General features: G+C 55.0%; 2 protein-coding genes across 2 annotated transcripts; one reads left to right on the top strand and one right to left on the bottom strand.

The window, feature by feature from the left end:
• The first annotated feature begins 7,609 nt into the window (after positions 1-7,609).
• Lama5 (laminin subunit alpha 5) lies at positions 7,610-56,947 on the top strand. The gene is made up of 79 exons (XM_021195201.1): positions 7,610-7,972; positions 12,003-12,155; positions 24,526-24,643; positions 25,609-25,727; positions 25,811-25,981; positions 26,092-26,189; positions 30,481-30,596; positions 30,709-30,827; positions 30,919-31,009; positions 31,129-31,263; positions 31,461-31,523; positions 33,791-33,931; positions 34,013-34,150; positions 34,250-34,384; positions 34,471-34,605; positions 34,681-34,818; positions 35,312-35,364; positions 35,601-35,706; positions 35,805-35,854; positions 35,939-36,044; positions 36,469-36,568; positions 36,729-36,885; positions 37,034-37,172; positions 37,358-37,500; positions 37,577-37,683; positions 37,759-37,912; positions 38,227-38,387; positions 38,464-38,572; positions 38,975-39,072; positions 39,152-39,353; positions 39,518-39,644; positions 40,036-40,175; positions 40,544-40,659; positions 40,754-40,965; positions 41,273-41,477; positions 41,651-41,795; positions 41,969-42,109; positions 42,211-42,372; positions 42,579-42,680; positions 42,769-42,852; positions 43,920-44,150; positions 44,719-44,832; positions 45,006-45,133; positions 45,303-45,383; positions 45,483-45,697; positions 45,967-46,067; positions 46,279-46,459; positions 46,549-46,698; positions 47,289-47,440; positions 47,535-47,645; positions 47,828-47,939; positions 48,665-48,835; positions 49,024-49,220; positions 49,486-49,602; positions 49,747-49,901; positions 50,144-50,285; positions 50,379-50,481; positions 50,805-50,915; positions 51,596-51,775; positions 51,849-51,997; positions 52,082-52,258; positions 52,348-52,484; positions 52,570-52,723; positions 52,889-53,022; positions 53,096-53,258; positions 53,376-53,498; positions 53,580-53,728; positions 53,806-54,082; positions 54,195-54,325; positions 54,444-54,614; positions 54,701-54,815; positions 54,902-55,047; positions 55,120-55,315; positions 55,425-55,589; positions 55,681-55,834; positions 55,918-56,051; positions 56,133-56,223; positions 56,318-56,437; positions 56,559-56,947. The coding sequence occupies exons 1-79, from the start codon at positions 7,661-7,663 to the stop codon at positions 56,774-56,776; spliced, it is 11,157 nt and encodes a 3,718-aa protein (XP_021050860.1). The 5' UTR covers positions 7,610-7,660; the 3' UTR covers positions 56,777-56,947.
• A 135-nt stretch (positions 56,948-57,082) lies between these two features.
• Adrm1 (adhesion regulating molecule 1) lies at positions 57,083-61,674 on the bottom strand. The gene is made up of 10 exons (XM_021193075.2): positions 61,589-61,674; positions 61,028-61,241; positions 60,312-60,428; positions 59,120-59,243; positions 58,747-58,833; positions 58,417-58,498; positions 57,977-58,209; positions 57,616-57,773; positions 57,415-57,517; positions 57,083-57,307 (listed from the first exon to the last, which is right to left on the bottom strand). Exons 2-10 carry the CDS (start codon positions 61,238-61,240, stop codon positions 57,201-57,203), a joined length of 1,224 nt encoding a protein of 407 aa, XP_021048734.1. The 5' UTR covers position 61,241; positions 61,589-61,674; the 3' UTR covers positions 57,083-57,200.
• Positions 61,675-66,981: the final 5,307 nt, after the last annotated feature.

The raw sequence follows: 66,981 nt of genomic DNA, 5'->3' as shown, positions 1-66,981 counted from the left end.
TTTATTATTATATCTAAGTACACTGTAGCTGTCTTCAGATGCACCAGAAGAGGGCATCAGATCTCATTACGGATGGTTGTGAGCCACCATGTGGTTGCTGGGATTTGAACTCAGGACCTTCGGAAGAGCAGTCCATGCTCTTAACCACTGAGCCATCTCTCCAGCCCTGGGCAGCCTCTTTAAAGAGCCAGGCTTTAAGGTCTGGACGGCAAGTAGGTGGAAGTGCAAGTCTTTCTCTCAGCCTGCAGGAGCCATTCTCCTGTGCTGGTCATGGCTGACAGCCATTGGGTCCTCTTCTCTCAGTGGTGGGGATTGCTGCTGCTGCTGTAGACATAAGTACAGAGCATCCTGTGACTCACAGGTTGTCTTGGAGTCCCCAAAGGGTCAAGTGTGACTATGTTTAATTCTAGCACTGTCACCAGTCTGTCGACATCGTTGCCCCTCAGCTGTGTGTACCGCTCCCTCTCGACATTCCTTATCACTCCCCTGGTTCACTCAGGGGCCACAGAGTGAAGACCATCCCTGTAGGCCTCGGGTGGCCACGATGAAGATGTCGTGTGAGCATCAAGCCCTACACTGACTTGCTCTATCTCCATCTTAGAGCCTCCAGGCCCTGCACAGGGAGGAGCTGGCCTCCAGGTCTGTGTGAGAGAGACGGTGGAATGGACGGGTCATGTGGCCAGTCTGATCTGGCCTCACAGGGCTCCTGTGTGCAGGGCTGAGTGACCCAGAGTCATCTGTTCTCTGTTGTTACGGTTTGGATTTTTAATGTAGATATATAAAGCGCTTGTTAACAAGAAAAGCCTCCGCATTCTTCTTGGATACACCCATGACTCAGCCACTGTGGCCAGTGGTCTCGGCCTGCTAACCTTGCACAGCAAGTCTTCTAAAGTGCTGCCGCCCTTTAAGTCAGGAGACCCTGATCAGACACTCCATGTCCTTGCGGAGGAGTTTGCCACTCAGGCAAGAGTCAAGAGTTTGGCTGTGTTTTCCAGTCTATGTCAGGGCCTCAAACTGACCTGGATTTTGTATAATGGTGGTCACACCTGCCCCCTCAGCCCTGATGTGTGCCTCAATGCCATGTAAGCCCTGGCTATCCTAGAATGCACTCTGTACACTCCGTAGCCCAGGCTGGCCTCCAACTCACAGAGTGCTGGGACTAAAGGTGTGCATGGCTGCCACCAGGCACAGTTACTTCTTTTCTTTCTTTCTTTCTTTCTTTCTTTCTTTCTTTCTTTCTTTTCTTTTTTCTTTTTTTTTCTGAGACAGGGTTTCTCTGTATAGCCCTGGCAGTCCTGGAACTCACTGTGTAGACCAGGCTGGCCTCGAACTCAGAAATCCGCCTGCCTCTGCCTCCCGAGTGCTGGGATTAAAGGCGTGCATTTCTAATGGCCGTCATACATCAGGCTGTTACTTGCTTCCCACTGATGTTGGTATTAGTTCCTACAAACTGTGCTAAAGGCTTCTTAGGGACCACAGGAGGCAGGCAGCAGCACCAGGAAACTCCCAGGGGCAGCTCACTGTCCTCCCTGAGCTGAGACAGCACAGCACATCAGTGGTGAAATAAGATCTGGGGCCACCTTGCTGATAATGCAATGTCCCATGATCCCTGTGAATAAGACTCAGGCCTAGACCCATCTGTGCCAATGTGAGGCAGGAACTTGGAGTCCTGGGATAACCAGCCCCTGAAGTGTGGAGTCCTGGTGGGCAGGGCAGGGGCACTTGTAGGCCTGAGAAGATTCTAGAAGGTTAGTCCTATGGCAGCTATAGAACTAAGGCCTGTCAGGTTTGGGGTCCAGGGTATTTGTGTCTTCCAACTGCCCATTGCCCAACCCAGCCCTTCCAGGGCCACACCAGACCCTGCTGCTGAGATTGGCAGGTCTAGGCCAGGGGGATGGAGAGAGAGACAGACAGATACATGGGGACAAAGAAACAAAACCAGAGAGAGACAGAAACTGTAATAGAGACAGAGAGAAATAGACACGGGTAGAGGTAGAGACAGGGAGGCAGAAAGCAAACCAGAGAGTCAGAGCCACGATGAGGAAGGTTAGGAGAGGTGGAGGGAGCAGGTGGGCAGAGGGGCTGCTCTTGGCAAAGAGCAGAGGCTGCTGGGCCCACGCAAAGAATTGTCTGATGGGTGTGAGACGGGGTAGGCTGACCTCCAGTTGTGTTTTTGCCAGTGCAGAAAATCTGGCCGTTTGAATTCGAGGACCCCATCCTCCCAAGGTCCTGTTGGGTGGCTCCCCTGCTGGGCTATGGCCAGGACGCCAGGGTCCATGGGAAGCGCTGTGACAGCTCAGGAAGCCTTGCCCCTGCTGGAGTCAGGCTCTGCCCTCAGAACATTCCTCCTGAGCATAAGCCTCCTGGCCATATAAGGCCGCCTGTGGGCACTTCTCTCAGGCCCTCACCCCCACCTACCCCATGGGAGCCAGTTTGACCAGCCAGGACAGGGAGGAGGAGCCTGTTGGAGCATTGGTACTGGGGGCAAGTACAGGACAGCTTTGGGGCTGAGCACAGCATTCCCAGATGCCACTGCTCTTCCACTGTGTCTCTCTTGCCCTCTCCACATGGGTTTGAGCCTCAGCCTTCTCAGGGTAGCCATCTAGGAGGTGGTGCGGATGGGGTAGGGAAGACAACAGATCCTGCATCTTTTATCTTAGCCAGTTGCCAGAAGACCCCTTGGTGCTTTCTCTACTTGGTAGTTTCCTAGGGGCAGACTCACCATGAAAGGACAGCCCCCCCCCTTTTTTTCCCTAGGCCTATAGTCTATCCCTTCCCAGGAAGCTGGTGGGCCTTGAAGGACTTGACTTGTCTCTCAGGCAAAGGGCTGGGTCTCTTGAGCAAGCAAGCTGGCAGGTAGAGGTGTGTCTATACTCTGGCAAGGATACTTCTGGGAGGCCCCTCGTTCCAGTTCCTGAGACACCCCACACTCTACCCCAGGCTGGGAAATGGCTGGATCTACAGGAAAATTATCGTGGTGTAGTATGAGGGGTCTCTTTGGGAGCTCAGATCTTCCTCAAAACTCGTACAGTTTTCCTCTAAGAACTGCCAGGGCTTGGAGCAGGGGAACCCCAGGACCTGATCCATTACTCACTGGGCTCTGGGTACCTCATCCTATCTGCTGATGGCTGGTCCAACTCAGATAAACTCATCGAGGTTAGGAAACCTCAAAACAGGACCCTGAATTCTTCCTTTTTTGTTTGTTTTGCTTTTGAGACAGGGTTTCCCTGTGTAACCCTGGCTATCTTGGAACCGTCTCTTTGGACCAGACTGTCCTTGAACTCACAGAGATCTGCCTGCTTCTGCTTCCTGAGTGCTGGAATTAAAGGCATGTACCACCACTGTCCATTTGGACTATGATTTCTTTTCTTTCTTTCTTTTTTTTTTTAAAGATTTATTTATTTATTTTATGTACGTGAGTACACTATAGCTGTGAGCCTTCATGTGGTTGTTGGGAATTGAACTTAGGACTTCTGCTCACTTCAGTCAATCCCACTCCCTCCAGTCCAAAGATTTATTTATTATTATAAATAAGTACACTGTTACACTGTAGCTGTCTTCAGACATCCCAGAAGAGGGTGTCAGATCTCATTACAGGTGGTTGTGAGCCACCATGTGGTTGCTAGGATTTGAACTCAGGACCTTCAGAAGAGCAGTCAGTGCTCTTACCCGCTGAGCCATCTCTCCAGTCCCTGGACTGTGGATTCTTTTTTTGTTGTTGTTGTTTTGGGTTTTGTTTTTGTTTCCAAGACAGGGTTTCTCTGTGTAGCCCTGGCTGTCCTGGAACTCACTCTGTAGACCAGGCTGGCCTCGAACTCAGAAATCTGCCTGCCTCTGCCTCCCAAGTGCTGGGATTAAAGGCGTGCGCCACCACGCCCGGCAGGACTGTGGATTCTTGAACATCATATTAACCACTTTGTGGAGACCTTCCTAGGTTGGGTACCTGCTATAAGCTTGCCCTTCTCTACAGGGCATCCAGCTAAAGTTACACCTTCATCTACCCATGGAGAAGAGAAGCTGGGTAGTGAGAGAAACCTTGAGGAGCCCTGTGTAAAGCCTGGGGACCTGAGCCACCATTACTCAGTCCCCTGACACCTAATCACTCCCACCTCCACCTCCCATCAGGCCCCCACCCATGGGCAATGAGGACTTTGGGTCAGGCCTGCAGTGGTTACCGAGGGCTCTGGGAAGGGAGTTCATTGCCTACAGAGGTGATGGATCTGCTTGAACTAGGTTCCTCGTGTGGAAATGAGGCAGTCTACTGTATGCCCATTTACATATGTCTCCATGGTGCCTGGGCCTGAAGGTTCTGAGGAACCATGAAGGGAAAAGTCGCTGCTAGTTTCCAGACCCCGTCTCAGACCAGAGACGCCTAGCAGCCCCCAGCCCCATCATTATGGGTACGGGGACCAGGAGACTTTTGAGCCGTTAGATCAGATAGCTAGCCTTGCAGCAGGGTTCTCCAAGCCTGGGGGAGGGGTCTCAGGGTAGCACGCCCCGGGGACCTCCCTCTTACCAAGCTTCCCAGCTCTGTCTCAAAGACAGTGCTGATGGAGGGACATGATGTGCTACTCTGCCAAGCGGTGGCCAACAGAGGCCAGATGCTGTCCTTTGGGTTTACGACATCCTGATGTCAGCTTCTCAGGGCTGTGACTCCCTTTGGCATCTGTCCAGTCTGAATCTTTGGAGGACAGAGCTGGATCTTGCTGACAGCAGTTGCCAGGATCAGCCTTGCCGCTGGCTCCTGGCTGCCTTCCATGGGCAGGGCCAGAGGTTCTACCACCAGCTCTCTAAAAGGGCCTCAGCGCAGCCCCGAGAAAGGGAATGCGGCTTCCAGTCTGCCTTTTCTCCGAAGCGTGTCCCCATGGAGACACACATCCTGGGCCTTGGAACTGGACCCTCTTCCTGGCTTGTCTAAGCAAGAGGTAGTTAGAGCTAGCTCTCTACGAGGGTGTGGCAGCCACCTGAAGTCTGGGGCCCCGGGGCCTGTCTACTGTTGCTTGTGACGCCTAGTGACACGCTTGAGTGTGAGCAAGGGTTATCCTCTTGTCCTCTGGGCAGCCCCAAGGTGGGCTTCTAGGACTGAGTGGGACAGCTCATGTTGGTTTTGTTTCCAACAGCTGCCCCCAGGTTGGGTGGCTTAGGGGCTGATGTGTAGCCCTGGAATGCCGTTGGAATAGAACCCTATGCCAGGGCAGGAAGAAACCATGCCAGACTTCTTCCCCAACAAACTGCAGCTGACCTCTCTGCCTTCCTCTGAGCCTGGGCCTTGGTGAGGGCCACCCCTGACATACGTCCCTCTCTGGGCCAGCTTACTCCTTCTCCCCACAGGACAGGACCCTCTGATGTTGTCTGGATTGTCAGGAAAAAGGGGTCAGCTTTGGGAACTGGTACCCAAAAGATCCCAAAAGGCATGCCTGAGAACAGAAGTAGCTGATTTAACTCATTCTCTGTTTAGAACTGTGTGCTAATGACTAAATCCATCCATGTGACCTCAGTTTCTCCATCCACAAGGAAGAAAACTGGCTGTGTTGTCAAAGGAAGTGAAAGGAAGATACGGGCCCACTCTAGTGAATACTGGAAGCTGGATCTGGTCAGCAGGGGATGGGTACAGAGATGGAGTGGGCAGAGTACCCTACCCACCCTCGTGGGATATCTCCTCCTGCTCCATTCCCGAGCTCCAGCTGCTCCCTCCTGGCCCAGGCAGACCAGCTGCCACAGGGTAGTGTGTGGACACCTCACCAGACCCGTGCCACAGAGTCCTCTGCCCGCATCACCCGCCCCGTCCACCACCAGTTGCTCTTGGGCCAGCTGTCTGCTGGGAAGTAGCTAGCTTGGGGTTAACCCTCCAGATGCTGGCTGTCAGGCTGACTTCTCAGCCATCTGCCCTCTCTCTTTCACTGGCCGGTCCTCTGGGACCAATCCAAAGTACACCCTGCCTGGCCACTAGGGGGCTCAGAGGAGTCCTGGCACAACCTTTGCCCTCTAGACTCACTTGAAGTCAGCAGGCTATCAAGCTCGTAGGTCAAACGCTTTAGTAATGTATCTCTCAGCCTCAGGCTATTAGGACCCCCAGCTGCTAAAGGGGGTAGAGGCAGGAACCAGAACGGCTTCCTGATGGGCATGGAGGACTTCTAGGCAGTAGTAGGGTGGGGCCAGCCATCTGGGAACCTGCTACTGCCCCAGCTGTGCCTCACACGGGGGTCATAAATCAGCTCCTGAGCCTACTCTACTGAATTCCAGATTCCTCCCTGTCTCCCGCCCTCTCTGGAGCCAGCCCCTCCCCCACACCAAGCCTTCGAAGCAAAGGGAAGCGGCTGCCTTGCCCTCCCCCAGGTGGAAAACTAATAGTGAGGTTAGAGGAATTCCGGGGAGGGAAAGTGGAGGCATCCAGGGAGGGCAGCTTGTCTTGACCTCGCGTTTTCAACTGAGACTGGGGTCCTCCCAGCCCCTTGGGGTTTAAGATTTGTAGGAGGCTGGGGGTAGTCAGGAGGGCAGGAGGATGGTGCAAACTTTCCAGACAACTACGGGTCAGAGCCGGGCCAGGACATGATGGCAGTGTTTCAGGAACTCACTGGGACCCTTGGGATTATCCAGAAGGCCCAGCAAGATGGGAGTCCTACCCCAAAACACGAGATGGTGGCCTGGCTAGGAGATAAGGCGAGTTGCTAGTCCTGCTACTGAGTCCGACCTCTACTCCCCCGGGGGCTTTCCTATTTGGTCCTAGAATCCAAGGGGAGGGGATCCAGTGGCTGTGGCTGAAGCAGACATGAGGTACACAAGCATCTTAGCTAAGCCTCTAGGACACTCAGTGTTTGCAACTCAGAGCCTGGCAGATCAATTGGAGCCCACCGTACCCCAGAAACACAGGCGCTAGAGGCACGGCTTGCTTAAAAGATGTCTAAGCAAAGTCTCCGCTTCCCAAGGAGCCTATGGGGTGTCACCTATAGGCCTATGAGCATCCTTGGATATGTTCCATGGGTGGGCGCCTGTCATTTCTTTGCTCTTGTATTGATCCCCTATTGCAGAGGCGTTTAAAACCCGATAGGGGTAGACAGGGCTAAATCCGACCTAACAAGGGAGGAAGTAGGGGGTCTTCTCCTCACTCCCCCACCATTTGCAGATCACATCCCCTCTGGGTCCCCACCCACAGCTACACACAGTTTATTCAAACACCAACAGGGAAGGAAGAGAGTAACAGGCTAGGGCAACGGGGAGGCGCCAGGTGGCTGAGACCTGTTTGAAGTTAGGGAAACAGAAAGGGGAGCTGCTGGGCGGGTAGAGGCAGGCCCGGCATGCTGGGGTCCTGAACATCCACGGAAAAAGCAAGGTGTCTCCGTGGGGATCGAAGCCACGACCTGGGAGAGAGGAAAGGCTCAGTAGCGCTAAGTTCCCACGGCCTGGCCGGCGGCCAGCAGGTGCCCCTTCCAGGACGCTGGTCTGGCCGGGGTCGGAAGGGTTAAGGTCCCCAGGCCGCCCCCGTCTCTTGTGCCCTCCTCCAACCCCCTCTCCAGGGCATAAGGCTCGGGCGCCAGGGCGGGCCTGGGCGGGGCCTGACGTCCGAGGACAGGCGGGGCCAGCCGGGCCGGCCGCCCCAAACTAGACTTGCCGGGCTCCTGCGGTGCGCGCTGTCCCTAGAGCCGCAGCCCCCAGCAGGAAAATGGCGAAGCGCGGAGGGCAGCTCTGCGCGGGGAGCGCACCGGGCGCTCTTGGCTCCCGGAGCCCCGCGCCGCTGCCGCTGCTGCTGCTGCTGACTGGACTGGCGCTGGGAGGCGAGGCGCGCACTCCCGGGGGCGATGGCTTCAGCCTGCACCCGCCCTACTTCAACCTGGCGGAGGGCGCTCGCATCACCGCGTCCGCGACCTGCGGCGAGGAGGCCCCGACGCGCAGTGCCTCACGCCCCACTGAGGACCTCTACTGCAAGCTGGTTGGGGGTCCGGTGGCCGGCGGAGATCCCAATCAGACAATCCAGGTGAGCGCGGCACAGAGGAGCTGGTTACACCATCCTGTGGTGTTTCACCTCTAACGCTTGAACCCAGCCATCTCGTAGGGGCTCCCAGTGTTGGGGGGGGAGAGTAAGTACGGACTGACTCTCCCACCAAGACTCCCTGGCCCCATGTTTTGATGGAGTAAGAGGGACCCTGACGCGGCCACCGAAACTCGTGCAGACCCGGCACGTGCCTCTGGAAGAACCAATGAAGTGTCCGACTCGCGGGCCGAAGGCCCTTGGGGCCGGTGAAGCTCGGGTGGGGGGAGGTGACCTAAGCAGGAGGGGACCGGTGATCAGTCCCCGGCAGCCGTAAGTCCGGGATCCCTGCGTGGGCGGAACTTGGCCTGGGTTCCCGCTGACTGTGAGGAGGGGGCGGGAGCTCCTTGTTCCCCCGGGACAGGCTAGAACCTGTTGGCCTCCCGGATGGGGACAGAATGAGCGCGGAAGCCGCACCATCGCCGGTTTCTCCTGGTGTTGGGTCTCACTGTCTCAGCCAAAAGTTGAAGCTTCTCTTCTTGGGATCTGGGAGTTTCAGAGGGAGGTGGAGAGAGCAGGCAGGCAAAGTTTTAATTGAGCGCTAACACCTGTGGGCCATCGTGGATGAGCCCCCTGCCCAGCAGGTGGTAGGTTCTTGGGCTTCAGTCTCCCGGGAGATGTGGATTCTGTGCCTAAAGCCTCTTCTGAGCCCTGCCTTTCAGGCTGAGCCGGCAGGTGGGCCACGTTGTCCCGCCGCAGGACTCCTGCTTCGTGTTAGGGACCTAAGGAGTTGGGAGCCATAAGGGCCTGGTAACTTTAGCTACCTTCTCTAGGGACCTGCTTCCACGTTCCTGGAAGGAGGCTGGCGAGGAAAAGAATAGCTGAAAACCGATTCGTCGGGGTGGAGAAAGGAGAGCGATGAAGGAATTCAGCTCAGTTCACTGGTTTACCTGGCCACCACTCTCCTTGCCTGCCCACCCTGCTTGTCCTCCGGCCTCCAAGTGGGGAGGGGGAGTTGAGAAGGCCCGTCTCCCTGCGCTGTGGTTCCCTTGCAGTCTCAGAGTAAAAGCAGGTGTGGGCCATCAGAGACAGGGAAACTGAGGCCTGGGAAGGTACAAACGCTTGTTTTTGAAGCTTTACAAGTCAGAGCAGGATCTGCCTGAGGCGAACGTTCAGAAATGAGGTGCCTCTCAGGTGCCTCTAGGCCAGTGTTGCTCAGGGAGTTGAGTCTCAGGAGGGGGCCCTGTAGGGATCTGTCCTGACCCAGAGGGACTGCCTGGGCCCCCAGGGCCCTCATCTCTGCTTACATAGTAATTGTTATTCTCTGGGACGGGAACTCAAGTCCTTTTGCACATCCCGGACCACCGTTCCCCGCTCTACCCGTACACAGGCCTTCTCGGAGGGTCAGTGGCTCAGATGGATCTGGTTCCGCACAAATTGTTATTACCTCTTTATAGTGGCAAAGGTCCAGCCAGGTGGTCAGAAGTTACAGCCCCTCTGTGCTGCACCTCCTTGGTGAGAAAGTAGAAATTGCAGCTGCTTCAGCAATGGCTCACTAACAAGGGGTTAGGCATGAGACTCACAGATTGACCCCAAGAAGTCAGGGACCCTTTAGGGCCACAGAAGAGGGACATCCCAGATAGGAGCCCAGAGTCCTACAGGGCCTCTGGGCAAGATGGAGAGTGGCTTGATTCCCTGCCCTCCCTGTGGGCATCACAACTCTGCTGGCCTCACAGAGGGCGTGACTCAGTGGAAGGGAAAGTCCTAATCAGCTCCTATGTTTCCTAGTTCTGTTCCTGGCAGGACCCTCTGCGCCAGGGGGTGGAGGAAGCCTAGTTTCCCAGCCCTGTCTGCTGTGAGCCAGAGGTCAGTGGGGGACCTGACCTCTGGTTGCTTGTGGCTTACTGCTCAGCGAGGAGCTGATTGGAGATTCTCACTGAGGTTTCCCAATTCTCTAGCCCTCTCTGTTGGCTTGAAGAAGGCACACACTGACTGCCCTGGGCTCCTGGGCTCCTGGCCCACCTTGTATCCCTGAGCCTGGGCCTGACTCCTGGGGCAGTATGATCATGTGCCTCATGGTCTGGACCACAAGAAACCTCCCTAGAGCCGGGCGTGGTGGCGCACGCCTTTAATCCCAGCACTCGGGAGGCAGAGGCAGGTGGATTTCTGAGTTCGAGGCCAGCCTGGTCTACAGAGTGAGTTCCAGGACAGCCAAGGCTATACAGAGAAACCCTGTCTCGAAAAACTAAAAAAAAAAAAAGAAACCTCCCTAGGAGGCATGCTCACTCCACCCTGCTTGGCACCTGTGGGGCAGGGTCCTCTCAGGGTCCTACTCTGTTCTGCTCCATGCTGTGGCTCTGAGAGCTGGGGACACACAGGTTGCAGGTAGGGGAATCATCATTTAGGATTGACAGAATGGCTCATTTAGGGTTATGATTGTCCTAGCTCCTCTGAGCCACAACCTGGGGGTGATGGAGCAAGGAAGGTGTGTCTAACACCAGGGGCCCCAGGAGAACTAGCCTGATAGTTTGTGTGATGGGATAAACATAGCAGACAGTGCCTGGCAGGGTGCAAGTCAGCTGGAGTGGTCCAGGGGATGATATCTAAACCAAGATCCAGAGAGCACCATGCTCTCTCTATACAGGCCGCCTGGCAGGAGCTCCCCAGAGGTCAATGCATGGGGTTTGGGGAGCCACAAACAACCCTAGGAATGGGTGCATAAGGCAGAAATCTGGAGCTAGCTGGACTTCCAGGGAGGCAAAGCCTACCATCTGTACGTGGGGACGGGAGGCTGTTCCCAATTGGGGCCACTGAGACCTCCCAATCGGGGCCAGGGTTCTCCCACACCCCAACCTCTTCAGAAAGTTCTGTTCTGTACCCTTAGTCTGGGAAGGGTAGGGTCACTTTCTGGGCCACAGTCCTGTCACGTCTCCAGTGCTTCTCCAGTGCGGTCTCCAGTGCGGTCTTTGTGTTGGACAGGTTTGGTTTCCCTGGAGTATAGGGGGCGGGGGCTCTCCTGGCCAGGATCCATGGCCCCGCCCCTCCCACACCAGGAACAGCCACCCAGGGCTCTGCTGGGACTTCCTACAGGCCCCAGCAGGTGGCTAGGCTGTGACTGAAGCAGCTGCCAGGCCCTGTGTGTGATCCTGGCGGTGGCATCTTCAGCAGCGCCACACTACCCCTGCCCTGCAGATGGGGACACTGAGGGTCCCAGGGCACCTTGACTTGGCTTTGTCCCAGAGGGCAGAAATGGTGGCTGGGAGTCCCAGGCTCTGCTACCACTGCCACTTGGCGGGAATATTTACATTCTAGCTGCATCCCATCCCCTCCCATCCCCCAAACCTGCTTAATTCTTGTCTCTGGAGACCCAATCTAGGAGGTACTGGACTGCTGGGTGTGTCTCCAGGCACAGACTGGGAGCTGGGGGCATCTGATTCCCCCATGAACCCTCTTCTCCAGGTGACCCTTCTTCCTGATAGCGCTACCTTTCATACTCTTTCATTCCTACCCCCGTAGTATCAACCCCTCCATCCCCCTCCCTCATCCCTACTACCAACCCCATCCCCCAATCCCATATTGTCAACACCCTCCCCTTCCCATACTATACTATCAACCCATTCCCCATCCCTACTACCAAGTCCCTGGTGGTACAGTGACCACCAAGGAGAGCGGTAGGTGGGAGGGGTGGGGCGATCTTACCTGCTTTTGCCTTCTTGGCTCTTTGGCTGCATCAATCCTTGAGCCTTTCCAGTAGCCAGCTCTCTGCCCAGAGCGTACTCCCTTTACCCCAAAGACCTCTGAAGCTGCCTTCCCATTGAGGCTTGCCTTGATTTTTCTCACCTAAAGCCAGTGTCCCCTCAGACGCTGTTTCTGTAGTGTGAGCCATACCTCTTGACTGACTGAAAGATGAGGAGCTGGAGGTTGAGAACGGAGAACAGTGTTGTGGGGCCTAAGGTTCACATGGCAAGATGGTGGCTCTCGAGGAGAAAGGGGGTGCTTAGCCCTTCTTGGTCATCTGGTTACCTTCTCCCTGCAGGGCCAGTACTGTGACATCTGTACAGCTGCCAACAGCAACAAGGCACACCCTGTGAGCAACGCCATCGATGGCACGGAGCGCTGGTGGCAGAGCCCACCCCTGTCCCGTGGTCTGGAGTACAATGAGGTCAACGTCACGCTGGACCTGGGCCAGGTAAGGTTCATTTTTGGTGAGGTCACCGTCCGGGGAGACAAAGCCCAGGGCTGGCAGGGCTGCTGGGAGCAGGGCCAGCACAGGCAAAGGACTGTGGGTGGGTGTTATAAAGTATAATGTGGCTGCCGGTGTGGGGAGAGGGTACCTGATGGGCCCATGCCAAGGTGTCACACCATGAGACACACCTGGTATAAGGGAGGTTTATTTGAGGGAGGGGAGTGAGAACCTTGTAGAGGTAGACAGACAGGAGCAGAGCCATGAGGGTAGAGCCGGGAGGTCAGAAAAAGACAGAAAGAAAGACAGGGGGAAAGAGAGAGAGAGAGACCAGCTGGGAACACAAGGGAATAGAGAGAAAAGGGGGCGGGGTAGCAAGCAGCCCTTTTATATGCCGCCTGGTGTGCCACCCACACCTGGTGGCAGATAATGTCTGCCGTAAGCCGTTGCTAGGTCCTTGGGTGGAGTCTAGCGGAATTGCCTGTACGCCAACAGTGGGCATCTTTGTTCTTCAGTATCCCCGGATGTACATGGGCAAAGCAGGGAGTGAATGGGACACCACCAGGTGCCACACCAGTGTTGGTATGGCCAAGTGCTGACCGCACGCCACACGGAGGCGTGGCAGACCTGCTTGCCCCCACCCCCCCTGTCCTGAGAGGCTCCCTGGTGTGTTTACTCTGAGGAATTCTTGGTGGAGATGGGAGGGGCGCAGGAATGTGGAGGAAGCTGGGTAGAAATGGACATTCCTGAGATACCTGTGCTCTGGTGACCACCTTTGGGTCAGGGAATCAGTGACTGAACCCACACTGCCAGCTCTGAGCCCTCATAGGCCCTTCAGGCTCTGGTTCAGGCAGGAGGGTAGCTCAGGCTGTTTCTCAGTGATATGCAAGCCACCCAAAGGTGAACAGGGCCTGGGGACTCTGGTGTCTCTCCAGGACTGGGCCACACTCACACAGCTGTGTCTTAGTCCACTGGAATCCTGGCTTGTGGGAACGGTGAACATGTTGAAGTTCTCTGGGACCAGAGTGAGGGTGTGTAGACGAGACTGGGCTGGGGCTGGTTGATCCTACACACTATTCTGCCAGTCCAGAGACTTGTATCTCCATGCCTACCACGAAACAGCTGGCCTCTGCTCCTTCCTGGACCTGTGTGCCTTCTGCCACCTGAGGTGAGGTAGGTCTCCACAGGTAGCCAGCTGGAGAGCAGGCTGGGTCTCGCAAGTGGTTTTGAACTTCAGGGGAACCGATCCACAACTGTGTTCCAGCAGCCAGTGTAGAGAAGAAGGGGAAAGGGAGGAGGCCACTGCCCCGGGGCTGTCTGGTTTGGTCTCCATCTCCCAGCTTTCCATCGTCTGAATTCCTGTACCCTGGAGCTTAGGGGTTCTCAGGAGCCACTTGAACCTTAAGCCACTTTCTTCTTTGGCACAGAAGTGGGACTCCCACGGGAGGGCGTGTGTGTGAACCGTCTGTCGGTGTGGGTAGGGTAACAAGTGGTACCCGTGCTCTCCTTCCCTGTCTTGCCTGGCTGCACCTTAGGAGGCAGGAGTTGGGGTAGCGCTGAGGAGAGGGGACCCTATCTCCATGGCAACCTCAGATTGCCTACAGAGCAGGTGGGCACTATGCCCAAGTGTTGTGTGGGAGGGGGAACAGCGGTGGACTGCCTTCCTGACAAAGTGTGGACTCTGTACCTCCAGGGCCCAGAACCATCCTCACATCTCTTCCTTGGGCCTTGGGTTGTTCCAAGCTAGGAGAGAGCTTCATGCATGGGCATCTTGTCTCTCTAAGCCTCAGTTTTACCATGAGGCAGGGGAAGGACAGCCTTTCCATCCACGTCTGAGAAGAAAGAACCCACCACCAGTCTCCTCTCTCCCTGTCCACTACAGCCCCTGTCACGGCTGGCCCAGTGGCTGCCAGTCATGGCAGGGGCAGGAAGCTCTGGGACTGGGGCAGGCAGACTGACTCCAGCGTTTCATGGGGAAGTTCTTCCTGGGTTCTGTGCTGCAGGCCTGGGAGGTCCTCTAAGGCGCTAGCCCTGGGTCTAGCCCTGGGCTGCGGCTCCTTCAGGAAGCATCAGGAAGCGCCTGGCCAGGCGCCTTTGTTCTGGTGAAAGCGGATGCCCTGGGAAGGGGGTGGGGGTGGCTGGCAGGGAGCCTTACAGGCTGGGGAGGGCGGGCTGGACTGCTAGACTGCCCTGGATCTTATGCCCTGGTGTGTGAGTCCAAAGCTGGCACTGAACTTAGAAGGACTGGTCCCCACGACACCTGTCTGGGAGCATCCAGGACACCTAGGAGAGACTGGGCACTTACTGGAGCTTGAAAGAGGAGTCTTTCTGTTGGGGAGGGTCCCCTGTAAGAGGTTTCGGCTGAGGACAAAGGAAGTTTCCTGAAACCCAGCCTGATTTGCCAAGGGTTGCAGGGGGACTTTTTTTTTTTTTTTTTTTTTATATCTCCTTGTGTTTATCTGGAAGTTTCTGGGGCCCAGTAGTCAGTCAGGTTGCTCTCTCCAGAGTCCGACCCTGTGCCGGGGAACCAGGCTCAGGCCTCACGGCAAACCCCCAGCAGGCAGGGATGAGTTGGCCCGTGTCCTCTTCCTCCATCGTCCCCCTCGAAACCTGGCTGCATGGGGTTATCAGTGTGGTTCCTCTTCGCCTGTAGCATCAGCTCCCCTTCCCTGGACAGCTCAAAGAGGTGAGGAGTGTTGGTCTCCTTCCTGATATAGGGCCTTCTGTTCTTCCTTCTAGTGTGCAGGCTACATAGGTCCCAGCCCCAAAGGCCTTGAACTGCAGGACACAACTGGAGGTGCCAAGCTGAGGGCAAGGAAGGGGGTGGTCTAAACAGGGACAATGAGGGCACTTAGGATGAGGGCTGAGCTGGTTAAAGCTGGTTAAGGCTAGGATGAAGGACCTGTGCCCCAGGGATGGCTTTATGACCCAGATCTTGCCCCCTGACCCAAGTTGTCTTCTCTGGGACTGGGACAATGATGTGTGTGCGAGGTGGCACATGGACCGTCAGGTGTCCTGCAGTCTTGCCCTGTCTTGCTTCCCTCGGGTTGGGGCTCCATGGATAGGTCTCGGGCCGCTTGCTAGTGGTCATGAGGCTAAAGCTTCTGGCATGGCTCCCTGGGCCTGGCTGGGCACACAGCCATGTGGCCAATGTCCCGAGACCGCTTGGGTTGTCCAGGGAAGTGGCAGGAAGTGTAGTCATGGCCAGGCTTAAGTTACAAGTTACAGAGTCCAGTGGCCAGGACAGGTGCAGGGTTGTGCCAGTCTGACTCCTTGAGCTGGACTCGAAGGGGTAGGGTCTGTGCAGGCAGGTTCTCAGACCAACCCTAGGTTGGAGCCACCTTCCTTCCTTCCTGCTTGCTTCATTCTCACACTGCATGCATACCTATCCATCTATCTTCTTCTCCCCCAACCCCTTCTGCCTCCCTTTAGGTCTCCTCTGCCAACCTCCCTCCCCCACGTCTCCTCTCCTCTTTTCCCTCTGTGGCCTCCTCCTACCCACCCCTTCCCCCTTTTCACTCCCCCCTGCTCAGGAGAGGACCCAGCCCAGGGCTGTGGATACTCTGGCTGCTCCTTTGCTGCCACACCGGCTCTCGGTAGCCACATACTGCTGGCTCTCGCACGGTGGTCCCTTCGCACTCTGAATAGAGTGATGCACACTCCTAAGTCACCCTCTCTGACCCCCATGCCTCCACCCCCCATGCCCTGGTAACCCCCGAAGCCTTCCTGTTTTCTGTGGTTTTAAACAAACTCCACTGTGCTGGCCTCTCTGAGCTCACCGTACCTCTCAGTGGAGACTAAACTGTTTGGGTTTCAGCCGTGGGGGGTCCCCTTGGGATCAGCTCTACTTCCTCTGCCCCACTTGATGACCTTCTGGCCTGGCCAGGCTGATCCATAGGCAGGAGGGGCTGAGAGCTCAGGCCAGCTGGGGTGTTGAGGGCTGTTTGGTATCTGCTTAGTTGGGACCCACTAGTTAACAACTTGCTGTCCCCTCTGCCCGTTCTGGGCTTACAATACACCTGTGGTCCCAGGCAGCTATCTGTTCTTGGTGTGTACCACAGTTTTTATTTTTTGTAATTTTTATTAGATAGCATCTCTTGTAGCTCAGACTGGACCTGTTAAGTAGCCTAGGCTGGCCTTGAACATGTTAAGTAGCCAAGGATGACCTTGAACCCTTTGCCTCTCCACCTCCCGAGTGCTAAGATTATAGGCATGAACTACCACACCAACCTCCATCCCTTGCTCTTACTGCATTATTTGACTCTTGCAGTCTGCCCAGGTCCTCACATGCCAGTAAGCAAACACCCCATCACTAAGCGGCACCCAGGTTCCATTTTATTTGTTTTTATTCCTGATTTTGAGTGATGGGCTTGCTTGGTGCCTCCCAGGGCCTTTCCACTCCCCCCACTCTTGGGGTGGAGTCCAACATTGCCTGTTTCTGGACTCCCCGGTCTGTTGAGGGGATGGCTCTGCCTTTTTACCCAGCTGTTAGCCTGAGCAGACCCTATCATGGCTGTGCCAATGCAGCTCTGTCTGGTGGCAGCAGATTTCTAGGTGATCACGGTGGAGAAAGACAGGGACTGAGGGCTGGACTGGACTCCTCAAGGTCTTAGAGGGCTCAGAAGGTCCAGGTGCCCTAACTTGATCTGAAGGGAGTGGTCAGGGCATTAGCCGGAAGCCTGGGGCTAGGAAGGGCTTCCTGCCTCCACCCAGTACCGCCTGGGACCCTGGCCTGTCCCCGGGAATTGGCAATGGGCCTTCTTCCTGCAGGGTCCCGGCTGAGTCACAGGCCACCCGCTGAGTCACTCCACTAGAACTGTGGGTTGGTCCCCTCAGCCCAGGACAGGTCACAGCCACCTACACCCAGCCTGAGGCTCCCTAGACCCTGGGGCCAGGGGAGAACTAGGCTGTAAATTCTGGACAGATCGCAGCTCCTCCCCTGGAGGCGCCAGTTGTAGCCTCCCTCTTGGTGAAGCGGTATCTGCTGGTGAAGCAGTATCTGCGTTTAGGATGTTGCCTGCCAGGAGGTTTACCTTGTGCGTGCCCACATCGCAGGGCTTGGGAGGCTCCCGCCAGTTCCCCTCTCATCCTCACATGTGTGATGTCCAAACCCACTTGCCTTTTTCAGTTTATGTGCATTGGTGTTTTGCCTGCATGTGTGTCTGTGTGAGGGTGTCAGATCTTGAAGTCACAGACAGATGTGAGCTGCCGTGTGGGTGCTGGGATTTGAACCTGGGACCTTTAAAAGAGTAGTGAGTGTTCTTAACTGCCATCTGGCTTTTTCCTTGGCCTTCCTTCCACTCTTGTGTCAGGTGGTTCTAGGGTTAGCGACCTTGGCTCCACCTCTGTCCACTCAGAAGACAAGTCTTATCTTCTCACTGGGGCCCTGGAACCTTCATATCATGGCGTTATAATGTTGGATGCTTCTCTGTGTACCTTTCCCTCTCCCTAGGGTGCAGAAATGGCTTCATAGGGCCACATGGTCCCTTGAACCTGGAGCCTGCCCTGTATTCCCACCCAGGATGGCCAGCTTGGTTCATGGGATGTTCGCCAGCCCTGTCAGGCAGGGTTATGGGCACAACCCCTCCTTTGGAGTCTTGGCCCTGTGAGATCTGGCTGAACAGGGGTAAAGGGGTATGGTGGGCCAAGAGCCTGGCCCTGGCTGCTACCCTGGAGACATGCCTGCCCCAAAATAGCAAGAATTTTAAAAATAACCGGCAGCTTTTGTTTGTTTTTTGCTTTAAAAGACATTTTTTTTTTCCCTCTGCAAAGAGCTGTGCAGCAGCAGAAAGGTCAGGCTGCCTTGGCAGCTGAGAGGAGCAGGCGTGGCAGGGGAGGGGCTGAAGCCAGGGGGCTGTGCCCCTCCCGGGTCATACCTCGGGCACTGCTGTAGTCCTGGGAGCAGGGACTGGGTTGGAGACCAATGAGAGGTGTGAGGGCATAGCCTTCCTGCCCTCCAGTGTTTACGGCGGGCAAGCCCTTGAGGACAGTTGACAGGCTTAGCCTGACAGGTAGACAGAGGTGGGTGGCTAAGTGTATCCCATCCCAGCCCGGGCTAAGAAATTTCCATGAGTCCTACTCTGTCCATCAGCAGCTTGGAATTGGTGTTTGTAAAAGTGCTCTCAGCTGGGAAAAATGCAGGGCCAGCTGACTGGGGAAGGCCAGAGCCTCCAGCGAGGGTGCAGCCGGGGGGGCCGGGCCCAGGGAAAGTCGGGGGTGGGCCCCAGGGACTCACGAGGGCCAGGCTGCCACCTCCCAGGGGCAGCCAGTGTCCCGATTGCTGTCCCTGGCCTGTCTTCTTCACAAGGGTCCCTCTGTCATTATACAATCCCAGACCTGCTTGACCTTCACTTTGGGGCCACAGGGCACAAGAGGCTGTGGTGTGAGGCAGGGTGCAAAGTAAGTTGTCCCTGAAGAGGCCAGAATCCCTCCTCCAGCTGGGTGGGGCATCTCCCTGCCCCCCCCCCCCATTAGGGAAGTGGACAATGACCTCAGAACTGGCAGTCTGTGAATAGGCCTGTGCCCCTACCCTGGGGGAGAGTGGCTGTGCTTGGTCCCACCCCTTTATCTCAGCAAGGACTGCTCAGACTGTGCCTGGGGTCCTGGTGCACTGCCTGGAGTCGGTCAGTCCCTGTGCGTGTGTGTGTGTGTGTGTGTGTGTGTGTGTGTGTCTGTCTGTCTGTCTATCTGTCTGTCTGTCTTTGTGTCTCTGCGACTCTGAGTCTCTGTCTTTGTGTCTCTGTCTGTGACTCTGTGTCTCTGTCTTTTTGTGTCTCTGTGACTCTGTGTCTCTGTCTCTTTGTGTCTCTGTGACTCTGTGTCTCTGTGACTCTGTGTCTCTGTCTCTTTGTGTCTCTGTGACTCTGTCTCCCTGTCTCCCTCCCTTGCCCCCCCTTCTCTGAGTAGTCCTCCCTGTCCTGGAACTAGCTCTGTAGACCTTGCTGGCAGTGAACTCGGATCCACCTGCCTCTCCCTCCTGAGTGCTGGGATTGAAGTCACCGCCACCCAGCTATGAGAAGGACTCTCAGCTGAAGAATTGCCCCCTCAGATTGGCCTGTGGGGCACTTTCTTGACTACGGACTGCTGTGGAAGGGCCCAGAGCACTAGGGGTGGTGCTAGGGGTGGTGCTGCCCTTGGCAGGTGGGCCTGGGTTATTTAAGAAGGGTAGCTGGGGAGACTAGGGGGAACGGACTAGGAAGCAGTGTTGGTTTCTGCCTTGGCTTCCTTCAGTGTAAGATGAAGTAAATCCTTCCTCCCCAAGTTGCTTCCCATTGTTTTTTTTTTTGCACAGTGATGGAGAACAGACCAAGCAAGAAGCTGGCACCAGGGAGAGGGCACTGCTGGGCCGACCTCACCCATGTTGTTTTTGGTGTCTTTATTTTGTGGGAAGAAGGGGGAGAATTTTGGAGTTTTGGGCTCATACTTAATGAACTGCGGGGAAGCCTTTGAAGATAAGGATGCTGAGGGGCATGGAGAGTGGAGGCCCGGTTTGTGAGATTTCAGAGGAGGCTTGAGAGTCCCTCTCAGACTCTATTGGAGTCATGCATGTGGTATTTTGAGTTAGGAATCTGTGGTTTTAGCCTGGCGTCGTGGCACACACCTTTAATCCCAGCACTTGGGAAGCAGAGGCAGGCGGATTTCTGAATTTGAGGCCAGCCTGGTCTACAAAGTGAGTTCCAGGACAGCCAGGGCTACACAGAAACCCTGTCTCGAAAAACAAAAGAACAAAGAAGGGTTATGGCCTGCCTAATAGTGATGGTTTATTTATCAAGTTGATGCAAACTTAGATGTAGAAAAAGAGGAGAAAGAGGGGATCTCAATTGAACTTCCTCCCTCAGACTGGCCTGTGCGAATGTCTGTGTGACATTTTCCTGACTCATGGTTGAAGGTGGCAGAGCCTAACCCAGTGTGAGTGGTGCTACTCTTAGGCAGATGGGCCTGGGTTATTTAAGAAAGGTAGCTGAGAAAGCCAGGAGGGAAGCAAGCCACTTAAAATAGGCAGCGTCTTTCCCTGTCTCTGCTTCAGTTCCTGCCTCCGGTCGGTGCTTCATCGCAGTGACAGAAAGCAAGCTACTACAGCCAGGAGCAGGGGTCCCCCTTCCCCATGGGGTCCTACACACTTTAAGCCTGCTGACCTCCACCTGCTCTTGGTGAGAAGCTGGGGCAACAGATAGCAGGAGGGATCTAACCCTGTGCAGGCCAAGTCTGGCCTGCTCACACCACTGGCCTCCTTAGTTCCAGCGCTTGGAACAGATTACAGCCTGGGTGATGCCCTCTCTCCCCTTTCTTGTTCATCTCACACCAGTCTCTAAGACCTGTGTGTGCGTAGGTGCATTCTTAGCTTTCAGATGTGTGCACGGGCTGTGGAAACCACTCCCTCCCCTTCCTCAGCACAGGGGAGGCCGATCCTGGAGTGGCTGATGCTGGGCTCCCCCTGAAGCATTTAGGAAGGAAGAGAAGCCTGAGGCTAGGCTGCCAGCACTGTGGGCTGAGGTGGGCATGCAGATAGATAGCAGGTGGTGCTGGCCAAGAGTGAATGAGGAGTGTTGAGGTGTGTGTTTTTTTGGGGATGGAATCCAAGGCTTCATATATTCTTGGGAAGTTTTGTAGCACTGAGCTGCAGCCCAGTCCCAGGCAGCTCAAAGGGCAGATTGCCCACCCAATGCCTTTATCCCAAGGACTTCATTTCTGGCAGCATTCAGTATGGATGAGTAGGAACTTCCTGTTTCATCTTACCCTTGGACTGAGGTAGTGTGTGTATACCTGTCTGTCGGCAGAGATGAGGTTGATACCTGTGGTGACAGTGACGTTGGGGTGCCTCAGGTGAGGGGGGACCACAGCTGGTAGAGTTAGGCAGCGAGGTAGGTTGGGGAAGGTGGTGGGCGGGAGCCTGTGAAGAGAGGATGGCCCTTGGGATGTTCAGGGCAGAGGGGTTTGTAAGTCCATAACAGTGCTTTCCTGTAATGGCTTAACAGCTAGTGCTGGGAGCCCAAGGCTGGGACTGGCCAGGCTGTGGAGGAGCCCTAACAAGCCCTGAGAGTTAGCATTAACAATTTCAACACTTCACAAATCCAAAATTCGAAGTATCCTCTGGTCTCAGGGCAGACTCTTAACATCTGTAAGAACTAGAAGCTACTTCCAATATAAAATAACAGTATCACCGGGTGTGGTGGCGCATGCCTTTAATCCCAGCACTCGGGAGGCAGAGGCAGGCAGATTTCTGAGTTTCGAGGCCAGCCTGGTCTACACAGTGAGTTCCAGGACAGCCAGGGCTATACAGAGAAACCTTGTCTTGAAAACCAAAAAAAAAAAAAAGAAAAGTGTGCATCACGGGACAGGAGAGGTGGCTCAACTCTTCCAAAGGTCCTGAGTTCAGTTCCCAGCAATCACATGGTTGCTCACAACTATCTGTAATGGGATCTGATGCCCTCTTCTGGTGTGTCTGAGGATACTGACAGTGTGCTCATATACATAAAATCTTTTTTTAAAGATTTATTTATTTATTATATGTAAGTACACTGTAGNTGTCTTCAGACACTCCAGAAGACGGCGCCAGATCTCGTTATGGATGGTTGTGAGCCACCATGTGGTTGCTGGGATTTGAACTCAGGACCTTTGGAAGAGCAGACGGGTGCTCTTACCTGCTGAGCCATCTCACCAGCCCACATAAAATCTTCAAACAAACAAATAACAACTGTGTGCCAGGCAGTGGTGGCGCATGCCCTTAATCCCAGCACTTGTGAGGCAAAGGCAGGTAGATTTCTGAGTTTGAGGTCAGCCTGGTCTACAGAGTGAGTTCCAGGACAGCCAGAGCTGTACAGAGAAACCTTGTCTTGAAAAAACAAACAAAACAAAACAACAACAAAAAAACCTGATCAAAGCAAAGGGACAAACATTAAATCCTTTAGCTATATGCTCAACATTTGTGGCATACAGTGGCAGTCTGAGCTCTGCCACGCAGGTGGCCCTGTCCAAATGGCTTGCTGTTTGGCAGACTACATAGTTTCTCTGGGGTCGACTCCACTTGGTGCCTGTAGCTTTTCTTTATAGATTTTCTAAGTTCCTGACATTGACAATGGTCAGGTCCTTGCTGTAGCTTGGGCTTCGTTTGGAACCTGACTCCGTTGGAAACCTGGTGGGCTTTTCTCAGAAATCTTGGTAGAAGCCTCTGTGATGCCATAACTCCACCCCAGCAAATCTGCTACCATATAGGTGATGCCACCTTCTGTCTGTCACCAGCCTGAGCAATAGGTGGGCCCCTTGTCACAGCTACAGATGCCTGAAACCGTGAGGCCGTGTTCCTAGGTAGCCTTCTGCCGCAGGCAGCAGCTTTTCAGGAGAGCTGACGGTTTCACCTTGGATGGAACCTGATGGAGTCACCTTACTGCATTGAAGGCCCCCAGGGACCTTTCTTATTTTGCAAGTGCTAATTATGTAACTTCTAATTAAAGTTACTAGTCTCTTAATTATATTTAAACAAGCTGCCTTTCTGCTATACTTACATCCTCTACATCTTTGCTCCTTTTTTTTTTTTTAAAGATTTATTTATTTATTATATGTAAGTATACTGTAGCTGTCTTCAGACACTCCAGAAGAGGGCGTCAGATCTTGTTATGGATGGTTATGAGCCACCATGTGGTTGCTGGGATTTGAACTCCGCACCTTCGGAAGAGCAGTCAGGTGCTCTTACCCACTGAGCCATCTCACCAGCCCTTTGCTCCGTTTTTTTCTTCCTGATTCTGGTTGTAAATCTGACCAGTGGCAGCCAGCAATAACCATGACACAGCCAGGATGCTATGCTGACTTTTACCCCCACAAAATTCATTAGTTCATTCCTTTTGAATTTAGCTTCTCTCACAATTTCTGGGCACAGGCAAAATGTGGACAGATTCCTTCCCAGAATGACCCCAGTCTGATTTTTTTTTTTTTTTGGTTTTTTGAGACAGGGTTTCTCTGTATAGCCCTGGCTGTCCTGGAACTCACTCTGAACACCAGGCTGGCCTTGAACTCAGAAATCCACCTGACTCTGCCTCCAAAGTGCTGAGATTAAAGGTGTGCACCACCATGCCCGGCATCCAGTCTGATTTTCTATGGGATAGTTGTTCTAATCTAAAACCTCATGTCTGTGTACCACATATATGCCTGGTGCCAGAAGAGGGTGTTCAAACTCCCGGGACTGGAGTTATAAATTTGTGAGCTTCCATGTGGGTGCAGGGAATCAAAGCTGGGTTCTCTGGAAGAGCGGCTTGTGGTCTTAAGCTGAGCCGCCTCTCCAGCCTCCTGTCCACATTGCTTTATTATTTTTTATGTGTATTTATGTGCATGCGTGTATGTGTTTGTGTGTGCATGTGGGCCGTGGTACACATGCGGAGGTCAGAGGATAATGTGGAGCCTCCTTTCCTTCCATCTTCACGTTGGGCTCTGGGAATGGGAGTCAGGTTATCATGTGGGAGATGCTTAGGGGAGATATCTCCTTGGCATTGTTGCCTATATTTCTACTGAGGTCCTGGTCTTCATGCTTGCATCAGAATGGGCCAGCAAGCTCCACCTCCAGCTTCTAGACTTCCTCTTTTCTTTTTTCTTTTTTAAAGATTTTTAAATTTAATGTATGAGTATCTGCACGTACACCTGCAGGCCAGAAGAAGGCCCAAGATCTCATTATATATAGATGGTTGTGAGCCACCATGTGGTTGCTGGGAATTGAACTCAGGACCTCTAGAAGAGCAGCCAGTGCTCTTAACCACTGAGTCATCTCTCCAGCCCAGCTTCTAGACTTTTCTAACCTACATTTCCCAATATTCCACATAACTTTTATACCAGTTCCAGAGTTTGGGGACCATGTGATTAGCTTTAGTAATAGCAGCAGCCCAACTACTTTGGTATCGGATTTCTTTCTTTCTTTTTTTTTTTTCTGAGACGGGGTTTCTCTTTGTAATGGTCCTGGCTATCCTGGAACTTACTATGTAGACCAGGTTGGCCTCCAACTCAGATCTTCCAGCCTCTGCCTCTCGAGGGCTGGGATTAAAGGTGTGTGCCTCAGTCCATGGCAACAGGAGCATGCTGGCAAAGCCTGTTTGAGTCATGGTGGATAGGAACTAGGTCTTCAAGGCTCCTAATGACCCACTTCCTCCAGCAAGGCCTCACTTCCTAAGGATTCCACATGTCCCCAAAATGGCCCATGTGTCCCCAAAATGGTGCTACCAGCTAGGACCAAGCTTTCAAAACAGGAGCCTGCTGGGGACGACATTTCAGAGTCAAACCTGAATAGCTCGTCACAGACCTGCCTCTGCGTCGCTTGGTGTACCTCACACCTAAGAGTGTGGGATGTTACTTGGAAGGACGCAGTGTCTGACGTCACACCCCCTGTCCCCTGCAGGTGTTCCACGTGGCCTATGTGCTCATCAAGTTTGCCAACTCACCTCGGCCTGACCTCTGGGTGCTGGAGCGGTCCACAGACTTCGGCCACACTTATCAGCCATGGCAGTTCTTTGCCTGTGAGTGTCCTTAGCTGCAGGACTGGAGTCCTTGCGGTGGGCCTATAGTTGCTTCAAGGCCCCTGATGCCAAGCAAGCCCTGACCTCTGTGGTGGCCTCTTTAGGGTTCATTGCTGCCAGCGCCACCTAGGAGTAGATGGGAGCTTATTGACTCCCACGCTTGACCTTGGACATAGCTGGTGTCACACTGGTGGTACCAGGAATCTTTGGGCCATTTTATGGCTCCTCTAGATAGGCTTCAGCTCAGGCAGCTCCCGTGGTAACAAAGCAGGCCTGGCAGCTGTGGGCCTACCTCCTGCCAGCTTTACTGGCTGTGGCAGGAGACAGCTGGAGTCCTTGGCAGGCCTGGCCGGCCACATGCCACCTGACCAGTTATGTTGGCAGGGTGGGGGTACTCTGATTAGCTAGGCCTGGTGACACGTCCCCCAAAACTCCCTGGCCAAGAGTGGGAGAGGGGTGACTGCAGACTGTGCCTGCAGAGAAGTTAAGGAACCATTCTCTGGTATGTCCCAGGAAGAGAGAGGCCTGGGCAATGTGGTAGCAAAGGCTCTGCAGTCCAGGCTGCATTGAGCAAGGGTTTTGTTTTGTTTTGTTTTAAGCTTTATTTATTTATTTATTTATTTTAAAAGAGTTACTATGTATACAGCATTCTGTCTGCATGTATGCCTGCAGGCCAGAAGAGGGCACCAGATCTCATTATAGATGGTTGTGAGCCACCATGTGGTTGCTAAGAATTGAACTCGGGACCTCTGGAAGAACAGCCAGTGCTCTTAACCTCTGAGCCATCTCTCCAGCCCCTAGCTAGGGTTTTGATGTCTGTTGGATAACTCCAGCTGGTCAGTAGAACATGGGGCAGCAGTCTGTGTTTCAGAGTGTGTAGGCAGCACAGGGATGCTAGGCTGGGGCCCAGGATGGGTGTCTATATCTGGTATCTGTTACCCTACCTTCTTACCCGTTTCCTGCAGCCTCCAAGAGGGATTGTTTGGAGCGATTTGGACCTCGGACTCTAGAGCGCATCACGCAGGATGACGACGTCATCTGCACCACAGAATACTCTCGAATAGTGCCTCTGGAGAATGGCGAGGTGGGGTGCACAGCCGTGCTTGTCTGGGGGTGGTGGGTCCCTGTTGTTTCTGAGCCTAGCCTCATCTACCATACCTTCTGCAGATTGTGGTGTCCTTGGTAAATGGGCGCCCTGGGGCCTTGAACTTCTCCTATTCACCACTACTTCGAGACTTCACCAAAGCCACCAACATCCGCCTGCGGTTTCTGCGAACCAACACACTCCTGGGCCACCTCATGGGCAAGGCGCTGCGGGACCCCACTGTCACCCGCAGGGTGAGCACGTGGGTGTGGCTGGAAACTTGTAGAAGCTCTGGGGGTGGGTGGATGGGTTGGTGTAGGTGGCATGATCAGGTAACACCTAACGCTCATGGCCTCCACTGTAGTATTATTACAGCATCAAAGACATCAGCATTGGCGGTCGCTGCGTCTGTCATGGCCACGCAGATGTCTGTGACGCCAAGGACCCCTCGGATCCTTTCAGGTGAGACCTGTGGCTCTCTGTCTGTCTGTCTGTCCTCATCTACCCACCCGCCCATCACAGCTCTGACTTCCCAATGGGACCTGCACTGTCTGCTACACCGAGTCCCTGTTTCCCCTTCTGAAGAGGTAGAACTATGTGAACCTCTCAGGTTGTCCTGGTCTTGAGTGGCGACTTACCTGATGCCACGGACCCAGGGCCTTTGGGATGGGCATCAGTGATAGCCATGATCCCTTGGCACGCACCCACATCCCCAGGTGGATGTGTCCCATTTGTCCAGGCAGCCTATCCCAGCTCTGCTTTGTGCACTTCCCTAAGGCACAAAGACTCTCTGTTGCCTTCCTCCTTGACCTTTACCACACTCAGGGTAAGGGCCAAGGTCAAGGGCAAGAGCAGCAAGTCCTCCCCATTTAGTGTACCTAGTGCTCCTGTAACCTCTTGCAAGCAAGCAGTGCTTTAGCCTGGCCCTGGGCCTGACAGCCGAGCTCCCATAACCCACCCAGAGCCAGATGACTAGGCAGAAGCACCCAGTATCTACCCCCACCACCCACCAGATGCCACCACACGATTTGTATCTGAGTCTAGAGCCTCCGGTGGCCTGACCCCCTCCGCCCTGCACTCCCCCCAGTAAGCCCTTACCTAAATGGATGCCCAGAGCCTGGCACCATAGCCCTTACTCTGCCTGGAAGCTGTTCTCGGCATAGCCCTTCCTTTCCTCTTCTTCCCTTCCCTCCCCACTGGCAGCAGCCAAATATTGAGCTTCTAACAGACAAGGCCCTGTGGGCATAAATAAGCACAGCTGCTCTGAGGAGGTAGCCAGGATCCATCACTCTCCACCTCCACCAGCCGAGTCAGAACAAAGAGGGGACAGGCGAGGATAGAGCCTCGGGGCAGAGTTGGAGGTGGCCGGGATAGAGATGCAGGGTGGAGCTGGCAGTGGTTAGCCCATGTGAGACACTCATGTCCTACCCAGTACATCCTCCCCTGTCCCCTCAGCATGCCCCAGAACACTCCCACAAGATGCAAACAGCTCACCTGCCACCTCCATTGCCTCAAAGTTTTTGGTCCTAAGTCTTGAGCTGAACTCAATATAGGGTCTCTCCTGGGGCCTTAACAGGCTCCAGGTTATAGAGGAAGTAGATGAAGCTAAGACACTGGGATGAGAGCTTGCACACATGCACACATGCTTGTGCACACACACACTGATGAAGCTGTCTACTGCAGAGCAACTTAAGCAGTAATGGCACGGTGTCCCCAGCTGAAGGACTCAGGCAGGCAGGCTGCAGTCCCAACCTTCTGGGAACACTTGTGGGAATGAGTCTTTGGCAGTGCGGCTCCAGGCACTGCTGATTGCCCTGGGAAATTAAATGCCAAGTGGGAGTATAGCTCCCTATGGCCAGGAATGGATGAGGCCCATTAGTAAACCAAATTAGCCTTCGGAAAGAAGTGGGGCCCAGCATCTGGGTCCGTCCTTACCTGCTGGGAGAGGCTCACTACTGTGCCTGTCTCACATGCTCAGGCCTGAACTGAGCCCAGCCCTCCTTTCAGGGTTTGAGGAATGGCGTATGCTGGCATTTTCCCCAGAGCCACAGACTTCAACAAAATATTATCTCAGAGCTCCAGCCTGTGCTTTCAAACCAGCCAATGCGTTCTTCCATTCATCACTTGCTGCCTCTCTAGAGATGAGGTCACCTGTTCCTGCAGCAGAGAGGGGAGGTCTCATTGCCGCCTTTCCCTCATCCTGTCTATCCAGTGTGGTTCCCACCCCCACTTGTCCATACCATGGCTCTACCTCTGATGAAGAAGCTAAGTCTTGTGCATGCTAAGCAAGCGCTGTACCAATGAGCCCCAGCCCAGTGTTCTTGCTTTTGTCGAGCACAGGCTTGTCTTGAACTGGCTCTGTACCTTGGGCAGGCTTTCTGTCTCAGCCTCTAGGGCAGCTGTGATGACAGGGTGTCCCACGAGGCCTGGCAGCCTGCATTCTGTCACAGGTTTGCCTGGCTCAGGTAGACCCAGATGTTCGGAGATACCCGGCTCCTCCCCACATGACCCGGTCCTCAGCCCCACAGCCTTCCTACTTGGGACACTTGTCTCTGTCACCTTCTTGTTCCCAGTTCCTGTTCTCACAGCCCCTTGTTCCACCGGACTGCTTTCCATTTTCCGAAGTGTGCCACTTAGTGGGTGACTGTCTGCTAGTTACCTTTGGAAGACAGCTGCTAAACTAGGGCATTGTTGTCTTTGATTCTTTTTTGATGACGGTGCCTTCAGACCTTCGGAGGAGTTCTTTACCTGGATCAGCTTTAGGTCCTTGTCGGGTCCAGGGTCCCGATGTTGATGAGCTGATGTTGGCGTTGCTGCTGTGTTTGTATGACCTCTGCCTGTGCACCCTGTGGATCCAGTCGGAAGTGTGGAGGGGGGTGTCTCTGGTTCTGAGATCTCAGAATGCACGTGTCTTTGTTAACTGGGTGGCCATGGTCTTCCTTCCCCTCTTCTGTGCCCTCTTACAGTGGTCCCTGTCTGAAAACACCTTGTGTTTTCCTTTTGTCTTCTCAGTGGCCTTCCCTCAGAGAATGTCCCCTTGGAGAATGTCCCCTTGAAGAATGTCCCCGTTAGCTCTGTCTGTTCTGTTGTTTACCCACTCTGTTGAAAATCCTTAATTTCATTTTCCTTTAAAAAAATATCTTTAAATTTTTATATGTATGAGTGTTTTGCCTGCACGTATGTATGTGTCCCACATGTTTTGCCTACATGAATGTATGTGTCCCACATGTGTGCCTTGTACCTGAGGAGGCCAGGAGAGGGTGTCAGATCCATGTGTGTACTAGAAATCCAACCCTGGCCTTAGAAAAGTAGCCAGTGCTCTAACCACTGAGCCAGTTCTCCAGCTCCAGGGTCTGTGTCCAGAGTCTCACCATGTGACTCTGGTTGGCTCACCATGTAGATGAGGCTAGCCTGGAATTCTCTATACATACAAGACTAGTCTTGATTACACAGATCCACCTGCCTCTGCCTCCCAACTGCCAAGATTAAAGGCGCCCCCCACCGCATTGGGTTTGGCTTTTTTTTTTTTTTTTAAATAATTTAATAATTGCATTCTTTCAATTCTAGAAGTTCTAACTAGTCATTTTTTCACATCTGCCTATTTTTAGATTCCTTTGTTTATAGTCATTCCAAAACATTCTTTTACAGCATTTACCAGATTGCTTCATTAAACGGAGTTGGGCCCCAGTCTGCCGTGTGTGGCATCTGCAGACGCTCTTGTGTCCTTCCTTTGCAAGGCCTCCTGGGGGGCTCTGTGTAGCCAATTACCCATTGGCCAGCCTTGCACCCACTTTATACTGACTCCTTCCTTTCCTTATGAGCTCAGAGATGCCTCTTAACCAGGTAGATCGCTCAAAACGAGATGGCCTGTGGCTCTGCCTCAGCTGGGTTAGTCTGAATGGCTGCTGTCTATCTGTCCTGGCAGGTAGTTCCTTCCTTCTCCTACATGGAGCCTGAGGCTTTCCCAGAAGCCTTTGAGATGGATCAGGAAGCAGAACTGACTCCCAAGGCCCTAGGACCCCTGATGGGGATCAGTGGGAGTCGAGCTTGATGGCTTGAGGCTCTGAGTTCCTGGCACACACAGATAGGCTTCTGGCCTCTTGCTCAGGAAATGCGTATGCTGCCCCTTTGAGTGGGCTGGCTGTGACCCTGCCACACGCTAGTAGAACGTAGGAGGTGTTGGTTTATACAACGCAGATGCTCCAGTCTTGAGCTCATCTCCAGCCAGCTGTCCCCCTGCCCACTGGGACAGCGGCAGGCCTCCGGCCTTTGGAAAGAGGAAGTAGTTCTTGGCCACTAGCCCCTGGGGAAATGCCCTAGATATGTGGGGGTGTCTGACTGACAGAATTTCACAAGCTGAATAAGATCCAGGTCTCTGGGTAACTAATGTATTCCTTCCTTAGAACTGGATCAAGGCTTGGGTGTAGGTGGTATTGAGAGAGCCAAGGTTCCACCTGTGTTAGTGCCTAGGCCCCACCCCAACATCAACACATAACCTAATGGAGTCACTGAGATCCTGACATAGGGAGTCTGTCTCTTTCTTCCCTATTCTCTAAGGCTCAAGTTATATGCAGAGCCATTGCGATGGGAGCTGGAAGTCCAGACCAGAGCTTACTGCATGACAGCTGGGGAACTCTGGGGAGGGGAGCCTGTGCCCACACACAGGCTGGCAATGTCCTAGGACGTACCACCCACCTCGTCTCTAGCCCTCTGACACAGGGGTGGGTCCTGACTCCTCTCCGTCCCTTCGTAGGCTGCAGTGTGCCTGCCAGCACAATACATGTGGAGGCTCTTGTGACCGATGCTGTCCAGGCTTCAACCAGCAGCCGTGGAAGCCTGCCACCACGGACAGCGCCAACGAGTGCCAGTGTGCGTATACCACACTAGTAGTAGTCGCTACCTGCACCCATGGCTCACGGAATATGTCCCAGGGGTTCCAGGGCCATGGAAGGCATGCTAACCGTTGGCCCTGACTCCGCAGCCTGCAACTGCCACGGCCATGCCTACGACTGTTACTACGACCCTGAGGTGGACCGGCGCAATGCCAGCCAGAACCAGGACAACGTGTACCAGGGTGGAGGCGTCTGCCTGGATTGCCAGGTGGGCTAGGCAAAGGCCAGCGGTGTAGATGGCCGCATGATGAGAATAGGGACATGCCTGGATTTAGTGAGTTCTATGTCTGTATCTTCAGCATCACACTACGGGTATCAACTGCGAGCGCTGTCTGCCTGGCTTCTACCGTGCCCCTGACCAGCCGCTCGACTCACCTCATGTCTGTCGGCGTAAGTAGAGCTGTGTTCTTAAGCCTTGGAGGCTGCAAGTCTTAGGGATCCCCCTCCCACCCCAGGAGACCAAACCATAGCTCCCTATTTTAGGACTCTCTTCTCCCTGTCTGTTTCAGCGTGCAACTGTGAGTCAGACTTCACGGATGGGACCTGTGAAGACTTGACGGGCCGCTGTTACTGCAGGCCGAACTTCACAGGAGAGCTGTGTGCCGCCTGCGCTGAGGGCTACACGGACTTCCCACACTGCTACCGTGAGGGCCAGCGAGGAACTCGGGGTGGGGGCTATTTGGGAAGGCCCAGGGTCACAGTCTGATGGGATCAAAGGGCCTAGGAAGGGTGGAAGAAGACCCAGGGAGTCGCCCAGAGCCCCTGGGTGGTCTGTGGTACCCAGGCCAGAGAGAGCCTGCTCCACAGACCTGGTGGACATGTATGCTGTCTCCTCCTTCAGCTCTGCCTTCATTTCCCCACAATGACACGAGAGAACAGGTGCTTCCCGCCGGACAGATCGTGAGTAAGTACCCTGAAGTCATCGGGACCCACAGGACGAAGCTGTGCACGGACGGCCAGTTATTATCTTAGTCACCTTTCCTTTAGTCTGTTAACTTTTAAAGTTAATTTTTATTTCATGTGTATGCATGTTTGTGTGTGTGTCTGTCTGCCTGGTGCTCACAGAGGCAGAAAAGATGTTGGATCCGCCAGGTCCTGGAGTTACAGTTCTGAGCCACCACGTGGGTGCTGGGTCCTGAATCGCCTTCCTTTGCAAGAGTAGCTAGCGCTCTTAACTGCTGAGATGTATCTTCAGGACGGTCCCATGAAAACCCTTCCAGAAGCTCTGCTTGGGGCTACAGCGGCGGTGCAGCACTTGGCCTGGCTTTTGCAAAGCCCTGGGCTTCATTGTCAGTACCTCAGCAAACACAGAAGGCAAATAGCCCCCTCCACGCACCCTGAACTCCGTGTGTGTGTGCCCATTCTTATAAACAAACACTGCAGTGAACCACACATGCCGTTTAGGGGTCGTGTCTTCCCTACCACTATTGTGTAAACATGGCCTTCCACAGCTGTGTTATAGACGGATGGAGCATCGAATTAACCAGCCATCCTGCCTGCCTTCAGAGAGATGCTCCGACAAACACCCGGGCATGAACGACGTCTCATGGTCTCCCTCCACAGGGTGTTTCCCAGACGTCAGCAGGCTCTCTGGCTTAGCAGACTTTCATATGTTGTGGCCTTTTGCCCAGGTGCCAAGTCGGCTCCCTAACATAAGACAGCAGTATTGGTGCACTGACTGTGTGCCTAGCTGCTGGCTGGACCGTCGCTGACCTGCACAGTAGCCTCTGCTGTCCGCTTAAGTGGAGACCTCTCTCCTAACAGAGACAGAGGCCCCTCCTCAGTGTTTCTGGGTTGGGGGTTGCACCTTTTAGATGATTTTTCTTGTTGGCAGGATCGTATCCTTCTGGGGCGGGACAGAAGTGGATGCCGTTTCTCAGTAGCCTGGCCCTGAGTGTTTGTGTGTGATATCTCTGGCTGGTTTGGAATGCCTGCAGATGTCACCTTCCAGCCCGTTCCTCCTGACTTATCCACCCACCTTCTTTGCCCTTCAGTTCTTTAGCCGTAGGAACTTTCTCTCCTGGAGTTTCCCTGCAATTCCACTATCACTGGAGGGGAGGGGCAGTAGCCTGACCCCTGACTGCCCTTGTTGACGTCAGTCTGGGCCTCACCTGTCCTCTTGTCCTTCTTCTTTTCCAGCTAACCTTTCCTTTCTGGACTTCGCTAGCTGGAGGGGCAAAGTGTGTTCCGGTTGGCTGTGCCCTCACTAGTGGCTTTGAGAGTTTGCTGCCTTTTTATTTATTTATTTTTTTTTTGAGATGGGTTTCTTGCATAGCCCTGGCTGCCCTGGGACTAGCTATCTAGCTCTGTAGACTAGGCTGGGCTCAGGCTCCCAGAGGTCCAACCACTTACCTCTGACCCCCAGCGCTGGGATTAAAGGCCACTGCCATATGTCTTCACTGCCATATGCCTTCCTGTCTATATTCTGATTACTCAGCTACTGCAGTGCTCTCCACCAGCCGCAGGCCATTATTCCTGTCAGGATCAACAATCAGATGTTCAAAGTACTCTTGGCTGCATGATTTGGGCACCCAGTGGGCTTTCTTCTTTCGTCCCAACTCCCAGAAATAATGATAAATCTGGAAGATTCTGTCTGGCTCGTCATTTTAGTCTTTCCCTGCCTTTGTGCTTTTGTTAATTAGGAGCCTCTGTTAAAACTGTGATGAATTAATAGCTGCGTTGGTGGTGGTAATGGCGGTGTGTGCGTGCGTTTTTAAAGATTTATTTATTATATGTAAGTACACTGTAGCTGTCTTCAGACATTCCAGAAGAGGGAGTCAGATCTTGTTACAGATGGTTATGATCCGTGTGTGTGTGTGTGTGTGTGTGTGTGTGTGTGTTTTAAGGCCAGGGTCTCACTATGTAGCCTTGGCTGGCCCAGAGCTATCTGTGTAGACCAGGCTGGCTTTGAACTCACAGAGATCCACCTTCTTTTATTCCTCAAGTTAGGGACTAAAGGCATGCACCACCATACCCAGCCACATAGGTGGTTTGAATCTGCACGGTTTTCCTAAAGTACCAGCTTTAGAAGTTTTTTTTACTCCTTTTTAGGTCCTAATTTGTGCTATGTTAATGTGTAAAAAATGTGACTTTATAAAAAAAGCTGGTCTTTCATGCAGGAGGATTGGCTTCTGCCTGTGTCTAAGCCCCCTGTCCCCACCTTCCTCCCAGACTGTGATTGCAATGCTGCAGGGACCCAGGGCAATGCCTGCCGGAAGGACCCGAGGTTGGGACGGTGTGTCTGCAAACCCAACTTCCAGGGCGCCCACTGTGAGCTCTGTGCTCCTGGATTCTACGGGCCTAGCTGCCACCGTGAGTGCCGCCCCTCACCCACTCGTGAGATGCCCCTGCACCAAGTACTCTCTGACTGACCAGTTGTTTCTCTCTCTGCAGCATGCCAGTGTTCCAGCCCTGGGGTCGCCAGCAGCCTCTGTGACCCAGAGTCCGGCCAGTGCATGTGCCGCACCGGCTTTGAGGGGGACCGGTGTGACCACTGTGCCCTTGGCTATTTCCACTTCCCTCTCTGTCAGCGTGAGTGGCATCCCTCCAAGTGGGCACAGGTGGCCGGGGTGCCCGAGGGACAGCTCGCTCCCTCCTGTCAGGATCCCAGTAACACATCCTACTCTGCAGTGTGTGGCTGCAGCCCAGCAGGGACCCTGCCTGAAGGCTGTGACGAGGCCGGCCGCTGCCAGTGCCGACCCGGCTTTGACGGTCCTCACTGTGACCGATGCCTTCTGGGATACCATGGGTACCCCGACTGTCACGGTGAGCAGAGAATTAGAGCAAGAAGGACTCAAGCCGTCCCCACAGGACCAGGGTCTGACCCCTACCCCCTGCCTGTGTGCCCACAGCTTGTGCCTGTGACTCTCGGGGGGCCCTGGATCAACAGTGTGGAGTGGGCGGTTTGTGCCGTTGCCGTCCTGGCTACACCGGTGCCACCTGTCAGGAATGTAGCCCCGGCTTTTATGGCTTCCCCAGCTGTATCCGTAAGTTTCTTGGGAGAATGGAGTTGTGCCAATCGTAGCCCTACCTTGCACCCATGCACTGATCTCTTCCCACAGCCTGCCACTGCTCTGCTGAGGGTTCCTTGCATACAACCTGTGACCCGACAACCGGCCAGTGTAGGTGCCGACCCCGAGTGACAGGACTACATTGTGATATGTGTGTGCCAGGTGCCTATAACTTCCCCTACTGCGAAGGTGAGCTGGGGGGGTGATGCAGAGGAGGGTGGTCCTGTTTGTGTGATCTGTGCACTGTTCACAGAAGTCGGCTCATGTATGCATCCAAGGACTGTGTTCTGCAGCTGTGTGCTGTGTGTTTTTAAGGGTGTTCATGTGCTGTGTTCACGTGTGATATTTCCGTGTGCCGCGTGTGTTCCGAGATTTGTGAATGTTCATGCATGTGAATCATTCATGTGATTGCTCTGTGTGCATGTTACATGCATCCATTGTGTGGGGGTGATCGTCCGTGTGTATTCACATATGTAGCCATGTGCTGTGTGGCCACTTGCAGCATGGGGTTGGGGGGAGACATGTGTGCCCTTGCCTTGGTGGCAGGCATGGGGAGGTTTGTGTTTTCACACCTGTTCACAACCACAGGAGGGACTTGGGTTCCATCTGAGACTGGGGAGCCCCTGACCTTGGGGAAGCCCTGTCACTGAGGAACGATCACAGTGTGGTTCTCTCTCCATAGCTGGCTCTTGTCATCCTGCTGGTCTGGCCCCAGCCAATCCTGCCCTTCCTGAGGTAAGCATAGGCTTGGCCATGGTGCAGGATTAGGCAGGAGACCCAGCTCGCCTAAAACCCGAAGCCCAGAGCGACCCTGGTTTCTGCTGCTGCTGCTTGTTTGCTGAGGCAGCCTTAGGGCTCATTTGTTCCTTCTGCTGGTCCTTTATTTCCATTCTGGGTGGCTGCCAAGCATGGGGTAAGGGTGAATGAGGGGCTTCGGCCCTTTTCTTTCCCACAGTCGTACTCTCTCCCAGGCACAGGCTCCCTGTACGTGCCGGGCTCACGTGGAAGGGCCAAGCTGTGATCGCTGTAAACCTGGGTACTGGGGACTGAGCGCCAGCAACCCTGAAGGCTGCACACGTGAGTTCGCCCTAGAGAAGGGATGGTTAGGGCTTTGAGGGGTAGACCTGTCCCCCCCATCCTGTCCCCCAGGCTCAATGCTGCTTTGCTCTCCCCAGGCTGCAACTGTGACCCACGAGGCACACTGGGTGGAGTTACTGAGTGCCAGGTAAGTCAGGGTGTCTGAGTATTGGGTTGGGGTCTAGGGTTAAGTGTATTACCTCACCATGTCTCACTTCCTGTTCTTCCCCAGGGCAATGGGCAATGCTCCTGCAAGGCTCATGTGTGTGGCAAGACCTGTGCAGCCTGCAAGGATGGCTTCTTCGGCCTGGATCATGCTGACTATTTTGGCTGCCGTAGTAAGTGCTCATACATGGACCCCCTAGTCAATGTCTATACTGTGTGATGCGCACTGGAAGACTGAGGCCCAGGAAGGTACAAGTGGGTCAGGCATGGAGGGGTCTCACTCTGACAACAGCCAGAGGATCAGATGTTCACCACCCCCATACCCCAGCCCTGCCACCACCAGCCTGTGCTGGGTCTATCTCTGTTCAGACACATGGCCCCTTTGCTCCATCCTGTGTTCATAGCAGACATCACTAATCCATCCCAGTTCCCTTCCCCCTACCCCCAAGCAGACCCGAAGAGCTGATGTTAGTTTATCTACTAAGGGTGGGTAGAGAGAGATGTGCCTATGGGGCCTAACCTGGAGGGTTGCGAGAGGGGCCCCTGAGGGTGCTAGGGGCTAGGCAGCCTCTGACTCTATTTTTTTTTTCAACACAGGCTGCAGGTGTGATGTTGGTGGTGCCCTGGGTCAAGGCTGTGAACCAAAGACAGGTGCCTGCAGGTGCCGCCCTAACACCCAGGGGTCCACCTGTAGCGAGTAAGTTCCTGCCACTGACTGGGCCTGGGCTGGGGAGGCGGCATGAACAGTATTCCCGTGTTCTTGCCAGGAGCCCACATGGTACCCGGCTACCCCTGGGAAATCTGGGTGGCCATGTAGGGCCCATGCCTGTCCCACTCAGACACCTGTTCCACGGCAGGCCAGCGAAGGACCACTACTTGCCAGACCTGCACCACATGCGGCTGGAACTAGAGGAGGCGGCCACTCCCGAGGGCCACGCTGTGCGCTTTGGCTTCAACCCCCTGGAGTTTGAGAACTTTAGCTGGAGAGGCTACGCGCACATGACGGCAATCCAGGTGAGCCGTGCCGCCCCCTCCCTGGGCTTGGTGCCCTCTTCCGCTGGGTCTCTGGGGTGTGGCCAGCAGAGAGCAAGCAACACCTCGGGATCCGGGGACTCAGGTTGACGGTCAGAGGAGTGACATTGTTGTCTTAACACTACCACAGCCCAGGATTGTGGCCAGGCTGAATGTGACCTCCCCTGACCTCTTTCGGCTGGTCTTCCGATATGTCAACCGTGGATCAACCAGCGTGAATGGGCAGATCTCTGTTCGCGAAGAGGGCAAGCTTTCCAGCTGTACCAACTGTGAGTGCGGTCTGCTTCCTTTTTCCTTTTCTACCCCGTACCACCCGAGCCATGCGGTTAGTGGACCCGGCCTGCATCACCCTCATCCTGGCGCCTTGGGAGTCGCATGTTACGTGGGGGAAGTTCAGACTCGGGAGTGGTCTGTGGAGCGAGCCTGAGCATCTTACCCTCTCCACCCACCCCAGGCACAGAGCAGAGCCAGCCAGTGGCCTTCCCACCCAGCACTGAACCTGCCTTTGTCACTGTGCCCCAGAGGGGCTTTGGGGAACCATTTGTGCTGAACCCCGGCATCTGGGCCTTGCTGGTCGAGGCCGAAGGTGTACTCTTGGTGAGGCAAGGGCCGCGGCAGGGCGGGGTGGGCCCCGGGCCCCAGAGCCTTTGTACTCACCCCCCATCTCTCTCAGGACTACGTGGTCCTACTGCCCAGCACCTACTATGAGGCAGCTCTCCTACAGCATCGAGTAACCGAGGCCTGTACCTACCGTCCCTCGGCCCTGCACTCCACAGAGAAGTAAGGTCCTGCCGGATGAGTTAGGGCTGGATCCTGTGTGGACTTGTGCTGACCTCCTCCGTCTCTCTCCTCCAGCTGTCTCCTCTATGCTCACCTACCCCTGGACGGCTTCCCTTCAGCCGCTGGAACTGAGGCCCTGTGTCGCCATGACAACAGCCTGCCCCGGCCCTGCCCCACAGAGCAGCTCAGCCCCTCACACCCGCCGCTGGCGACCTGCGTTGGCAGTGATGTGGGTATCTGAGGGCCTGTGGGGGATGGGGTGGGAGCTGTGGACCTTAGGCTGGAGGAGGGACCTATCTCAGTGGTGGAGTGAGTGCAAGACAAGGTTGTAAGATGGTGAAGCTGCCGTGCATGGCCCAGAGTGGCTGCGGCTGTCCCCAGTGGACACTGGGTGTAAAGCAGATTCACCTAGCTTTTTCTGCCTCCTCCATCACATGGATCGGCCCTCTCCTGCTTGGAGATGCCCCGGGCTCCAAGATCTAGCTGTAGGAAGCCGTGGGAAGGATGAGAACTATGGAGCTCTGGTTACCCTGCCCTTCTCAGGTGGACATCCAACTCGAGATGGCAGTGCCTCAGCCTGGCCGATATGCTCTCGTGGTGGAATATGTTGGTGAGGATTCACACCAGGAGATGGGAGTGGCTGTGCACACCCCTCAGAGAGCCCCCCAGCAAGGGGTGCTCAACCTCCACCCCTGCCCATATAGGTAAGCTTAGAACAGGAAAGGGCAGATGGGAGGACCCTGCCCCGGGCTTTCCATTTACAGTCCACCCCTCCCTCAGCTCCTTGTGCCGGAGTCCGGCTCGGGACACCCAGCATCATCTAGCCATCTTCCACCTGGACTCCGAGGCTAGCATCCGGCTCACAGCTGAACAGGCTCACTTCTTCCTGGTAAAGCTCCCTGAGCCCTTGCCCCGGGGTGGCTTATGCTAGCATATTAGAGAACAGAAACTCTGGGTTCCAGGAGCTCCTGTGGTGTGGGGCTGCAGTGTAGTTTGGTCTTGCCTGTGAGATCTGGCTGTGTTCTTTCCCTCTGAGCTGAGAGCCCGAGATAGAGATGAGGTGGAGGCAGAATAGATAGGTGGGGGCGCCACGGGGGTTGGGTTACAACCCTAGAAACCATCACCAGTTCTCTGTCCCGAGTGTGGGCTCCAGGCAGAAGACAGAGCGAAGGAGTGTAGGCTCAGCCGACTCCTGGCATCTAAAGTTTGTGGTCAGCCGTCCAGATCCCACCGCTCCTCCTGTCCTCAGCTGCTTGGGGAGTAGTAGCCTATCGCCCATTTCCCCCCACAGCACAGCGTCACCCTGGTACCCGTGGAGGAGTTCAGTAGTGAGTTTGTGGAGCCCCGGGTCTTCTGTGTGAGCAGTCATGGAACTTTCAACCCCAGCAGGTACTGGGGCTGGGAGTGGCTAGGGTGAGGAGCTGGGAACTGTCGCCAGGAGAGTGTTCTCACTCACGGTGCTCCCCAGCGCTGCCTGTCTAGCCTCCCGATTCCCGAAGCCACCACAGCCCATCGTCCTCAAGGACTGCCAGGTCTTGCCGCTGCCTCCCGACCTGCCTCTGACTCAGTCTCAGGAGCTCTCACCGGGTGCACCCCCAGAGGGACCACAGCCTCGGCCACCAACTGCGGTGGATCCTAGTGCAGAGCCCACCTTGCTGCGCCACCCACAGGTTGAGGGCTCAGGGCGGACGGAAGCCTCTCCAGGGGTGGGTGGGGGCGAGGCAGGGAAGGGCTCTTGGTCCCTGTCCTCTGCCACCCCGTGACAGAGGCTGCAGACAGAGGCGGGACCAGCTGTTCCTTACTCTGGCCACTCATCGGAGACTCTCTTCGACAGGGCACGGTGGTCTTCACCACCCAGGTGCCCACCCTGGGCCGCTACGCCTTCCTGCTGCATGGCTACCAGCCGGTCCACCCCTCCTTCCCTGTGGAGGTACTCATTAATGGCGGCCGCATCTGGCAGGGTGAGTAGCAAGGGGAAAAAACCCGGACACTGTCAAAAATTTCAAACTAAGTGCCAAACGGTCACAGTGAGTGGTACCACTGTATTAGAGCTCTTCATGTCTGTCAGGAGTGGTGAGACGAAAGTTTGATTATAAGGTGCTTGGAGGGCTCAGTCACTTGTTCATGGGGTACTTGATCACGTGTGGCTACCTGTCATTCACAAAGAACGAGGCCTGGTCTGCCAGGTAGGCTCTCTGCCTGTGACATACCAGCACCTGGAGTGCTTAGCACAAGGCCTATCCTGTCTGTGTTCCCTGATATCTCTAACTGCCCTACACCCAGTCTCGATTGGCCATGCAGCTAGAGGGCTTGATACTGGAGGCCTGACCTTCCCGTTCTGACCCCTGCCAGGCCACGCCAACGCCAGCTTCTGTCCTCATGGTTATGGCTGCCGTACCCTGGTGTTGTGTGAGGGTCAGACGATGCTGGACGTTACGGACAATGAGCTCACCGTGACCGTGCGTGTGCCAGAAGGCCGGTGGCTCTGGCTGGTGAGCCTCAGGGCTGGTTTGCCACTTGCAAAGTGGCCTTCCCTTTACACCCGTCCCCTATCTGTGGGTCTCAGCTTGAGTATATCACCTGATTTGTCAGGGTATCTCCCATCACAGGTGCACCATTGGAGGGGCTCTAGAACCGAGCCACTAAGCCTAGCTGGTGGACAGAAGTGGAAGGGGAGGCTGGGTAACAGGAAAGAAGGGGACCTGAGCAATGCTAGATTCTTGCCTTGTTGTCCCTTCACTGCCTGCCACACTAGGACTACCATGCTCTGGCCTTAGCTAGTCTGAGGGGTCTGCCCAAATACCCCCAGCCAAGCCCTCCTGCTGGACCCTTGCAAAGGTGACCAGGTCTTGTTCCGTAGGACTACATACTCATTGTCCCTGAGGATGTTTATAGCTCCAGTTACCTCCAAGAGGAGCCTCTGGACAAATCCTATGACTTCATCAGCCACTGTGCCACCCAGGGCTACCACATTAGGTGGGCTGGGTTGTGGTGGGACAGGGGGCCTTGGTGGGGGGGAGGCACAAGGGTCAGGCCAGGAGCCAGGCTCACCGTTTACCCCTCAATGTAGCCCCAGCAGCTCATCTCCGTTCTGCCGGAATGCCGCCACCTCCTTGTCTCTCTTCTACAACAACGGAGCCCTCCCTTGTGGCTGCCACGAGGTGGGCGCCGTAAGTCCCACGTGCGAACCCTTCGGGGGCCAGTGCCCCTGCCGGGGTCACGTCATTGGCCGTGACTGCTCCCGCTGTGCCACCGGCTACTGGGGCTTCCCCAATTGCAGGCGTGAGTACCCAGTGCTCAGAGAATCAGAGCCAGTGGGCATGGTGGGCAAGGGAACATTCTGGAGCTTCACTGACTGCACGTCACTTCCTGTCTGTGCTCCTCAGGCAGCTAGCAGCCTGGGTGACGTGCACTGTTTCATGGGCTTGTCTAACGGGGTCTAGGAAGTGTAGCCCTAACAGTGACACATCGGAGCCTGGCAGGGGTAAAAGTAGGGTAGTGTCCCCGCCCTTCCCTACCACATCCTTAAGGGCTGCACCTGGGGCTTGAACGGGGCAGAGGGGTCAACCGGTACTGTCAACCCCAACAGCCTGTGACTGTGGAGCCCGCTTGTGTGACGAGCTCACAGGCCAGTGTATCTGTCCACCACGCACTGTGCCCCCTGATTGCCTGGTCTGCCAGCCTCAGAGCTTTGGTTGCCATCCCTTGGTGGGCTGTGAGGAGTGTAACTGCTCAGGGCCTGGCGTCCAGGAGCTGACAGACCCCACCTGTGACATGGACAGCGGCCAGTGCAGGTGAGTCCCGCCGACGGCACCCCACAATCGTGTGGGATCTCGGGTCAGGGAGAGCATCGCCTCTCACACCGCACTCTTGTTACTCTCAGACCACACTCTAGGGGCCGGGATCCTGTGGGGTCTGCACGACCCAGGGCTAGAAGGGGACTCACCTAGCCTTTGTCCACACACAGATGCAGACCCAATGTAGCTGGACGTCGCTGTGATACCTGTGCCCCGGGCTTCTATGGTTATCCTAGCTGTCGCCCCTGTGACTGTCACGAGGCAGGCACCATGGCTAGCGTGTGTGACCCTCTCACAGGCCAGTGCCATTGCAAGGTGAGCAGGGGCTTGTATCCCAGGCCCCTTCCTTACATATCTGTTTCCGTTGAGCCATGGTCCTCCTGGGCAGGTGGGGCTTTCTGAAAGCTTTGGGGGACAACGACAAAAACTGGCCTATGGTCTGGCTCTTAACGCATAGCTAACTGGCCTTGATTGTCCTCTGCCCATAGGAGAACGTGCAGGGCTCAAGATGTGACCAGTGTCGCGTGGGGACCTTCTCCTTGGATGCTGCTAACCCCAAGGGCTGTACCCGCTGCTTCTGCTTCGGGGCCACAGAGCGCTGTGGGAACTCTAACCTTGCCCGCCATGAGGTATCCTGGTCTAGCCTGGGACTGAGGTGGGAGCCACTAGAGGGCCCCCAGAGTGCAGGGCAAGGCCACGTTTCCACTCTGACCCCCGCGTGTGCTCACAGTTCATGGACATGGAGGGCTGGGTGCTGTTGAGCAGTGACCGGCAGGTGGTTCCCCATGAGCATCGGCCTGAGATGGAGCTGCTGCACGCAGATCTGCGCTCTGTGGCTGACACTTTCTCAGAGCTGTACTGGCAGGCTCCACCCTCCTACCTGGGAGACAGGGTGAGCATTTGGTTTGAGGGGTTGTACTCTGAGGCAGGAAGTGCTCTGGGGCACTGGGGAGCATGGGTGGCAATGTGGTCACATCCCAGGGACCTTGCGGCTACATTGTATTGTAAAGGGAGCAGGAGAGGTACCCAGGTAAGGGTGCTTGTGGGTAAGGGTGGGTGTGGCAAAGAGGGAGACCGTTCCCACTGTGCTGGTTCCAGGTGTCATCCTACGGTGGAACCCTCCACTATGAGCTGCACTCAGAGACCCAGCGAGGTGATATCTTCATTCCCTATGAGAGCCGGCCAGATGTCGTGCTGCAGGTTGTGGGGCGTGGTGGGTGTGGCCCAACTGGGAGAGTGGACCAGCCCAGTTGCCAGCTCTCACCTGGTCCATGTGTCTGGTTCTCAGGGCAACCAAATGAGCATTGCCTTCCTGGAACTGGCGTACCCTCTGCCTGGCCAGGTTCACCGAGGACAGCTACAGCTGGTAGAGGTGAGCAGAGCTGGCCTGGAGCCCAGCAGGGGCCCAAAGGGCCATTGCTCTCACTGTCTCCATGATGGAGAACGCTGATGTTAGAAGGAGACAGAGGCTGCCGGGTTTCCTTTCTGATCATCCATGATGGGTCATCTCTGGTTCTAAAACCCTCGAACACAGTGGGTGAGCTCTGAGGCACTGTGGGAGCCCCTCTTTGTCTCTCACTCGGGCTCTCTCCCTTTTAGATGACCTCACTTGAGACACAGCAAGGACCACTTCCAGTTTGTAGCTTGATCTTTTTTTAGTTTATTACATTTTATTTATTTATGAGATGTGTGTGTTATATTCACATGCACACGCCCTCACGCATGCACGTTATAGCATACACATGGAATCAGCGGACAACTCTCAGGACTTGATTCTCTTCTACCATGCAGGTCCTCAGTACTCAATACTCAGCTTGTCAGCTTGAGGGTGGCAGGCGCCGTTGTCCATTGAGCTGTCTCACAGCTTGAGGGTGGCAGGCGCCGTTGTCCATTGAGCTGTCTCACGTAGCCTTGTAGCTTTCTTTTGAAAAATGTCCAGTGCTCTGTGGTTAAGAGCACTGGCTGCTCTTCCAGAGGTCCTGAGTTCAATTCCTAGCAACCACATGGTGGCTCACAACCATCTATATGTACATGCTGAGTACTGATATACATGAAATACATAAATCTTTAAAAAACAAAGAAGCTTTTAAAACGTCCTTTGATGAACAGATTCTTGATATCCTGAAGTTTATCAAGTTTTCACGATTATTCAGTTTATGTGTCTTATTTGTGAAAACATTTGCCTCTCTGATGTCAGAAAGGACCCATTTATATGTTCTTTTAACAACTTGAACTATCTTCTTTGCGTATTTAAGTTCTTAATATACCTGGAGTTGCCTTTGGGATGTGAAGTAGGAGCCTAGCTGCTCACTGTCACCATGGGTGACCGCTGGAGCCCCCTCCTCCTGTGATCTGTGTGCGTGCACCCCATCCTCTCCATGGAGGTCGGTTCTGCACTCCCTGCTCTGCCCCAGCTGAGGTCTTACCTTCGCCCCACAGGGGAACTTCCGGCACTTGGAGACTCACAACCCAGTGTCCCGAGAAGAACTCATGATGGTGCTGGCGGGCCTGGAGCAGCTGCAGCTCCGTGCTCTCTTCTCACAGACTTCTTCCAGTGTCTCCTTGCGTAGAGTGGTACTAGAGGTGGCTAGCGAGGCTGGCAGGGGGCCTCCAGCCAGCAATGTGGAACTGTGTATGTGCCCTGCCAACTACCGTGGGGACTCATGCCAGGTAAAGGGGTGAGGGTAGGCGCTTAGCCATGAAGGTCCTCCCCGCAGGTCCTTCCCCGAGCATACTCTGCCAGCATCTGCTTTCTACCCTGTCCCATGTCTGCCCCCGAGTGTCGTCCTCTCTACCTCGCAACCTGCATACTTGCTCAGGCGGCTGCTGATCCTCACCTGTTGTCCCAGCATTCACCACTGCCTACCCCTCCCCCCATACACACAGCTGCTGTGACGTGTCCATTGCTCACCCAGGACCCACACAGTCAGCATCCCTGACCCACCCTGATTCCCACTCTCTCCTCCCTCACCTGGGGATCTGGGTAGTCTAGCATGATACCCAGGGAACATTTGTGTCTGACCACCACTAGAAAAAGATGTTCAGGGTAGAAAGAAGGTGGCCCTGGTCGGTCACTAGTCCCACTGGCTGGTCATTCCTGAGCCGTGATATCCACATCCAGAATTACGTCCATAAGTCTAGAAGCCCAACAGACATGGCCAGCAGTGCTGGTGTCCAACTCCCTATGATCCAGTGGGGCTGGCATCCAGTCACTAATGCCCTACCCACCTTTCTCCAGGAATGTGCCCCTGGCTATTACCGGGACACCAAGGGTCTCTTCCTCGGCCGATGTGTCCCCTGTCAGTGCCATGGCCATTCAGATCGCTGCCTTCCTGGCTCCGGCGTTTGTGTGGTGAGTACTCTAAGCAGGGTGGCCAGGAAGACCCCAGAACCTATGGTTCCAGATAAACTCAGACCCAGAACCAGGATGCACACTAGCTGGCTTAGAGCTGTCCCTGGAGTTGGGATGAGGTGGGGTGAGGTGAGGTTTGCTGCTCTCCGCACTGACCATGGACTGTGCCCTAGGGCTGCCAGCACAACACAGAAGGGGACCAGTGTGAGCGTTGCAGGCCTGGCTTCGTCAGCAGTGATCCCAGTAACCCTGCATCCCCCTGTGTGAGCTGTCCTTGCCCCTTGGCAGTGCCCTCCAATAAGTAAGTAGCTGGTCTCCTCTGCAGCACCTGAGCAGCTAGGGCAGGCCCATTAGGTGGGAACCCAGCACCAGGCGCCTGTCCTGATGGATGGGGTGGGAACTCCCACACCTCGAGGCTGCCCCGATGGAGAGGTGCTACTGTGTCACAACTGCTTATCTTGCCCTTACAGTTTTGCAGACGGTTGCGTCTTAAGAAATGGCCGAACCCAGTGCCTCTGCAGGCCGGGCTATGCCGGTGCCTCCTGCGAGCGGTAACTAGGCGGGGTGAATCTCTACTGATGACAGGGTGCCCTGAGCAGGGCCACCAGACCCTGACCGTCCCCCTCTCCACTCCTTGTCACCATCCCTAGGTGTGCACCTGGCTTTTTTGGGAACCCTCTGGTGCTGGGCAGCTCCTGTCAGCCCTGCGACTGCAGCGGTAATGGTGACCCCAACATGATCTTCAGTGACTGCGACCCCCTGACAGGTGCCTGTCGAGGCTGCCTCCGTCACACCACTGGGCCCCACTGTGAACGCTGTGCCCCTGGCTTCTATGGCAATGCTTTGTTGCCAGGCAACTGCACCCGTAAGCACTGAGTGGGATCTTGGGTGCACCCTGAGAACAGGTTATATGCCGGTGTAGCCAGGCCACCTTCCCACATAGTCGCCAGCTTCACGGTCAGACCCTGTCCCTGCCTTGCCCCCTTCAGGGTGGAGCTGTAAGGAGGAGAGCCAAACTGGACCAGTGATGTTGTGAATGTGGGGTGCGAGAGGCCAGGACCAAATAATGGGAAAGACAGCAGGAAGAACTGAACTGGGGGACAGAGCAGTAACCACAGCCCCCACTTTCTGCAGGGTGTGACTGTTCCCCATGTGGGACAGAAACCTGTGATCCCCAGAGTGGGCGCTGCCTGTGCAAAGCAGGCGTGACTGGACAACGTTGTGACCGCTGTTTGGTAGGGCTGGCAGTGGCCTGAGGACGGGGCGGGCTAGGAGGGAGGAACCAGGCCTGTGGAGGAAGTGTGCTGAGGGAGAGTCCTGGTCTGTGGAGAAATGGGCCAGGGAGAGCTTTGGCTGGTCCTGAGGAGCCTGAGCTAGCCCAGGTTTCCAGGGCTGCCGGTGTGATGCTGAGGGCTAGACAGGCTGTGACAACGAGGTGTATCACAGGAAGGACACTTCGGTTTTGAGCAATGCCAGGGCTGCCGCCCTTGTGCCTGTGGACCAGCTGCCGAGGGCTCCGAGTGCCACCCTCAGAGTGGTCAGTGTCACTGCCAGCCAGGGACCACAGGACCCCAGTGCCTCGAGTGTGCCCCTGGCTACTGGGGGCTCCCGGAGAAGGGCTGCAGACGTGAGTACAGGAGTGTGGGAAGGCAGGGAGGAGAGAGGCAGGCATCCCTGGGTGCCTACAGTCACATCTGCCTACCCCTCTTCCTGCAGGCTGCCAGTGTCCCCAAGGCCACTGTGACCCACACACGGGCCACTGCACCTGTCCCCCGGGGCTCAGCGGGGAACGCTGTGACACCTGCAGCCAGCAGCACCAGGTGCCTGTACCGGGCAGGCCTGGGGGTCATGGCGTACACTGTGAAGGTAAGCCTTCCCTCTACTGTTCTCCATCTTTCCCCACTATTTCTACAGTGCCTCGTATTTGGGGTTCCCAGGCCTGGTGGGCTAATGTTCTTTCCCTGTATTGATTCTCGACATCCCAGAGGGGACCCCAGCTGCCCGTATCCATTTTCTGAGGATTTCCACAACTCTATGCTAACCTGGTATCCACCTTTTGATATCTATCCCACTTGGGGATGTCACTCCAGTACTGGGCACTGTCCCTTCGGTGGATCTCACTGCCTGGGATTCTCCCTAATAAAGTGTTCCATAATCTCAGGCCAGCTTCCTCCTGCCCAGATGGGGGCCTTCACTTGACCCTGGAATGACGATGCCTTTGCTGACCTTGTGTCCCTATAACACTGACGTAACTGGCACAGTTCAGTCTCTTAGGCCGGCCTCTCATGCGTCTCTGACCCTTTGCTGACCCTGTTTTCCTGATTAAGTTCTGCCCGGGCCCATTCACTCCATATTTATTACCCATAACCCTAGTGCTGGTTTCTTGTGCCGACCCGCCTGTCTCTGTGGTCCCTGGCTCACCCATGTCCTCCATACCCACTCTCCCCTGCCTCCAGTGTGTGACCACTGTGTGGTCCTGCTCCTGGATGACCTCGAGCGGGCTGGCGCCCTCCTCCCCGCTATCCGTGAGCAGCTGCAGGGTATCAACGCCAGCTCCGCAGCCTGGGCCAGACTGCACAGGCTGAATGCCTCCATTGCTGACCTGCAGGTATTTCACGCCCACCCGCCCACCGCCCTGCCTCCTCTGGCTGGCTGGCTGTGTGGTGCTTAACCTTTCCTCCCCCCCCCCCCGCCCCCTACAGAGTAAACTTCGGAGCCCACAGGCACCCCGCTACCAGACCGCACAGCAGCTACAGACTCTAGAGCAGCAGAGTACAAGCCTTCAACAGGATACGGAGAGGCTGGGCAGTCAGGCAAGACCTATGACCCTATCCCGTGTCCTGTGGTGTTTCTCCTCAGGAGCCCTCACCTCCAGGATCTCCCAGTCCTTGACACCAGAGCCACCCGCCCCCATCCCAGGGGCCACCCTTTTTACCCTGCCCTGCCTCAGTCATATACCCACAAACACCACAGCTGAAGGAAACTGTACCCACAGGCCACAGGGGTCCAAGGTCGGGCAGGCCAGCTGCTGGACACCACAGAGTCCACACTGGACCGGGCACAGAAGTTGTTGGAGTCTGTACGAGCTGTGGGCCGTGCCCTGAATGGTAAGGCTGCTGATGCTTGGCCCAGTATATAGGGTGAGCTGCTTGGAGGGCTGGGACAGGCAGGGCCTCCTGGAAGTCTTCTCTTGAGCTGGCTGGGTCCTATGTGCTTATTCTCTGGGAGAGTGGCTTTTGGCCAGGGTCTTTTGGATCCCATAGAGCTAGACTTTCATACAGAACCACTGGGAACGCTAGCCACTAGCAAACCTCCTTAGTGAGAAACAGACCAACAGCTGAGAAGAAACTGGGGCTCCCAATCTTTTTTTTTTTAAACATTTATTTATGTATTTCATGTATGTGCGTACACTGTTGCTGTCTTCAGACACGACAGAAGAGGGCATCGGATCCCATTACAGATGGTTTTGTGCCACCATGTGGTTGCTGGGATTTGAACTCAGGACCTTCAGAAGAGCAGTCAGTGCTCTTAAGCGCTGAGCCATCTCTCCAGCCCAGGGCTCCCAATCTTACGACAGGATCTGGCACAGCCAAAGGATTGGGAAAAAAGTGAACTTTCTGCTTGAGGAAAGCCAGGGATTGGGCTGAACCAGCATGTCAAGGTTTACAGAGAAAGGCAGAGAGGGGTCTTAATCTTGGGGGCTCCAAGAGCATGTGAAGTGAGTGCTGTTGGGATATGTGCTGGCAGCTGGCCAAAACGCCTTGGGCAGCTCTCAGGCTTGGAAGTGGGTGATGGAGTCTAGCCCCAGACCCTGACAATCCCCTCTCTGTAGAGCTGGCATCTCGCATGGGCCAAGGATCTCCAGATGATGTCTCAGTACCGTCTGGTGAGCAGCTGCGCTGGGCTCTGGCTGAAGTGGAGCGGCTACTCTGGGATATGCGGACTCGTGACCTGGGGGCCCAGGGGGCAGTCGCAGAGGCCGAACTGTCCGAAGCCCAGAGGCGTGAGTGGGGTCAAACCCTGTTAGGCAGGATCATGGCCTGGGAGCCCTGGGGGCCAAATGTAAAATTGGCCTGCAGCAGAGGTGGACTAGATGGGTGCTGGGCAGTGACGGGGCTTGTGTGCGTGTGCGTGTGATGACGGGGTCTAGGTAGCAGGGTCTGACCACCTTCCTACTCTGGTGTTGGCCAGTGATGGCTCGTGTCCAGGAGCAGCTGACCAACTTCTGGGAGGAGAACCAGTCATTGGCCACACACATTCGGGACCAGCTGGCTCATTATGAGTCTGGTCTCATGGATCTCCGTGAGGCCCTGAACCAGGCTGTCAATACCACCCGGGAGGCTGATGAACTCAACAGCCGCAACCAGGAACGGCTGAGGGAAGCCCTGGTAAGTATATTTGCTTCAGGCCCTGTGTTCCGCTCTCCCGGCTGCCTCCTTCCCGGGCCCTGGTCTTCTGTCAGCTCTTTCCCTGTTCTCCCTCCTCTCTCTACATCTCCCCTCCTCTTTTTGGTCCTTTCTGCCTGTCCCCCATGTTCTTTCAGACCCAAGCCTCCCATCCCTCCTGTTCTCCCCCCTCCCCCACTTATTGCTCTGTGGTGCTTAGAGCCCCATTACAGCCTTTATTCACACTCTCTTAAAATGCTGTCCCAAGCAATGGAAACAGGAACTGTCCCAGGACAATGCCACCCTGAAGGCCACTCTTCAAGCCGCCAGTCTCATCTTGGGCCATGTTTCTGAGCTTCTGCAGGGCATAGACCAAGCTAAGGAGGTAAATACACCCCCTGCACATCATTCATTCCTGGCTAGTCTCCTCTAAGATTTCTGGTTGCTGTGCTAGACTCCCTGGCATGCATTGGCACCACCTGGTCCCACATTAGGAGGGTAATTAAAATAAAGCCCACCACCGTCACAGGACCTAGAGCACCTGGCGGCCAGCCTGGATGGAGCCTGGACACCCTTACTGAAAAGGATGCAGGCCTTTTCCCCTGCCAGCAGCAAGGTGGACTTAGTAGAGGCTGCTGAGGCCCACGCACAAAAGCTGAACCAGCTAGCGATCAACCTGTCTGGGTATGTGGCGCTCTCAAGGGTGTCCCGGTTGGCCCATAGTCGGGTGACTAGTCTGGGAGTGTTCCCAGAGGGAGAAGTCATCATTCCCAAAGGATCCAGGCTTTTTGTAGCCTCATGGGAAGTTTGGGGCCCAAATTTTGGCAGATCTAAAGCAGTAAGACGCCCTGAGATGACAGCTAGCTGGGCTATACTCGGCAGCATACCTAACCATTCATCCCATGATCCTCCTTCCCTCCTGGCAGCATCATCCTTGGCATCAATCAGGACCGCTTCATCCAGAGGGCCGTGGAAGCCTCCAATGCCTACAGCAGTATCCTGCAGGCCGTTCAGGCCGCTGAGGACGCGGCAGGCCAGGCACTGAGGCAGGCCAGCCGCACATGGGAGGTGAGGCTCTGAGCATCTGTGGGCCGCAGGAGCCCTGCTCCCAGGCCTGATGGTGTGAACGGTCATTTGTAAACAGCCCCTGAACTTCTGCAGATGGTGGTACAGCGGGGCCTAGCAGCTGGAGCCCGGCAGCTGTTAGCCAACAGCAGTGCCCTGGAGGAGACCATCCTTGGGCACCAGGGGAGGCTGGGCCTTGGTGAGTGCATAGATCCTGGAGTACACTGATATCTGGGACATGTCCCTGTAGCTTCAGGATGATAATAGTGTGGTTCAGTGTAAGAATCAATAGATACTAAATACGCCTGCCCTGTGTGGCTTCTACTCCACGGGGTCTACTCTGTGGGTGGTGATGGTGGCGCAGGGTATAATGTCTGTCTGTCTTGGTGGTATGCCAAGGGAGGGACCACAGCCAGGGGAGGATGGATGAAGCTCAAGGCCCCTATCTTTGTCCTCACTCCATCTGTGGGCTAGGAGGGTTGGGTGGAACTTCTTGCAACTGAGACTGCCTCCCTTCTGCAGCTCAGGGCCGTCTGCAGGCTGTGGGGACCCAGCTTCATGATGTCCGGGCCAGGAAGAACCAGCTGGCAGCCCAGATCCAGGAGGCACAAGCCATGTTGGCCATGGACACAAGTATGCGGCTTCTCCCTGCTCTTGCCTGTCACTCTTCCGTACTCAGTAGTGCCTCGTGAGAGTAGACACACGTCTAATGAGTCTGTCCATGCTGTGGTTAACGTGTCCGATGAGGCTCACCTGCTAAGGGGCACTCTGGGCTTGTGCCTCTGTCAGGTGGCTCAGGTCACCAAAACAGTGGCCCTGCAGGTACTTGGCACTGATAAGCAGGTCATAAGAGTCCTGGACAGCGGTGAAGTTATGGGCGGGCATGGGACAAGCAGCAGTGGGGTAGTTACTGGAGGATGTAGGAGCATGCCCTACAGGAGACAGGCATTCCTGGAAAAGACCTGCTGACCAGTGAGCACAGAGGTCAGAGTGGGGTTCATCAGGCTGCCTCTCCAAGAGAGCTGAGAACTGACAACAGCATGGTCTGACCCTAATGTCTAGCTTTCTCTGTAGCCACCAAAATGTCCCAGGCACTCATGGGCACAAACCTAGAAACCGGGCAAGACTTGGGAGTTGGTAATGGCCCCTGGGTGGGAGGATTACAGGGCCATGAAGAGAAGCGTGCGTAGGATCTTGAATGTATTGAGCTGCAAGTATGGCACTTATGCTATCCACAGGGGTGGGTTCCCGCAGCAGAGGGCCCTAGGAACATGAAGTTGGCTGTTGCTGGGAATGGTCTCCATCTGTTACAGGCGAAACCAGTGAGAAGATCGCTCACGCCAAGGCTGTGGCTGCCGAAGCCCTCAATACGGCCACCCATGTGCAGTCTCAGCTTCAGGGTATGCAGAAGAATGTGGAGAGGTGGCAGAGCCAGCTGGGGGGCCTGCGAGGCCAGGACCTGAGCCAGGTGGAACGGGACGCAAGCAGTTCAGGTGAGCGAGTGGTCCTTGCCTTTCTGGGGACCAAGGTGTGAGAGACAAGATTCTCATCCCATGTCTACTGCAGTGTCTACCCTGGAGAAGACACTGCCACAGCTGCTGGCCAAACTGAACCGTCTGGAGAACCGTGGAGTTCACAATGCCAGCCTGGCCTTGTCTGCCAACATTGGTCGTGTGCGCAAGCTCATCGCCCAAGCGCGGAGTGCCGCCAACAAGGTGGGTACTCACTCACCTTGGATATAGGCAGTGACAGTGGACCTGGGAAGCCGGGTAGTAAACCCTCTTGTGCTACACTTGCAGGTGAAGGTGTCCATGAAGTTCAATGGGCGTTCAGGGGTACAACTGCGCACCCCACGAGACCTTGCCGACCTTGCTGCCTACACTGCCCTCAAGTTCCACATCCAGAGCCCAGTGCCGGCACCCGAACCTGGCAAGAACACGGGGGACCGCTTTGTTCTGTACATGGGCAGCCGCCAGGTAACAAGCAGGCGGAGGGGATGACTGCAAGTTAGAAATGGGTGGTGTTGGGTCTCCATCCTAACTGAGTCTTCTGGCCACCGCCACAGGGCACTGGGGACTACATGGGAGTGTCTCTGCGTAATCAGAAGGTGCACTGGGTGTACAGGCTAGGAGAGACTGGCCCCACGACTCTCAGCATCGACGAGAACATCGGGGAGCAGTTTGCAGCCATCAGCATCGACAGGTAGAGTTACCTTGAAGAGAGGTTAGACTTGTTATTTCCAAGTGCCATGTCTGTGTCTCACCCCTCTCCTCTGCTCTGCTCTTAGGACCCTCCAGTTTGGCCACATGTCTGTCACCGTGGAGAAACAGATGGTTCATGAGATCAAAGGAGACACGGTGGCCCCCGGGAGGGAGGGGCTACTCAACCTGCATCCTGATGATTTCGTCTTCTACGTGGGAGGGTATCCCAGCAACTTCACGGTAGGCCTGGCTCAGCCTCGGGGTCGCCTTTGAGTGTCCGGACAGTCCTGCCTACCTTGACCTAGGAAAAGTCCTTGTCTGGTTTTAAGTTCATTCTCCTGCAGTCTGAGTGCGGTTGGTCACTTGGAGGTAGGAAGGTGCCCTGACCACACCCTTTACCCACAGCCCCCTGAGCCCCTCCGATTCCCTGGCTATCTGGGCTGTATTGAGATGGACACACTGAACGAGGAGGTGGTCAGCCTCTACAATTTTGAGCAGACCTTCACGCTGGACACTGCGGTAGATAAGCCTTGTGCTCGGTAGGTAAGGCCCAGCAGCGTCCCGTGCCTCTACTTATCTGCTCTCCGCTGACCTGAGGCCTCCATCCTGCAGCTCCAAGGCCACTGGTGACCCGTGGCTCACGGATGGCTCCTACCTGGATGGCAGTGGCTTTGCCCGCATCAGCTTTGAGAAGCAATTCAGCAACACAAAACGCTTTGACCAGGAGCTGCGGCTTGTGTCCTACAACGGGATCATCTTTTTCCTCAAGCAGGAGGTACGGCTGACCCCCACACCCCACCCCGCCCTGTGCCTCCTTCCCATTCTGGCTTTGCCCTGCTATGACCCTTCCTAAGGTCCCCCGAGATCATCTTGCCCTGCCCTGTTCCTGCAGAGCCAGTTCTTGTGCCTGGCAGTGCAGGAAGGCACCCTTGTGCTCTTCTACGACTTCGGCTCCGGCCTGAAGAAGGCTGACCCACTGCAGTCCCCACAAGCCTTGACGGCAGCCAGCAAGGCGGTAAGGCAAGGAAGGGGTCTGGGGACAGGAGGACCAGCAGAGAAATTTGGCTTTCCTGAGCCCGCTACCCGTCCCTTGCAGATCCAAGTGTTTCTACTGGCTGGCAACCGCAAGCGTGTGTTGGTGCGTGTGGAGCGGGCCACCGTGTTCAGTGTAGACCGGGATAACATGCTGGAGATGGCGGATGCCTACTACTTGGGAGGTGTGCCACCCGAGCAGCTGCCCCCGAGGTGAGCATGGGCCCTAGGGTATGGAGGGTCCCAGTGCCACCAGGGCAGCCACTCACGACCCGACTGGTGTCCCGCAGCCTACGGCAGCTCTTCCCCTCTGGAGGCTCTGTCCGTGGCTGCATCAAGGGTATCAAGGCTCTGGGCAAGTACGTGGACCTCAAACGGTTGAACACCACGGGCATCAGTTTCGGCTGCACTGCTGACCTGCTAGTGGGACGCACCATGACTTTTCACGGCCACGGCTTCCTGCCCCTGGCGCTTCCCGATGTGGCGCCCATCACCGGAGAGGTCTATTCTGGCTTTGGCTTTCGTGGCACCCAGGACAACAGCCTGCTGTATTACCGTGCCTCCCCGGTGAGCTGCTGGTAGCCAGCTTCTGCTGCAGCCAGCAAGTCTAGGCCTGTGGGGATAAGAAGGGATGAGTCTGGACTCTTGGCCTAGCCAGTGACCTTGCCTCTGTCCCTAGGATGGGCCATACCAGGTATCCCTGAGGGAGGGTCACGTGACACTCCGTTTTATGAACAGAGAGGTGGAAACTCAAGGGGTTTTTGCTGATGGCGCCCCTCACTATGTTGCCTTCTACAGCAATGTCACGAGGTGAGCCCTGCCTCAGGCAGAGAGGGAAGGAGGGCTAGTATGCCCCACAGGAGGGCCTGTGGGAGGCTAGCTCTTCAGAAAGAATGTGCTGGGCTGGGAAACACCATCTTCTTCCCAGGGTATGGCTGTATGTGGATGACCAGCTACAACCAGTAACGTCTCCTGAGAGAACAACTCCCATGCTCCAACTACAGCCTGAGGAACCCTCACGGCTTCTCCTGGGAGGCCTGCCTGTGTCTGGTACCTTCCACAACTTCAGTGGCTGCATCAGCAATGTTTTTGTACAGCGGTGAGCTGGTGGGTGTAGGGAATGAAGTCCCAACTGACCCCTGCATTCCAGTTACTGACATCTATCTACCTGACCCGCCCCCCCAGACTTCGGGGACCACAGCGTGTGTTTGACCTACACCAGAACATGGGGAGTATCAACGTAAGCGTAGGCTGTACACCAGCCCAACTCATCCAGACCTCAAGGGCCACGGCTCAGAAGGTGGGGGACCCATGGTGGTATGTGGGCAGGACTTGGGTAGCTGGGGCTGTCAAGCAGTTGGCCAATGCATTATGGTCTGGCCTTAGGTTTCCCGCCGTAGTCGACAGCCCAGCCAATACCTTGCCTGCGCGACACCCTGGCTCCCTGGGACTATTCAGGATGCATACCAGTTTGGGGGACCCCTGCCCAGTTATCTGCAGTTTGTGGGTGTCTCCCCATCCCACAGGAATAGGTAAGGTTGGCCAGGCTAGACTTGGGTGGGGTTGGAGGTGTTGCCCACGCTGACACCATGCTTGGCTTTCAGGCTCCACCTCTCGATGCTCGTCCGCCCCCGTGCGGCTTCCCAGGGCCTCTTGCTCTCTGCAGCCCCCATGTCGGGCCACAGCCCTTCACTGGTACTCTTTCTAAACCATGGACACTTTGTCGCACAGACTGAGGGCCCTGGGCCCCGGCTCCAGGTCCAGAGTCACCAGCACTCACGGGCTGGCCAGTGGCACAGGGTGAGAGGTTATAGAGAGAGGGTGGGTGGCAGGGTACAGGCAATGCCCCTCAAGCTCCTTTCTTCCCAGGGTGCTGGGATACCGTTGACTGTGATTCTTCCCATACCAGGTGTCTGTCCGCTGGGGAATGCAGCAGGTCCAGCTTGTGGTGGATGGCAGCCAGACCTGGAGCAAGAAGGCTCCCCGCCATCGGGTCCCCAGGGCAGAGCAACCACAGCCCTACACCCTCTATGTAGGAGGTCTCCCTGCCAGCAGTTACAGCTCCAAGCTCCCTGTGAGAACCATACCGCTCCCATCCCTGGCCTTGGCCCGGGTGACCACCCTTGGCAGTCTAAGCCTGATGTTATCCATCTGCTCCTTGCCAGGTGTCTGTGGGGTTCAGCGGCTGTCTTAAGAAATTGCAGCTGGATAAGCAGCCACTGAGGACCCCAACTCGAATGGTGGGGGTCACGCCCTGTGTCTCAGGCCCCCTGGAAGATGGCCTGTTCTTCCCAGGCAGTGAGGGAGTTGTCACATTAGGTGTGTGAGACGAGGGAGGTCTTGTGGGAATAGGGGTTCTAAGCCAGGCCCTGGACCTCACCCCTCACGGCTCCTCCCCACAGAGCTCCCCAAGGCCAAGATGCCCTATGTGAACCTGGAGCTAGAGGTGCGGCCCTTGGCAGCTGCTGGCCTCATCTTCCACCTGGGCCAGGCCCAGGCCACTCCTTACGTACAGCTGCAGGTGCTAACAGAACAGGTGAGGAGAGCTATGGTGCGGGGTCACTTGTTTCTTCACTGTGGCCTCTGTTGGGCAGAACCTAACTGTCCTTCACCCCAGGTCCTGCTGCGGGCAAACGATGGGGCAGGGGTGTTCTCCACTTGGGTGACCTACCCCAAGCTTTGTGATGGACAGTGGCACCGAGTGGCAGGTGAGGGGACCCTTTTCCTTTCCTACAGAGAAGGGTGGGTTGTGGAAGGGACACTGCAGGTTGGCTGGCTAGGGAACATAACTCTGTTCCACAGTGACCATGGGCAGGAACACACTCCGGCTGGAGGTAGACACACAGAGCAACCACACCACAGGCCATTTGCAAGAGACCTTGGCCGGCTCTCCAGCACTTCTGCACCTTGGGAGCCTGCCCAGTAAGTACGGACTGCCCTGTGCTATCTCCAAAAGGGTAGCCAAAGACTGGGCTGACTAGCTAATGCAGGGACAAAGGACCCAGCCGCCATGACACCAGTGTTCTGGCCCCTCTATTTTCAGAGTCTTCACCTGCTCAGCCAGAGCCCCCTGCCTACCAAGGATGCTTAAGGAAGCTGCTGATCAATGGGGCTCCTGTCAACGTGACTGCTTCTGTACAAATCCAGGGAGCAGTGGGGATGAGCGGATGCCCCTTGGGAACCCTAGCACTTTCCAAGCAGGGAAAGGCACTGACCCAGAGGCAGGCCAAGCCCAGTGTCTTCCCACTACTTTGGCATTGAGGGTTCCCAGACCTTGGGGTTTGCCTACACTTTCTATGAATAACAGGTCATTTCTGGTTTACACTGTCTTTTTAGAGGAAAAGGACTCTGCAGAACAGACATATTTATACTTTGTCCCTCCTGCCCAACAACTGTCAGTACTGAGATCTGAAATTAAAGTGACTTGTTTGACTTGAGTGTGTTGATTTAAATAGCAATAGCGGTGTGGTACAGAGCCCAGGGTGGGAGCTGGCCTCAGCATACCACTCTCCTTGCCAGCCCAGCACAGAGCAGAGATGCAAGTAACACAGGCCCAGACCAGACTGGACAGGTACAAGAAAGGACTTTATTAGTGAGCTGGGCAGGAAAGGGTGGGACGAATCACAATCACCACCACGGAATCACACAACTACCAATTCCAACCTGGGGAAGGACAGTGAATAATTTAATCTAGACTCATATCTTCCTCTTCGTCTTTCTTGTCTTTTGTGTCGCCCTCCTTTGGGTCCGATTTGGCATTGTTCTGCATGGCTTTGGCAAATGCTTCCACATCTGAAACAGCCACAGAGGACTAGGCTAGGGCCACCACCCCGGCAGCCAGCCTCTAGCACTCCACAAACACAGGGCTGGCTCTGGCCGGATGGGGGATCAGTACTCACCACCTTTGTTGGCGGCCTCAACAGCCTCTGCAGGAAGGCCGAACTGGCACATGAGAGGGCCAAGCTGTCCCGAGGCCAAGGCTGCACTGAACATCCCCAGGGCCTGCAACAGAGAGCAGGCGTGCAGACCTGGGTGCCAAGGGCACCAGACCCACCAACACTAAAAGACAGAGGTACATAGAGCGCCATGGACACCCATACCTGCTGGAACTGGGGCGAGGTTAATGTGTTCTGGATCTCATCTGCCGTCTGGGGCAAAGACTCCCCAGAGGGCAGGTAGGGCAGCAGGCGCTCCTGAACGTCTGCATTGGCAAGGATGGGAGCCATGATCTCTGGGGTCAGCACACTCGCCAGGTCCACTAGGGCACAAGCAAGGTGGCCATCAGTGGCCTGACGCTAACCCAGGCACCCAGAGGGCAGGTGACTGGGAGCCTGGCCGCAGGGCAACGTGGGGCGGGCAGGTGTGGCTAGATGCTATGGACACCAAGCTCCACATCTCCAGAAGTCATGGAGCATATGGGCAGCAGTCCTTCACCCTGAGCACCCACACACAGCTCTTTACCTTGCTGGCTGCCTCCTGGCCCTGCCGGCACGTTCATAGTGGCCAGAATGCTCTGGAGGTCGCTCAGCTGGATGGGCTGGGTCGGGCTGGCTGCTGTGCTGGTTCCATTACCTGAGCTGGGTGCGGGGCTTGGGCTGGTTGCCGAGGCAGCTGCTGGGGCAGAAGGGGCTGGGGTGGCGCGAGCAGAAGAGGTGGTGGAGGATGGGGTGACGGCTGCCGACTGGCTCCGGGAGCTGGGGAAAGTGAGCAAGGGCTGGAGCAGCTAGGCCCACCATGCTTTAGGGCTACTTACTCCTCAGTCTGCAGGTCCACCTCCCCTGGCAACAAGCTGAGGTGATGGAGACCCTCTACCCTATCTCCTGAGTGAGCTCTTCAGAAAGGAGAAGGTGCTGGCTGGTAGTGCCTGGTACCCATGCCAGGCATTGGGGGATGGAGCTCACCTGGATGAAGAGCTGCTGGCTGGAGGTCCACTGCTCCCCAGCAAGCTGGCCAGCCCTGGCCCAGTGAGGGCCCCAAGTCCACCTACAGGAATAAAGAAATGTGTGCTAGATACACCCCCCAGCCCACTTGAGAAGGCACTAACCCATGTCCACCAGCAAGAGAAGCTACAGATTCCAATACCAGCCCAGGCCCCTGTCTACCCACCCAGCAGACAAGCACCTTCCAAAGGAGCGGCACAAGGAACACGCAGACATGGCTGAGACCCTGGGTCTGCAAGCAAGCACTGAAAGGGCACCTATGGGAGGGAGCCAGGGACAGCGGGTTGTTACCCAGTCCTCCGAGGCCGGCTGGTCCGATGAGCTGCATAAGCTGGCTGTGACTCATGTTCCCCAACAGGCTCTGCAGGCCACCCTCACCTGGTAAACACAGGAATCAAGACATGGGCCTGCTGTGGTGGCCTTGGCCAGGACCTAGACCCTTGTGAGCACTACACTTTCTTGCTTATGGCAGATGCTGGCCTTGGCCCCACCCAAGAACCACTGAGGGAGTAACAGCCTCTGGAAGAAGACAGCAGGGACCAGGTGAGCTCTGTGTAGATGGGAGGAAAGAAAGAACCAGAACTTATTATCAAGCAGGGCTCTGCCTCACAGTGTTCCCAGTCACTGAAGGACACTGCCCCATACAGGTCTAGGTGATAATTACCGCCCAGCGCTGAAAGCTCATGGCCACTACTCCCACTTGCGCCGAGAGACCCAGGCATGGGGGGGTTGTTCAGACACTCGTTGACTTTCCGGCAATGCTCCTCATCTTGGTCAGTCTTGGGCTCCTGCCAGAGAGGATATGCAAAGAGCCAACGCTAAGCAGTCCATACAAGGAGCCACCACATGGCCAGCTACCCCCAATCAGCCCACACAGTGACTGGAGAGGCAGTGCTATAAATGTGACAGCACAGCTCAATAGGTCAGCAATGGCAACACTGAGTAGGCCCCAGAGCCAGTGATCACAACGGAAGACTGCAGTGCCTTCACTGTATGGCTCTTCCTGGGCCATGCAGGGAACGAACAGCTCCCCTCTGCCTGAGCAACTGCCAGCCCCAAAACTTCAGAACAGAAATACCACGCGGCAAAGGGGCAAGAAAGGCACTCCAAAATTAAAGAATGAAATTAAAGAGAGCAGCATGACGGGGTCCACTAACACGTCCAGAACTGTGGAGAAGTCCTCTGTAGTGAGGACTCCCACACGGCCACACCCCTTGTCCTCTCTGTGTTCTGGATCCATGTGCTTAGGTGACCAGAGCCCAGGCTGAGAGGAAGCCCCTCTCCTCATGGTACTTTGCAGACAAAGAGCCATTTGCTGCCCCCTTTCACAGGATGTCAATGGTAATGGCTGTGTACCCCACCCTTGAACATACCCCAGGTCTAGCCCTGACTCCAGACTGGACCCACATACCCAAGAGAGAGCCCATGTCCTATACCACAGCAGAACCACATTAACAGCGTAAGAAACACAAATATGCCAATGGCCTCCAACAGGTAGAGACTGTGTTTGAGGGACACCGCAGATGTGGGTGAGATGCAGGCGCCATGACACTGAAGGGCCTCTCGACACACAGCACAGGAGAGCTTAAGTGGGGGACATTCAACTGCTGAGAGAACAGAGGGCGTCACCTCTGGGAGCTAAAATCCATGGCCATGGAGTAATGGAAGACCTGAGGCCCTGGAGCTGTGTGCCTGCAGATTGAGTCCACGAGCAGGGCTCTGGTGCTTAACCACGAGCTAGCCACAGTGGTGGTAAGTCAGCCAGACCAGGCCCTCCAGGTCAGCACCTCCTAATGCGGGAAAAGTAACCCCAAGTGAGTCACAAGAAAAGGCAGAGCAGACCACCTCCTGCTTACCTGCATCCAGAAGAAAAGACGCTTTGACCCCGCCTTAAACTTGAGCACGTAGACCCTCCCACTGGGGCACTGAGGCACCCGCTTGAACTCACAGTCATCAGGAAAGATAATCAAGTCCTGGTGACACAAAAAGGACAGTCAGATAACAGACAGATGCACACAAGTGCGCACCACCAAGGCTTAGGTCCCCTGAATATTTGCTGGAGCCCAATAACAGGGTGGAGTCAAGAAGTCTGAGCCCAGTGCAGACAAACAGAAGAGAGCCCAGACTGGAGGAATAGAAAAAGTGTTCTCTGAGGACCAGATGACTTAACAGAAACGTTCTGCAACTGTGTTCCAAGAAGTAAAAGGTCAACCAACTCTGTCTGGCTGCTCCTAAGTGTAACAAAGAACAATGTACTCTGAGAGACAAAGAGCCCCAAGGAAAGCAGCGTCTTCAGAGCGCTCAACTACCCGAGGCTGTGGTGTGGGTCATATCTGCACACTCCTCCACAAGACAGGAAGTTTAAAGCCAGGGCTGAGGACGATGTCACCAGCTGACCCTGTCACCCTGTCACCAGGCTGTCTCTGCTAAAACCCTAAGAACCATGGTCACCACGGGGTGCATGGCTTCACAGAGTGACTGTCAACCTTGGGACCCCTACACCAATCTACGGAAGGTGAAGCCATATTCCTAGCTCTTGCCCCGCTGGACTGTTCTGGCTACAGGCACTCACATCCTCCACGGTCCCAGAGGTCCTGTCTTTCCAACAGAAGTGAATAAGGGAGTCGTCCGTCTGCTGGATGTACACGAGACCTTTCCGTTTATCTGGGGTGACCGTAGTTCCTTTTAATGACATTTTTCCTGCCCGGAACTCCACCAAATACTTGGTAGAAGATCCCCGAGAGCCTGGCACCAGGCTTGGGAACAGAGCGCCTGAAGTCGTCATCCTGAAAAAAAACAGAGCGAGGCCCGTCGTTCCGCGTCGCGTGCGCAATGTCCCACCCATACGCTGGTCGGCCCGCGGCTGCCCGGGAGCGGGAGCGCGCCAGGCTGCGCCAGGCCCGCTGCTGTGCGCAGGACCGAGCGCGGCCCCGCGGAGCCCCTGCTCCCGCGACGTCACTGCCCGCCCGTGCGGAGGGAGCCTCGCTGCGTCCGGCCCCGGCGCGTCTGGGGCACCGGCGGCCGGCCCGGACTGACTCGGCCCCGCGCTGCTGCCGCGTCCCGTCCTCCCGCCGCTCGGCCCGGCCTGGAGCCGCGTGCGCCTGAGCCGCCGCAGCCGCCACCGAGCCCCTACCTGGCCGTGCTCACACTCGGCCTAGGGGCACCGTCCGGGCTCGCTCTTCCTCCTCGGCGCCTGCCGGGCCTCGCCGGAAGCCCGTGCTTGGCCCGCCCCGCCGCCGCTCTCGCCGCCGATTGAGTTCCGTCAGCCGCGCGGCCGGCCCCGGTCAGGTCCCGATTGGCCCTGGTCGCCGTCCATCGCATCCGGCCCGCCTCCGCGCCGGCGGCCTGTTTCCGGCGGAAGCGCGGGCCAGAGCGGCCCCTATTGTTGCTGTGTCATAGGGGAGCGGCGGTGGCCCCTGGCGGCGGCGCTGGGAACAGCGCTCCGGCCTCCACGACACGCAGAAAGGGCCCCCGCGGGGCGGCGCTGCAGAGGTCGAGGCGAGGGTGATGGGCACTGGACGGAACACAAACGTGCTCGTGGGGCTGAGCTGTGACATGTACCCAGGGACGGGTGTCCGCTGCGTTATCCACCTAATTCTGAATGGACCCGTCTCTCTCCACACCGCAGGGAGACAGCCTGTCTGATTTGCATTATTGGGTGAGCGAGGTGTCAGGGCCCAAGACATAGTCACATGGTTTAAAAGGTAGGAGGTAGTCTCTTGACACGAGAGCAAGGAAAGTGTCAGCTTCATGTCACTTTGTGCTAATTTGACATACATTATAGGAAAGTGCAAGCGGCTGCTCGGGATGGGGGAGTGGGGGTGGGGTGGAGAAGGTAGTATGGGGTTGCTCAATGCTGTAAGAGCAAGTTCACAGAGCACCAAGGATGGATGGAGTCTAGGGGCTGCTTGTAGCTAGTCAGGTGGAGTGCAGCCGCCTTCCTTTAGGGCAGAGGTGCTCGTAGAATGTAAAGCCCAAGAGTGCTCACAGTTTCTTTTACATACCACTTCCATTTCTTTGCTTCCTCTATGACAGCTTTAGGCCCCAGGCCCACCCTCCACCCCTCTCCAGGGCTAAGCAGTGCTGAATTCCCTGGCATGCTCCACAATTTACCATCTGTGTATGTGTGAAACGTGTGTGGTCTTTTTCTGAAACAAAGGTGAAAAGTGGTTTTTTTCTCACTTACTACTGTTTGACGCCGACACAAACATGTTCCAGGCCAGCCTGAGCTGGAGGGAGTCCCGCCTCTAGATGCATTTCTGTGGCTCACTTTAGTTCCTGCTTGGAATTCTGATGCAGTAAGTTCTACATGCTTGTGTCTGTCATCTTTTTGTTGGACTCTGTTCTGTGTAGTTTCCTTTTTTTAAAGTGTGTGTGTCACCCATGTGGCAGTCTAAGCACAACATTCAGCAACTTGCTTCTTTCCACTATGGGTTCCTGTGATCAAACTTGGGTTACCAGACTTGCCTGGCAAACAATGTTACCTGTTGAGTCATCTCACTGGCCCAGTTTCCAGCTTTACTATAAAAACCTTTGAATTTAGTTAGGTGTGGTAGCTCATGTCTGATAATCCCAGCTCTGAAAAGGCTGAGGCAGGAAAACTGCCAAGTGTTCAAGACCAATTTAAAAGATTTAATTCGACTGGAGGAATGCTTCCACGGTTAAAAGCACTGGCAGCTCTCCCAGAGGCCCCCGTCTGATTCCCGGCACCCGTATGGCAGCTCACAGCTGTCTGTAACTTCAGTTCCATGAGGTTGGATACCCTCTTCTGGCCTATGTGAGCACGGGGCGCACACACACACACTGTATAGACATGCATGCAGGCAAAACACATAAAATGTTTTAAGTCATTCTTTAAAGATTTCATTGATTTGGGAGCAGCTTGGAAACTATTTTGTCACTTCACTAAGATGTTATGTTCATAAACTGAAAGTTTATCTTTGCTTGTTGTCATGTTGGCTACCCAACCCAGGGCCGAAGCATTCCTGGTTAAATGCTTCACCCCCAAGTCACATTTCCAGCTCGATTTTGCAATTGGTTTTCATCTTGTGTATGGTTGTTTTGCCTGAGTATACATGTAAACTACTCATATGCTGGGTGCCTGCAAAGCCCAGAAGAGGGTTATCTGGGCTCCTTAATGTAAGTCACCATGTGGGTGCTGGGAACCTTAATGGGTCCTCTGGAAGAGCAGCTCTGGCTGTTTAAAGCCCACATAAACAAAACTTCTTTGCAGACAGTTGTGTGTGGTGCTAGGCAGTCCTCATCATTTCTGAGAATCTTAGTTTCCAGAAGGCAGTGGTGGAGTTCAGTCAACACAGGCTTGGTGAGCCTGGTGTCAAGAGCTGACACTACAGCCCAGTGGGCCATGAAGCAGCCAATGAGAAAAACAAGAAACTCTATCCTGGCTGTGGTCCCAAGCAAATGTCACTTGTTCAAAGCCACATATGTCAAAGCTGCCACTAGAGTCACCAAGAACCCACATTTCAAAGCCAGGAGATGGGCTTCTGCCAGGTCATGAATGTTGAGGGCCTTGGATCCAGTATCTTCTCATGAGCCAAGAAAGCATGCAGTCCCATGGCAGCGGCCATCCCTTCCTTAGAAAGTATTCTGTAGTGGGAAGCACACTATCCTGGCTGGGCGCTGAGAAGGCTGTGTCCGTTTGAGTGCTGCATAAGGGCACCAAAAAGGCAGAGATGCTGGTCCCCGCAGTTACTGCAGTTCACAAATGTGACCCTGGGAATGTCCAAGCCTGTAGTGGAACCCCACAGTGGGTGGGCTGCAGTGATTACCTTGGCCCAGCCTGTGTGGACTGCACTGTGGATGGTTTCTGTGTAGTCTTCAGTCTCCACAAGGGAAGTCAGCCACTGGGGAGCCGACTTCGGCAGGGGTGGCTTTCTCTCCATTTGTCTTATTAATAGATTTAATTCTTCAGAATAATTTTAGGTTCACAAGAGAACTGAGCAGAAAGTACAGGCAGCTCACACTCCCCTGCCCCCTGCCTCCCAGGCTGCACCTTCCAGGCGGGTCTATGAGAGCCAGTGATGTTTCTCCCAAGTTCATGATCTTAGACGTCCACAGTGTACATGGGGCTCACCTGGCAGGTGCTACTGTGTTCCTCTAAATGAACACAAATCAGTTTCCAGCAGAAAACCAAGGTCAAAGCAGGGCAGTTTTGGTGTCTAGTAGGACACCTCCCTTCATAAGGGCTTAGTCCTGTGCATGAGGGAGGCACCCTGGAGGCCTGCTCACCTCTGACAGTCCTGCCTCACAATGTTATCACAGAGTTTTGAGTTGTCCCGGGGACAGTTAAACCAAACCAACACTGTTCACATATATTGTTTGAGACAGTCTCACTACATACCCCAGAATGGCCTCCAAATCTTCATAAACTCCCCGAATGCCTCTGGGTAATAAGTATGCAGTATACCACACTTAGACTACTGTGCCTGGCATGTTCCCTATTCATACTGACAAACACCCCCGTAACAGAGCCACAGCTCACAGTTCACCTGCACCCTTCTTGCACATTTTTCCAAAATATGTTGTACTAGTGCACCATGGCCTATATAAATGAACTTCTCTCAATGACAATTAAGTTTCCTCATGTCTTTTTTTTCTGACTTAAAAAAAAAGAGATTTTTAGTATGTAGGTGGCTCACAACCATTGTAATGAGATCTGATGCCCTTTTCTGGTGTGTCTGAAAATAGCTACAGTGTACTTACATATAATAATAACTAAAGCTTTTTTTTAAAAAAAAGTTATCAGCTCTTGTGAGGTGCTGGGAACCAAATCATTGTCTACTGAGCCATCTCTCTAGCTTCCCACCCTTTAATGGTGGAATTGTGCCGAGGCTTGCGTGTGGAAGTCAGAGCAAAATGTCTATAAGTTCAGGAGTTAGGTCTCTTCCTCTGCCATGTAAATCCTGGATATAAAACTCAGGGGGCAAGTGCCTTACCTGCTGAGCCAGGCCCTTTTATGGCTTGAAATCTTTCCAACACTGACATTCCATGATCTGGATGCACCCCTGTTCACTTACTTACTGAAATTGTTCTTGGTTTCTTACAAGTACCTGTGTGCAGGTCTGTGTAGGTAAATATGAAAGCCTGTTTGTCAGCTTTGTGGTAGGACTGTATTTGGTTAGGTTTTGTTTTTGGAGACAAGGTCTCACTATGTAATTAGGGCTGGCCTTGAACCCAAGACTTTGCCTTCCCCTCTAAGCTGGGGCTACAGGTGTGTACCACCATGGGCATGGTATGGTTAATTTTCCTTTTGGGGGGGGCAGCGTTTCTCTGTGTAGCCTGGCTGCCCCGGAACTTACTCTGTAGACCAGGCTGGCCTCAAACTCAGAAATTCTGCCTCCCAAGTGCTGGGATTAAAGGCATGCGCCACCATGCCCGGCAGTTTTCCTTCTTTTAATAGATAGGGTCTGTGTAGCCCTGGCTGTCCTGGAACTCACCAGGCTGACCTTGAATTCTGGAATAAGGAAGAGGTGCATTTAGTTTTCTATGTCCCTGATGCTTGCCTCTGCATGCCCCAGCAGTGCTGAGTGTCCTGCTGCTCTGTGTCAACCCTCACCCTGTGTCAGCAGGTTTCTAATGCTCTATGACAACCTGAGCACTCCCGAGCTTCACCTGTCACTATGGTTCCTCTTTGATGAGGTGGCAATGCTTCTGTTTGTTTTTACTGACAGTAAGCATACTACAACCATGTGACTCAGGTAGTATTTCTTAGGCATTTATCTGACAGAGAGGCGAGGTGTACTGACTCACATGTGGTATCCCAGCACTGGGGAAGGTGAGGGCAGTGGTTTCATGCTACATGAGATGTGACCTCAAAACAAACCAAGAAGGTCTGGGAAGATAGCTTAATTGTTAAAGTGCTTACAGACCTAGTACTCGGGAGGGAATTCCTGCAGCTCACTGATCATCAGCCATCTAGCTTAATCGTGCGCTTCAGGTGAGAGAGAGAGAGAGAGAGAGAGAGAGAGAGAGAGAGAGAGAGAGAGAGAGAGAGAGAGAGAATATGACACCCAAGGCTGAAGTCTGCTCTCTATACACAAAGTAAGTAGAGAGAAAGAGATGTCCACAGAAAAGCCTGTGTGAAAATATCTAAAGTTCTTTACAAATCTGAATCGGCCTGGTAAATGGACAAAAGGTGACAGACATCTCAGTACTTACTAACAGAAAAACAAAGGAACAAAAAAAGAAAAAAACAAGCTCAGGCTCACATATGCCCATAGTTACTGTCAAATAAACTATTAAAAATGAAAACAGCCAGACGGAAAGGAAGGACAGAATCTTGGGGACAGAGTCAGGTGGGGGTGGTCAGGGCTGGGGAAGCCTGTCTAATAGGGCTCCTACATAGTTTCTCCAGTGGGCTTTGGCAGCAAGTGGCCATGCGATAGTATGAACTTGTTGGAACACATGTGACACCTCTCAAGAAGAGGCCCTAGCAGGTGTGAGCCCTGGGCAGCTCCACCTTCTGGTGCTTGCTGCTTGGGGTCAGACTGGAGGTAAGAGGCAAGA

This window comes from Mus pahari, chromosome 3 (genome assembly GCF_900095145.1).
Source record: "Mus pahari chromosome 3, PAHARI_EIJ_v1.1, whole genome shotgun sequence".
Lineage (NCBI taxonomy): Eukaryota > Metazoa > Chordata > Mammalia > Rodentia > Muridae > Mus > Mus pahari.
Note: the sequence above shows the minus strand (reverse complement) of the source record. Positions and strands in the feature narration are given on the sequence as shown.

Coding starts and splice junctions, on each gene's coding strand:
- Lama5 (XM_021195201.1), top strand. CDS start 7,661: ATGGCGAAGCGCGGAGGGCAGCTCTGCGCGGGGAGCGCACCGGGCGCT. Junction 26,190..30,480: donor GACCCCTCGGATCCTTTCAG/GTGAGACCTGTG, acceptor GTCCCTTCGTAG/GCTGCAGTGTGCCTGCCAGC. Junction 44,151..44,718: donor ACCGTGGGGACTCATGCCAG/GTAAAGGGGTGA, acceptor ACCTTTCTCCAG/GAATGTGCCCCTGGCTATTA.
- Adrm1 (XM_021193075.2), bottom strand. CDS start 61,240: ATGACGACTTCAGGCGCTCTGTTCCCAAGCCTGGTGCCAGGCTCTCGG. Junction 58,834..59,119: donor TGAGCTTTCAGCGCTGGGCG/GTAATTATCACC, acceptor TGTGTTTACCAG/GTGAGGGTGGCCTGCAGAGC. Junction 57,518..57,615: donor CCTCGCCCCAGTTCCAGCAG/GTATGGGTGTCC, acceptor TCTCTGTTGCAG/GCCCTGGGGATGTTCAGTGC.